At 41.9% G+C, this 70214-nt stretch overlaps 5 protein-coding genes across 10 annotated transcripts in view; 4 read left to right on the forward strand and 1 right to left on the reverse strand.

The window, feature by feature from the left end:
- Window positions 1-5740: 5740 nt before the first annotated feature.
- LOC309396746 (interferon alpha-inducible protein 27-like protein 2A) lies at window positions 5741-13927 on the forward strand. 2 transcript variants are annotated; one of them, XM_081962147.1, is made up of 5 exons: window positions 5741-5777; window positions 6096-6117; window positions 6346-6379; window positions 9115-9269; window positions 13651-13927. In XM_081962147.1, exons 2-5 carry the CDS (start codon window positions 6114-6116, stop codon window positions 13722-13724), a joined length of 267 nt encoding a protein of 88 aa, XP_081818273.1. In that variant the 5' UTR covers window positions 5741-5777; window positions 6096-6113; the 3' UTR covers window positions 13725-13927. The 2 variants fall into 2 exon arrangements, with proteins under 2 accessions (XP_081818273.1, XP_081818274.1); XM_081962148.1 differs by lacking the exon at window positions 5741-5777 and adding an exon at window positions 5799-5843.
- Window positions 13928-17126: 3199 nt separating this feature from the next.
- SRSF10 (serine and arginine rich splicing factor 10) lies at window positions 17127-30043 on the forward strand. Of its 4 annotated transcripts, none has more exons than XM_081962502.1 (6): window positions 17127-17542; window positions 18781-18885; window positions 20954-21057; window positions 23105-23264; window positions 23516-23569; window positions 29178-30043. In XM_081962502.1, exons 1-6 carry the CDS (start codon window positions 17478-17480, stop codon window positions 29182-29184), a joined length of 495 nt encoding a protein of 164 aa, XP_081818628.1. In that variant the 5' UTR covers window positions 17127-17477; the 3' UTR covers window positions 29185-30043. The 4 variants fall into 4 exon arrangements, 3 of the variants coding, with proteins under 3 accessions (XP_081818628.1, XP_081818629.1, XP_081818627.1); XR_014176176.1 differs by lacking the exon at window positions 23516-23569 and adding an exon at window positions 25970-26126 and having other exon boundaries at window positions 17128-17542; XM_081962501.1 differs by lacking the exon at window positions 29178-30043 and adding an exon at window positions 23706-25342 and having other exon boundaries at window positions 17162-17542.
- PNRC2 (proline rich nuclear receptor coactivator 2) lies at window positions 26724-34592 on the reverse strand. Its single transcript, XM_081962504.1, has 3 exons — window positions 34438-34592; window positions 30362-30567; window positions 26724-29264 (listed from the first exon to the last, which is right to left on the reverse strand). Exon 3 carries the CDS (start codon window positions 29244-29246, stop codon window positions 28830-28832), a length of 417 nt encoding a protein of 138 aa, XP_081818630.1. The 5' UTR covers window positions 29247-29264; window positions 30362-30567; window positions 34438-34592; the 3' UTR covers window positions 26724-28829.
- A 912-nt stretch (window positions 34593-35504) lies between these two features.
- CNR2 (cannabinoid receptor 2) lies at window positions 35505-49184 on the forward strand. 2 transcript variants are annotated; one of them, XM_081961989.1, is made up of 2 exons: window positions 35505-37019; window positions 48092-49184. In XM_081961989.1, the coding sequence occupies exon 2, from the start codon at window positions 48159-48161 to the stop codon at window positions 49170-49172; it is 1014 nt and encodes a 337-aa protein (XP_081818115.1). In that variant the 5' UTR covers window positions 35505-37019; window positions 48092-48158; the 3' UTR covers window positions 49173-49184. The 2 variants fall into 2 exon arrangements, with proteins under 2 accessions (XP_081818115.1, XP_081818114.1); XM_081961988.1 differs by lacking the exon at window positions 35505-37019 and adding an exon at window positions 40404-40756.
- A 6034-nt stretch (window positions 49185-55218) lies between these two features.
- Window positions 55219-70214, forward strand: part of FUCA1 (alpha-L-fucosidase 1) — a 16262-nt gene continuing 1266 nt past the window's right edge. Inside the window, exons 1-8 of the mRNA XM_081961962.1 lie at window positions 55219-55622; window positions 56986-57120; window positions 57224-57361; window positions 60829-60934; window positions 63403-63603; window positions 65656-65846; window positions 68355-68454; window positions 69882-70214. The exon at window positions 69882-70214 is cut by the window's right edge and continues 1266 nt beyond it. Coding sequence (XP_081818088.1) covers window positions 55252-55622; window positions 56986-57120; window positions 57224-57361; window positions 60829-60934; window positions 63403-63603; window positions 65656-65846; window positions 68355-68454; window positions 69882-70022 — 1383 coding nt within the window. The 5' untranslated portion in view covers window positions 55219-55251 and the 3' untranslated portion in view covers window positions 70023-70214. The remainder of the gene's footprint in view (window positions 55623-56985; window positions 57121-57223; window positions 57362-60828; window positions 60935-63402; window positions 63604-65655; window positions 65847-68354; window positions 68455-69881) is intronic.

The following is a 70214-nucleotide window of genomic DNA, read 5'->3' on the forward strand; positions in this document are numbered from 1 at the left end:
TATGGCTGGATAAGAGAGCACCAGATGAAATATAAGGGGAGAGGGGAAATGAAGAACATATTGGTAATATTGACAGTTCTTTCATTTCTGGATTTCTTGCTGTTTCTTGCTCTGACTGTTAATGAGAGTAAAGATAGTTCTTAATATGTTACATGGTTGACATAAAATTGTTCTTAAACTGCTGTTAACTTTATACAGTTGATATAAAATATTTTACTATAGTATTTGGTTCAGAATCTTTTTTTTCTAGATTTTCCTCCTTTAAAATTGGGTGCGTCTTATATTCCGGAGCGTCTTATAGGGCGAAAAATATGGTACATTATAGCTGTTTCTGTTTTGACCTTAAAGGGATATACAGGCAGGTGAAGTAATTTAGAAAGCCAATGTATTGGGACTTCCGGGTGGCACCGTAGGCGTTGGAAGACGTTTCTTTGGGTACACCAGCCTTGAGATTGTGTTTAAGCTGCTAGAACAGCATAAACCAGCTGTCAAGCAGTTTGAAAACTCTCCCCTCGGGAAAAGAGGGGGAGGAGAGCTGCCGGGCATTTCGGGTAGAGCCCCCCCATAAACCCGCAGGAGTAATTCTGTGGTGAGAAGGGTGAGAGCTCCCCAGCAGCCCGACAAAGCTCAGCATCTCGGGACGCTTCTGCTGCAGCAGAAACAAAACGTCCACCCCCTGCAATCAATGCTTATCTACATTTGAATAAAAATCAGGCAAAGCAAGTACGGGAGTTTTTATAATTGTGAGCACAAACTTTAACTCCGATGCAGTTTTACTTCCTTCTGTGAAAATTGAAAAGAACAAAGGGTAATAAAGATGATGTCTGCAAGTCAAAGGGTGTTATCAAAGCGAAACTTAAAAGGAAAGTACTTGTTAATTGTTTGTTATCGTCGCTAAAAGTCTCAAGAGCTCATGTCTAAAGTTGCAAGATTTCAAATCAAGATTGAAAAATCAGAGGCAGAAGTTACAATGATACAATACACAGTGATGGAATTTGTTTTGAGAATAACAGTTGTTTTTGCTAGGTATAATTACAGACTGTATACTTATAGAGACTAGGTTGATTTTGAACTTAATAATGGCAACAAGATTGCGGGAAGAAGGAAGAATTGCTTATCATTCAAGATTGGACGTTAAAGGTAGTAAATCTAGCAGAGATGGCGAAAATTTCAGTATATTGGAAAGACTGTTCAGAAGAGAAATACAAGTCGAAATGGAGAAGATGGACTGACTATATTTAAAGTAAACATTGGACGAAGGAAGTTTAATTAGTCTAGGAATGAATAAGGAATGTTATAGGTTATCTAAATTTGGTTTAATAAAAGGGGAGTTAAAGTACAAGAGGGAGCAAAGATGTTATAGTTAGTTAAGCCTATGTCAGTGTATGATTGTTAAAGGTTTATACCCTGTATTTGCTTTGGGAAGTTGGGGGGGGGGAGGGAGGATTGGAGGGGTGGTAGGGTTGGGGTGGAGGGAGGGGAGGGGAAGGGGAAAATATTTGCAAAAATTTATTAAAATTTTTCAATTAAAAATAAATAAATAAATAGAAAAAAAGCCAATGTATTGGTTAAAATGCTGGATTGCTTTAAGGAGACATACATTTACTTGAACTGTGCAGCCTAGTCAACGGAGAGCACCTCAAGTAGATCTGAAGCTCCAGCTAGTAAGTCCTTCTGTTTCATTTAGTAAGAATAGGCTGCTATTTCTGGTGAGAAATAAGGTGTGGAGAGAAAAATTGCTAGAAAATGCATAAATAAATAAGGGATATGAATTTACTTCAGATCTAAGGTGATGTCTGTGCAGCAGTAACTAACAGCATGTTTTTCAGGCAGCGCCGTGGGTGCTCCATTTGTACTAAGCACTGTAGGATTCACGGCTACTGGCATTGCTGCCGGATCGCTGGCAGCCAAAATGATGTCAGCTGCAGCCGTAGCCAACGGTGGTGGAGTGGCTGCTGGGAGTATTGTTGCCCTCGGGCAATCCGCTGGTCAGTATCGCTTTTCAGTTTTTTTGCTCTCTTGCCACAAAACCTGTAGTGGCTAAGCCAGAGGTGTCAAACTCAAGGCCTGGGGGCCGGATCTGCCCTGCAGGCGGGGGTGAAATGCTACCGGTTCGGGCCAGTTTGCCCGAACTGCTAGTAAAAAATGCTACTGGTTCACAGAACCAGTAGTAAAACATACTAAAAAAAAGTTTTTTAAAAAAAAGTTCCAATGATCGCACGTCACACAGCTGATCTTCGGAACTTTTACTTTTTACGCATTTTTTTCTACAAGTTCTCCAAAAACGTGGGGGTGGAGGTTCGTTTTTGCTCCCAGCAGGCTTTCCTGAAGCCTGCTAGGCCAAAAACGGGGTGGGGGGTGCTGAGAAAGAAAGAAAGAAAGAGAGAGAGAGAAAGAAAGAAGGGAGAAAGAAAGAAAAAGAAAGAAAGAGAGAGAGGGAGGGAGGGAGGGAGGGAAAAAGGAGTAGCAGGAAGAACTACAAACCTGGCACTAGGCGCAGCTTCAGAGGATAATCCAGGGCTGGAAGGTACCTAGAGGTCATCTAGTCCAACCCTGCGCCAGCAGGACATTGTTAAAGTGAGTTTCTGTCTTTTGATCCCCCAGTTACATGACTACATAGCCACGCCCACCCAGTCACATGATCCCACCAAGCCACACCCACCAAGCCATGCCCACAGAACCGGTAGTAAAAAAAAAATTATTCTCTTGTTGAGGTGTTCTGTTTTGGAGATTAACCTGGCTCCTTCAAAATTGATTTTTATGGAATAATCATGGAAGCCATCGAAATAGAGAAACACCCCCACAACATGAATAAACGTGATGATACCTCCCACCTACCAAACATCTGGAAACCAGCCCTAGTCAACAAATGAACACCACCCACCACCCAGGCCGTTACAATACAAAACAACAATGCACACACAGCCAGCACCAATCAGCACCAATCTACCAATCATGATACAACCACACAACCAATCATTCCACTTGCTGAAACAAAGCCAGCACCCCATCCCCTCCCACCAAGATTTACAGAAAGACGGCAGCTCCGTTTGCATTTTAAGCCCAAAGCCTGAAGATGGCAAGTGAGATCTTGCTGAAACGTTGCCAAAACAATCTCAATCTTACACGGGAAAAGACCCGAAGACAACAAAACCAGCATATATATATATATATTATTTTCTCTAGCTCAATTTGCATAAGATCTAACTTTTAAGTCTCCAAGACATCACATGATTGTTTTCAGAAACTTGTAGAACATTTGATAATTTGTTTTTCATCTTTCTAATTCTGTTACGTTTTTCACCCTAGGGGCAGCAGGCATTTCTGTCGCTACCAAAGCTGTGATAACAGCCGCTGGAGCAGCACTGGGGTTCCTGGATGTAAGAAACATCTGGAAAGGAGTTCACAATATCATTAAGAAGAATAGTACTTAAATACATATCTGTGAACTAAGAAGCTTATTTGCTACTAACCAATAATTGATTTATCTCAATCATAATCTGAATAAAATAATTTCACAAGTCTCTTCTTTCTGTTGGCTGATTATACATACATAACGCTCCTAGCACTTACATAAAGAAGCATTTGACTTCAATTCCATTGATATTAAAGAGGGTTTGCTAAAAGGTGGAAATACACCACATGAAATAGAGAATGGAAGGGAGATAAACAGAGGAAAAGAGGGAGAAAGGAGAGAGGAGAGAGGGAAGTAGAAGGGAGGGAAAGAGCAGGAGAGGGAAGGTGTGGAAAGAGAGGAGAGGAGAGGGAGAGAGCAAGGGGAAGTAGAGAAGAGAGAGAGGCAGAGGAAGGCAACTAAGGGAGGGAAACGTTGAACGTAGGGATTTGGGCACGTGATTCTCAGTTCTGGCCATGCATTCCTGCAACACACTTGACTTCTAATAATAACTATACCTTTCCCAACAAATGGAACCAAGGATCGTTTCTACCAATGGTGGGTTCTTTCTCGAACTAGTACCAATTCGCGTATGCTCGTGCTGGCCGTGCATTGCTTGCGCATGCGCAGTTCACTGTAAATGGTTGCGCACATGCGCGAACACCATTAAAAGCTAATAAACAAGATGCCAGCAACGCCAACGGAGACCGGGGAATCAGTTCGGGGGCATGGCCAGCCTGGGTCTCTGCCAGTTCTGTGACCGAGGCCAGATTATCACTACCAGTTCATCCGAACCAGTCCAAACCGGGAGGAACCCACCTCTAGTTTTTACTTAGGAGTTCAAGCTTTGGCAAGTCTGACAACTCCATGCATAACTTCATCTCATTCTGTAGCAACGGACAAATAAGTCATCTATCAACGTAAGCCTGAATACGATCTCTTACTTGTCTTTGGTTAGGTTCAGTCTTTCTCCAAAAGCCCTCCAGAGGTTGCTCCCGGCATTTTATTTCTTGATTGATCAGATTTATAAGACTCAGAGGGTTTCTTTAATAGGTGTAAGGTATCTCGGAGCTCTTGTTGAATTTGTCCAACAAGCTGGAAAGCTCAACAAAGAACATGTATGTCCAGTGGTCTGCTGCAGCCACCTTGAACCAGATGTTCTTCTGAATTGTGCCCATGTGCCCAGATGCGCTCGAAGTCTGCAGCTGGTTCAGAATGCGGCCGCGCGGGTTGTTGCGGGAGTCTCTAGGTACTCCCACGTAACACCTCTCCTGCGAGGGCTACACTGGCTACCTGTGGCTTTTCGGGTGCGTTTCAAGGTATTGGTTATCATCTTTAAAGCGCTCCATGGCACAGGACCGAGGTACTTGCGGGATCGTATCCTGCCCCATACATCCCTTCGGCCGATCCGCTCTCACAGGGAGGGGCTCCTCTGGGTGCTGTCCACGAGGCAGTGCCAGCGGGCGACGCCCAGGAGTAGGGCCTTCTCTGTGATGGGCCCGACCCTCTGGAATGACCTCCCCCGTGACATCAGAACAACCACTGATCTCCGCTCCTTCCGTAAGATGCTCAAGACCCACCTGTTTAGTTTAGCAGGCCTGGCCTAATCCCAATCTAGTCCCTCAATTCTGTACTTTTACATTTTGGAGGTTGTTTTAAGGTGATTTTTAACTTTTATTACCCTGTACAGCCTTATTGTTTAATTGGTTTTTAAGTGTATCTATTTTATATTAGGTTTTAATGTGGTGTCTGTACACTGCCCCGAGTCCCTTCGGGGAGAGGGGGCGGTCTATAAATTTAATAAAATAATAAAAATAATAATAAATAATGTGATTGGCATTACACAAGAGCTGGAATTGTGTTATGATTCAGAGAATAGATATTCCGTCTGTGAGGTTTCTTGACAACGGCTTTAGAAATAGTAAGATACAATAATTGCAAACAGCTGGTTGCTATCTGGACATCCAGAAAAAAAAAGCTTGCAAACAGTAACAAGCCTAAAAACCTGGTCTGTCTATTGAATTTTGCAGTTCAGTGTTACATAAACCAAACAGTCCTGTGATAGATGAAGATTACCGCCCTTCAGCAAGTTGTCAGCAAGTGAATAAAATTGCAATGCTGGCAAGGGCCCACATCATCAAAAAGTTCTTGATTCTTTTCCTCTGCAGGGAAATGAAAATGTTACTTGGGAAGTCGAAACTTAAAAATAAGATTTGGGGGCTGGAATTAAATAGCTGGAAGTTGAATCATAGCAACCAAGGCAGTACTACTTGCAATCCTATTGGATATCTGTCACTAGCCACGCCCAGTGTGGGAAGTTTTTTAAGCCATGGGGATGGTCAGGGTACAGACAGCACCACAGATTGATCTCAAGCTCCAGCTAGTAAGTCCTTCCGCTTCATTTAGTAAGAATGGGCTGCTTTTGTTTCCTCTACTACTGGTCTATGAGGTACCAGGCAGTTTAGGTTTTAGACACTTATTTTTGGGTTACAGAACTTTTTAAGCATCATAGTAGGTTGTTTAATCAGTAGTTCTCAGGGGGCTTGGCTTTTGCATCTAGGCTGCCTAGAAAATAGTACTGGTTGGAAACTTTAGTTCTGTGGATAATGGTTGGATGGATTTCAAGGCATTGGGTCAGCGATCAGAAGGTGTTGGCTGTGGAATCTATTTTCTTACCTGAGTTTCTGCTTTTTACTTGCAGATCCATCCGAGATCAACGATGGGTAAGAACTAAGACCCTTTGATTTTCTGGGCATGAAGATGCTGTCAACCTTGTACGATGTAGTTACAATGGCTGAGCTCACTTCTTTTTACCCACATGCTCATAGAAAAATTCAATGTTTCTTTTACGTCAACATTGGGAAGTGTGGAATTTGACTTCCCTTATTAGTGGAACGTGAACCTTACCATATATGTCAAAAATGTGACTGACCCATATCTATTCCCTTTAGGATTGTTGATTGCGGCAGCGATAGGAGCCGGTAAGTTGTTTCTCTGTATCGCTAAACAGTGGGAGATTTTGTGTTAGAGGAGCACTTCTTGGTTCAAGCAAGAGGTTTCATTTGGGAAAAAGATGTTGCGGCCCGCCACCGGCCTACGGAGTTGGCAACAGAGTGAGGAGGTTGGGGAGGGACATGGGCCAGTCCTGGAGTCTGGGGAAGGCTTGGACGAGGGCTCTGTGTCGGAGGCAGAGAGGGGGCCAGGGCCAACTGGTAGTTATTTGCTGCCTTGGGAGTCTGACATCAGTGAGGCAGAAGCGCGCATGCACAAAGCTAACAGAAGGCAAGAACAATTAAGAAAACAGGGTTGACTTGGGAGTAAGGCTGGGAGATGATGGGCCCCTCCCAGAAGACATAAAAGAGGAGCGGATGGGTTGTGAGCTTTTGCAGGAAGCAATTAGTTCATCTAGTGCAGGGGTGTCCAAACTTGGCAACTTTAAGACTGGTGAACTTCAACTCCCAGAATTCCCCAGCCAGCTGGCTGGGGAATTCTGGGAGTTGAAGTCCACCAGTCTTAAAGTTGCCAAGTTTGGACACCCCTGATCTAGTCGGTTCAAGCTTTGAAAAGTTCTGTTTGACTCTGTGCTAAGTTTGGCCTTGTTCTGCATCTGGCAATTAGGTCTCTGTAGAGTTGGTAGAAGGAATGGGAGCTTCCTACTGTATGTAATCCAGATTTTGTGCCACAATATCCACCCGTCATGAGCTTCACAAGTATGAAGATCACTTAATAAAAATGTATAAAAATGGTTTATTAAAAATCTTTACAGGTACAGGTAGTCCTCAACCTACGACCACAATTGAGCCCAAAATTTATGTCGTCAAGTGAGACATTTGTTTTAGTTTTGCCCCATTTTACATTTCTTGCCACAGTTGTTAAGGGAATCACTGCGGTACTCAAGTTAGTGACATGGTTGTTAAGTGAATCCGGCTTCTCCATTGTTTTGCTTGTCCAAAGATTGCAAAAGGGGATCAAATGATCTCGGAGTCCTGCAACTGTCATAAATGTGAACCACTTGCTGAGCATCTGAATTTTGACCACATGATCACGGGGATGCTGCAAAGGTCACAAGTGTGAAAAGTGGGGAAATGTCACTTTTTTCAGTGCCCTGGTCACTAAATGAACTGTTGTAAGTCGAGGACTACCTGTAGCCCTCCGCTTATGACCACGGTTGAGTCCAAAATTTCCATGGCTAAGCAAGGCAGTTAAGTAGGCTTTGCCCCATTTTACGACTTTTTTGCCACTGTCGTTAAGCAAATCACCGCAGTTGTTAAATGCAACATGCATTCGTTAACCATATCTGGCTTCTTCCCCCATTGACTTTGTTGGGAGCCGTTTGGGAAGGTCACAAATGGTGAATCCCACGACCTCGGCACAGTGCAACTCTCAAAAATACATGCCTGTTGCCAAGCGCCTGATTGTTGATCCTGTGGCTAGAGGAATGTTGCAATGGTCATAAGTGTGAAAAATGGTCATAAGTCGCTTTTTTCAAAACCGTTTTCAATGACCGTCGAACGGTCATTAAACAAATAGTTGTAAGTCAAGGATGGTCTGTTCTTTTTTTTTTATCCTGATGGATTCCTGCATTCTACACAATAGTCTGCGTGTCGTTCATGGTTACAGAGCACATTAGAAACAGCTTGTTTTGAGCTGAAGGATTCGTTTGCTGCCTTCCTTGAGTAAGGCCACTCCTGGGAGAGGTTGTAGCTGTTTCTGTTTAGAAAGCCAAAGTAGTGGCTAAAAGGTAGGATTGGTTTAAGGCAGGGGTGAAATCCAGCAGGTTCTGACAGATTCTAGAGAACCGCTAGTAGAAATTTTGAGTAGTTGGGAGAACCGGCAAATACCACCTCTGGCTGGCCCCAGAGTGGGGTGAGAATGGAGGTTTTGTAATATTCTTCCCTGGAGTGGGGTGGGAATGGAGATTTTATAGTTTCCTTCCCCTACAGTGGGGAGAGAATGGGGATTTTGCAGTAATCTTCCCCTAAAGTGGGGAGGGAATGGAGATTTTATAGTATCACTCCCCTAGAGTGGGGAAGGAATGGAGATTTTGCAGTATCCTTCCCCTGGAGTGGGGAGGGAATGGAGATTTTATAGTATCCCTCCCCTAGAGTGGGGAAGGAATGGGGATTTTGCAGTTTCTTCCCCCGGAGTGGGGAGGGAATGGAGATTTTATAGTATCCCTCCCCTAGAGTGGGGAAGGAATGGAGATTTTGCAGTATCCTTCCCCTGGAGTGGGGAGGGAATGGAGATTTTATAGTATCCCTCCCCTAGAGTGGGGAAGGAATGGAGATTTTGCAGTATCCTTCCCCTGGAGTGGGGAGGGAATGGAGATTTTATAGTATCCCTCCCCTAGAGTGGGGAAGGAATGGGGATTTTGCAGTTTCCTTCACCTGGAGTGGGGAGGGAATGGAGATTTTATAGTATCCCTCCCCTAGAGTGGGGAAGGAATGGAGATTTTGCAGTATCCTTCCCCTGCCACGCCCATCAAGCCACATCCACAGAATCCGTAGTAGAAAAAATTAATTTCACCACTGGTTTAAGGGGACATACATTGACGGTCAACCCTTGACCATGCAGCTGCTTGAATGACTCTGAGGAGGAATAAGGCATGGAGAGGTACAAAATTGGTACAAAATGCACTAAAAAAACCAAGGGATATGAATTTACTTCAGATCTAAGGTGATGTCTGTGCAGCAGTAACCAACAGCGTGTTTTTCATGGAGCGTCGTGGGTGCTCCACTTGTACTAAGCGCGATGGGATTCACGGCTGCCGGCATTGCTGCCGGATCGCTGGCAGCCAAAATGATGTCAGCTGCAGCCATAGCCAACGGTGGTGGAGTGGCTGCTGGGAGCTTTGTTGCCCTCGCACAAGCCGCTGGTCAGTATTGCTTTTCAGTTTTTTGCTCTCTTGCAACAAAACCTGTAGTGGCCCAGCCATTTACTATACCACAGCCTTTTGCAGATGATTCTCCCATTTCCTCAAAGGCCTAAGTTGTGATTTGGGGGGGTGGGGATATACCTATATACCCTATTTTTCGGATTATAAGACATACGCACCTGACTATAAGACGCACCTAAATTTAGAAGAGGAAAACAGCAAAAAAAATGTTTTGGGCCTCTGCACGCCTCATTTTTAGCCTTTTTGGAGGGCCTTTTGTTGGCCCTTTTCTAGCCTTTTTTCTGCCCATTTTTGAGGCTTTGGGCCCGTTTTGGGGGGCTTTTGGACCCATTTGTGAGGCTTTTTTCAGCCCTTTTTTGAGTCTTTTCTCGGCCCGTTTTTCGAGGCTTTTCTTTTCAAAACAAAAAGGGCTGAAAAAAGCCTCAAAAATGGGCCAAAAAAACCTTTGAAACGGGCCAAGAAAAGCTGAAAAAATGGGCCAAAAAGGCCCCCCAAAGAGGCATGAGGAGGCCAAAAGATGGCTGGCGGATGTGCAGGGCTTTGACAATATTCAGCCTACAAGACACACAGACATTTTCACCCTTTTGGGAGACAAAAAAGTGTGTCATAGTCCGAAAAATACGGTATTTGTGGGAAGGTGCCAACTGGAACATAGACAATGAATTTTATTGCTTTAAATGGCTTTAATAAGAAGAAAAGTCAGCCCGGTACACTGCAACATGCCTTTCTCTCTCGTGGATGGGCAACCTGCTTTCCCAGGACCATGTGTGAATCCCCCCCACCCAAAAAACGCTTTTTGTGGAGACTTAGTTGACTTTCAAAAATTTTAGCAACGGGTTCTCTGCCCAGTTGGTGGGTGGGCGTGGCCATGGTGCGCGTAGCATAGTTGGCCTCCTGTACCATGGTCCCGTTTCTGGATTTTTCGAACTTCTGGGAGACCCATTTTTTTGCCCTACCCAGGCTACGGAGGCTTTCCTCAAGCCTCTGGGAAGGCGAAAACAGCTTCCCCCGGGCTCGGGAGGCTGGAAACAGGCCCGTTTCTGAACTTCCAGGAGGTCCATTTATCACTCTCTCTGAGACTCCTCACAGGCCCTGTACTTAGCTGGCATCCAAAATGGGCCACCCGGAGACTCCTGGGAGTGGTGAGGAGGGGAGGGTGGGGCCAGCCAGTGGTGAGATTTGCGGGTTCGCCAAACTGGGCAGATCCTTAGCTAGAGGAGTGCCCGAACCCACAGCAGCCAACCCCTGGTCTTGTCCCATTACATCTGCCCCACACGGTCTGGCAGGTTGCAGACCCTGTCAGTTGAAGAATTCCAATTGGCAAGGTCTAGGAAGAGAGTCTTCTCTGTCATTATACCCGCCCTGTGGAATATGCCCCCAAGCTCTGTGGTCTTGTGTGGAGAGCCCAGACAGAGCAGCATGCAACCAGGGGGCTGATTGGCGCCCTGAGAGGTGTCCCCGCCCCTCCCCGCATTCATCTTTTAATTATTTTTAATAGTCTTTTAAGTTGCCTCTTAGATTTTTAACTTTGATGTGTTGTTTTCATATTTTATTTTACATGGCCCAGAGGCCCACTGTGAGGAGAAAGGCCAGATTAAAATGCAACGAATAGTGAAAGAATTTGCCATGGGTGCCATTTTTTCCTAGGGTTAAGAGAGGGACTGGCCCAAAGATTTAAAGCAGGATTAGAACTCAGGGTCCCCAGTTTCTGTCTCGGTACATTAGCCGTTATACCCTCCTGACACTTTCAGTGGCTCAAGAACAAGAAAGCTTAGTTTTCTAGCCAGCAAGCCGGCCTGGCCTGTTAATTTCATTTAATTTTTAAAATGTGAGTGTTACATAAATTGGATTTGTTTTTTGGACTGTTTCTAATTTCCTTTTAACTTTTGTACTATGTGTTTTTTAATGCTGTACGCCGCCCTGAGTCCTTGGGAGAAGGGCGGCACATAAATCTAATAAATCCAATCCAATCCAATCATTTTAGATTGGCCCTTTGCCTTTTTAAATAAGGGTATGTGCAAAATAAAGAAAGAGTTCTATTGGCACTCAGAACAAAAGACTGAGCTATGGGAGGTCTGTCAATCTGCTCCATGCCAGCCACAATTGGGCCAAAACAAAGCCAGATGTTCTACGCTGTAGCCAAAACAAACCAGAAATGGTTTGGGGGTCTTCTGGCCAAGGGAAAAACTGAGGCTCAGCACCTGGATATAAAAGACATGCTTGGAAAAAAATGTTATTTGTATTTAGTAGTTTGTCAAACATGTACAAGATAGCAGATATAAATATAAACATGGACATGAACAAAAGAAATGAATACGAATAAATGGGGACAGTAGGACAGGGACGGTAGGCACGCTGGTGGGCTTATGCACGCCCCCCTTTACGGACCTCTTAGGAATGGGGTGATGTCCACGGTAGACAGTTTAAGGCTGAAGCTATGAGAGTTTGAGCATGTAACAACAGAGTCAGGGAGAGCATTCCAGGTGTTGACCACTCTGTGGCTGAAGTTGTATTTTCTGCAATCGAGTTTGGAACGGTTTACTTTGATAAAAAATACATGCCCATCATCTGACAAAACTTAAAAATAAGATAAAAATAAATGAAAGGTAAAAATAATAATTAAAAATTGATAATTAAAAGGAAAAGAAAATTCAAAAGTACAAACTCCATGGACCACTGGGTTTTTTCCGTTTCAGTTTTCTGTGTCTATTAATTCTTTGCTGCCATCTAATGGTTTTTATCCAAAGCTGATAGCATTAGCACCAGGGTTCCCCTTTTTCTTTGGAAGAAAAACAGATGTTCTATTGAAAGAATGCAATGAGAGGTAGGCTGGCGTTGTGTTTGTGATTCCTCACAAGACACATCCCTTTCAAAAATCATTTACTTTCAGCCGGTTTTTTTGGAGGGGGTAGTCCAAAAGATCAAGATGGTGGCTACGATGGAATAGTTTTTTGTGTATCTGACTTTAAATTAGATACCTAATTAAAAAGGGAAAGCTTTCCCTTGCACATATGTGCTAGTCGTTCCCAACTCTAGGGGGCGGGGCTCATCTCCGTTTCAAACCCGAAGAGCCAGCGCTGTCCAAAGACTTCTCGGTAGTCATGTGGCCAGCATGACTAAATGCCGAAGACACACGGAACGCTGTTACCTTCCCACCAAAGGTGGTTCCTATTTATCTACTCGCATTTTTTACATGCTTTCAAACTGCTAGGTTGGCAGAAGCTGGGACAAGTAATGGGAGCGCACTCCGTTACGTGGCGCTAGGGATTCGAACCGCCGAACCACCAACCTTTCTGATCTACAAGCTCAGCCACTGAGCCACCACGTCGCAATAGATACCTAATTAGATAAACCTAATTAGCTTCTTGAGGCCAGATGGACATCCGTGCAGAAAATATTAAACTGATTCTATGAGAAAGCTATTTTGTTTTTAAAAACAGATTCAATAGACCTCTCCCTTGTCTTCTCCTAAACCTAATTGGATTGTTTCTGTTCATCCAGTATTTAAAGATCTGCCTGCATTTATTTTTTCCATTTTTTCCTGAAAGAAAAACAAATGGCAGCTTCTACCTGATCAAATGAGCATTTGGAGGGAGGTTGGAGAACAAAAAGAAAAAAATTACTCAGAGGCCCCACCCTGGAAACATCAAATATTTCTCTTTGCCCAGATACTCATTTAATCCCTCAAGTAGCATATAGTACTACTAGTAATTCAAACAATTATAAGACATGCATTCTGGAAGTTATATTGGAACAGAGAATATGCAAGTCAAATCACCAAGTGCCAAGTAGCTTTTGGGTTAAATATAGCATATCCTGCATCAACAGTGCTTAAGGATCTGGTCTAATATGTCTATATGACTGTATTTTAACAGATGAACATAAAATCTTTTGCATTTTAAAATGTGTTTAAAATGTGTTCTGAACAAATGGATGCAAGAGAATGAACTTTAGAAGGCGCAAGATTGAATGATAGTCAAACAGCTATCCGAAACCAAAGTATAAAGCACTTAATGAACACACACACATTCTAAATTTCAAAATCTGTAGCAGAGGTGGGTTCCTACCAGTTTGGACTGGTTCAGCCGAACCGGAAGTGGTTTGGCGGCCTGGGTCGCTGGGAAAAATTTTTTGCACACACAGAACCAGCAATAATGCCGAGAGCAACCCACACCTGATCTGTAGGAACCAAGAACTTCCAGGATGCAGTTACCTGAGTACTTAAGCAGGCAATAAACAACATCAATGTGTAATTGTAGTGTTCACATTTACAGTACTTCTGTATGTATGTGTAGCTTACATTTGATAAGTTGTTTTTTGCCTTCCTAATTCTGTTACCTATTTTTGTTTTTCGCCCTAGGGGCAGCAGGCCTTTCTGTCACTACCCAAGCTGGGATAGCAACAGTTACTGCAGCACTGGGGATCCTGGTGTAAGAAATATCTGCAAAGGAGTTCACAATGTCACAGCACTTAAATACTTACCTGTGAACTAAGAAGCTTATTTGTCACTAACCAATCAATCATTTATCTCAATAATCTGACTCATAATCTGAATCATTTCACAAGTCTCTTCTTTCTGTTGGCTGATTATACATACATAAAGCTCCTACACGCAAATAAAGAAGCAGTTGACACTATTCAGAGTTAGGAATGGGATTTTTTTTTAAATTGTATTTACAATAGGAAAAACTTTGGTGCATTGGAGCTTGCTTTTGGTAAAAGAAAAACGGTATCTCTTGGTCATGTTAAACTTGGGTTTTCTTTATTTTAGTTACCTTGAAATTTTGGGACCCACTCAGGCCTTTTAAATGGATTTTCTTGCAATTAGAAGTGGAGATGTGGAGTGATAGGTGTTATATACATTTATTATTGTTAAAATTCTAGACCTTTGCATAGATCCGGGGTGTCAAACTCAAGGCCCGCAGGCTGGATCCAGCCCGCAGGCTGCTTAGATCTGGCCCACAGGTCCGCCCTGGAAATAGTGAAGGAATGGCTCATGGTGCCTCTGCCAGTGAAAACAGAGCTCCTCCCGGACTCCATTTTCACTGGCAGAGGGCTGCAGGAGGATCCCCCCCCCAGGCCACCACAGGTGCTCCCAACACAAGTGATGTCCACAGCCACTCCAGCCACGGCCACCTGACCCCCTGAGGTCAAACACAACTCTGATGTGGCCCTCAATGCAATTGAGTGTGACACCCCTGGCATAGACCTTTTGCTGATAACTGGGTTAAAGAAGATGCCACTTATTTGATTTTGTTGCCTATTTATTTTGTTAAATTTATACAGCTGTCGAACTCACACACAGTGATTCCGGGCGATGTACAACATTAAAAATCCAGTTAAGAATCCACAATTTAACCCCCCCGTACCAAGGTGGCAACAACAGAATCGGACAAGCCACTGGACAGGTCTGAATGGGGTTGTAGAAAAGGTGCTTGTAGAAAAGCAACAAGAAGGGGGCCAACCTTATCTCTGAGCAAATGATGTTCCAAAAAGAGGGAGTCACCATAAAGCAGTTCTTTTTCTAGGTCCCACCATTTTCATCCTACAATCCAGGCCAGAATCCCAACCAGAAGAGGTCTATGTTACGTTACCCATTTCCTCCAGGATCCTTCGGAGCTGCAGTGCAATTATCTTCTCAACCACCCTCCCCAGAAAGGGAAAATTGGGGGCAAAATCAAAACTATTGGTCTAGGTGGGATCTAGCAATGGTTTCTTAAGGACCAAAACAACCTTAAAGGCTTGGAGAATCACCCTCTCCTCCAGCGATATAATAACCACCCCTTATACCAACTCACGTCATCTTCCAAGAAGGTTTTATTAGCTAGACTGTGGACTTTGGCTTCCAGCACTCCACCCATCTTAAAGTGGCCATGGTTGGAGAAACACTGCCACAGACTGACATGACTTTGCTCTTACTGTTAGAACCAAACAAAGGCACCCTGAGCCTGGCGGGGAGTTAATAAGAACGATCCCTGAATTTGAGAGACGTTTACCTTTGCAAAGGTAATTGATTTTTTTGCTCACCTGAAAATACCAGTCACTAAATAATTCAGACAAAGCAAAAAGCATTTAAGTGTCTTTTTATAGAGTACAGAAACGATACGAACATTTGGTATATGTGAGACATCACAAAACAACTGAACAATAAAAAAGCACCGATTAACATGCAGGACTTGAACAACAAAAAACATTGGTTCTAAATAACATTCCACAAGTGGCAAATTTATTGGTTACATTATTTTTTCCCAGCTGGGTTGGTACCTTTCTTAAAACTTGCAGACATATTCAAGAATTTTCAGAATACGCTACTGCCGTGATGGCGAACCTATGGCATGTGTGCCAGAGGTGGCACGCAGAGCCCTCTCTGTGGGCACATGCGCTTGTTGCCAGCTGATCTTTGCGGGCGTCGAAGCACCAAAAAACAGCCTGCAAAACAGCCAAAAATAGCCCCTAAACAGTCGTTTTGGGGGCTGTTTTCAGGCCATTTTTCAGGCATGCGCACCGGCCAGCTGGTCTTTGGGTTTCCGGTGCTCTAGCACACACACATGTATGTGCATGTATGCCCTGTTCCGTTTGGACACTCGGTGCCGAAAAGGTTCACCATCATTGTGCTGTTTAGAGCTTTCGGAAGAAATGTCCATCTGGGTTCAGTTCCAAGCAGGGAGAAAGACACTAGAAACATGGAGACTGCTTGAAAGGATGGTTTTAGTGATGGACAGGACCACATGGTTTGAGGTCCTGGGCAAAAAAACCTGGGGAACCAGTTTGGGGGCGTGGCCAGCCTGGGTTGCTGCGAATTCTGCGATCCAGACCAAATTACCACTACCGGTTCGGCCAAACTGGGCCGAACCGGGAGCAACCCACCTCTGCTATACCTCTCAACCAGGTTAAAAGTGCTAATATCTCCTTTTAAAATAGAATAGAATAACAGAGTTGGAAAGGACCTTGGAGGTCTTCTAGTCCAACTCCCTGCCCAGGCAGGAAGCCCTACACCACTTCAGGCAAATGGCTATCCAATCTCTTCTTAAAAACCTCCAGTGTTGGAGCATTTATAACTTCTGGAGGTAAGTTGTTCCACTGGCTAATTGTTCTCACTGTCAGGAAATTTCCCCTCAGTTCTAAGTTGCTTCTCTCCTTGATTAGTTTCCACCCATTGCTTCTTGTTCTACCCTCAGGTGCCTTGGAGAATTGACTCCCTATTCTTTGTGGCAGCCCCTGAGATATTGGAAGACTGCTATCATGTCTCCCCTAGTCCTTATTTTCATTAAACTAGACATAACCACTTCCTGCAACCGTTCCTCATATGTTTTAGCCTCCAGTCCCCTAATCCTCTTTGTTGCTCTTCTCTGCACTCTTTCTAGAGTCTCCACATATTTTTTTAAAATTGTGGCGACCAAAACCCAATGCAGTAATGCTAATAACGGAGCCTATAAAATCCCAGGGGACATTACCACGTCTTAAAGCGAACATTGTTTTTGCAAAAAACGCAGCCTAACCAACTAAGGACTATAAAGACGCGATTTTATTTTCTTCTTTCTGCATCCCGCCCCCAAAGAATCTATTTATTTATTTGTCATGTGGGCATAGTGTATATTGGAGGTGGCCACCTTGAGAGCTGGTGCAACGAAATTTCATCCAATGTGTGCCAATTCATTCAAACTAACAATAAACTTATTCCAGGGGTGTCCAAACTTGGGAACTTTAAGATTCGTGGACTTCAACTCCCAGAATTACCCAGCCAGCATGCTGGGGAATTCTGGGAGTTGAAGTCCACGAGTCTTAAAGTTCCCAAGTTTGGACACTCATGATTCTAAGTCTCATTCCCGCGCTTTTCCCGCGCACCAAAGGCGGCAATGCAAATCCCAAACCGACCGCGGAGGAGCGCCCAACCTCTGCAAAATAACGCGAGAGTTGCCTCCGCGCCATGGTTGCGGGCTAAGGCGCAGGCGCCTCACCATCTCGCGCCGGCGGCTGAGCACGCGAGACGCCATCCCGCCCGCCCGTTGGTGCGCGCGCGGCCCAACTCTCGCGAGAGTTCGCCACAAGGCGGTTGCCCCTCGAGTGTCGTTCTCTCTCTCTTTCTGTGTCTGTGTGTGTTACTTTCTCCTCAGCGCCGGGCCGTTTCGGTTCTTCTTTGGCTTCGCCTCTCGCCCCGCGGGCCGCTTCCCTTCCCCCGGAAGAACCATGTCTCGCTACTTGCGGCCGCCAAACACCTCGTTATTTGTGCGGAACGTGGCCGACGACACCAGGTGCGTGTGAACTGAGAGAGGCGCGGAAGGCCTGAGGCGCGACCGGCGGTCCTTGGTTAGCTCGCTGTTTCCCGCGTCCCGGCCTTGCGTTTCGGGGTGGGGGTGGGGTCGCTAGGCGCCCCTCAGCTCGCCCAGACCTGCTTGGGGAGCCCTTCTGGATCGTTTTCCTGCCTCACCCGTTCTTCGAAGCCTCCGTTAGATCGCCCCTTGGGGCTCTTTTCATTTGTGCGCTTCACTTTACTGTCTTTGGCGCCAAAAGAGACTTTAAAAAGAGTCGTGTGTAAAATCAAGAATATCGCGCCAGTCAGTAAAGCGATGAAACCGTTCTTGTGTTTGAGAGATTATTGGGAGTGGAAGAGTATTTATTTTTTCCCACCCCCTTTTTCTTTCTCCTTGCCTGCGTTTCCGCCAGATTCCCTTTGGGTTTTTTTAATACATTTTTTGCAACTTTTGCAATACATTTCAGCAAGACACTGCTGCATGTGTGCTGTATCCAACTACTTCCTTTATTCGAATTCAGCCTCATTAAAATGGCTCCTCGGTAATGATATTTCATTTCAATTTTAGCACAGTCCAAACCTTCATTTTTTTTCTTTAAATTTGGGTTACTTTCGAGATTTACATTAAGTTATATTTTTGCCAGATTCTTCTTCCTAAGACTAAAGAACTTCAGAAATTACTTGAAATCTACAGCAAATCTATTTTCCTCTTTTTCAATGTTCTTTATCAGTTTGCCTCTAAGTAAATGGTCAGATTTCTGATTAAAGTTGGTGTATGAAGTCATATGGTTTGTAGGAGCGTGCACACACAAAAAATACACATTCCATGCACAAAATAAGTTGGGGTTTAGAAGTCCAGTCAAATGTTTCCAGACCAGTCATGCAGGTTTCTGTTTAATCACAAACCACCTGAAATCAGCTATTCTCCTGCAAGAACTTTTGTATATCTCTGGCTGGTAGCCATTTACAAGCTTTAATTTATTTTCTCCAAAAGTTACATTCTTAATAATATTTAGCATGAATGGCATATTGTGTTACGTATTGCTACATTAGTGCAAAATTGAGTTCTTACTTCAAGATGGCAAGGGAAAATTAACAGCTGAGTTCATATTCTGCAACAAATAAGTGGGAGGTACTTAGCAAAGTTATAGGATTGTAACACACACACACGTGATTCTACATGGGTTGATCAGTATTTATACAAATAAGTATCTTAGCTAACGTTAAGTCTCATTGCAGGTCTGAAGACTTACGTCGGGAATTTGGTCGATATGGTCCAATAGTTGATGTATATGTACCCCTGGATTTCTACACCCGCCGTCCAAGAGGATTTGCTTATGTTCAATATCCTTTCTTCAGATGACTGATTGGTGAGAGGGGTGTTGGAGTTTGAAATCACGTTTGTGTATGAGGTAACAAACCTAAATGACAAGGCTGTTTTCTTGTGTTATTTGTAATATGTTGTCTGTGTTCCATTCCTCAGAAGATTAATGCATTAACAAATTTTCAGACTTTGAAAACTTTAACTATAGTCAATAATATATTGCATTATTATAGCACAGGCCTCATATTTAGACTTGTGCTTTTAGTATGGAAATGGCATTTGCTGCTGCCTCCAAAGTTTATCATTACAATTCATATTGGGTATTTCCAGTAAATTTGTTCTTAATGCTTAGCAAAATGTGACTGATATTTTATTGTTTATTTGATCAAGAACAGACTTGTATAAAATAAGGTGAAAATTCTTGCTCTGATTATTGTCCCCTAATTTACTGTCCTCTGTTGTTGCCTCAGAGTGTAAAGCTGTACAGTAATGGCGACCCCAAAGAAAAAGCATGAAAGAACCTTTAGAGTAGAATTCAAGAATTAAGGCAAGTAGACAAGCCAAAGACCTCTTAAGGATCAGGCTTGAAGAGAAGGGAAAGTTTGGGAAAAGAAAATATAAAGAAAAGCTGGAAGAAGGACAAGCCATAATGGGAGAAAAAGCTTCGCTTTATCTACAAATGGGGGAAAAGGTTGTTTTTCAAAGTGTAAAGATAAAGCCATCTGTCACTTTTGACCAAGCATCTCAAGTCCTTCTGAAAAGCACTTAAAGAGTTAAAGGTCAAGATGAAGTTGACTGGTGGCCAAGATAAAAGGAGCCTTACCTGATGTATCCTACAGAATAAGAGCTGTCCTCTTGCTGGTTGTGTAAGTGATTAAACAATACTTTTTATTCTAATTTAGTTTAGTTATGGCCCTGTAATAACCATGATGTCTGCATTTAATTGAGAAGTACAATTTCAACTAATCATTACTGATTTGAGATGAGGATCTCTCTAATAAGGTGATATTTGCTGCATAGGATATTTGTGATTTGACACATAGGGACAATTAAGTTCATTTAGGGGCTTTTGCAATATGTAACAAGCTTAATTTTCCAGCATATGTCTTTGTCATAAAACCGTATATAATTTAGCAATGATCTAATTAAATGAATTATTGAAAATGAAAATCATCAAGACAGGCAGTCCCTGGGCTAAGAGCATCCAACTTAAAAACAACCTCTAGAGAGGAACAGGACTAACTATTACAAAATGGCAGACATGTTGCGAAATCATTTATTACAATATTTAAAACGGCAGATGTCTGGCTAGCAATGTGATCTCATTTAATTGGCGGACAGTGTTCTCCTTTGAGCTGACAAACTGCTGAAGCTACAAAAAGATTTATTGAACATAACAAAGTAGTATGTGTGTTTTAATACATTATATTCCTTTTTTATCACTTCTTGAAAGCATTGTGCAATTTTAATAGAAGGAGAACACTGCCTGCCGTTTTGAGTTGGATCACTTTGCCTTCGGGACAGTGAGAGAGTGAATTCCAGAGGATTCTCCTTGACTTGGGTTCTCCTTGCTGGAAATCTGTCTTCGCCATAACTCAATTTTGAAGTCATAATTTTAAACTTTAGGGGAAAAAATCCTTTGTAAGCAACTTCCTTGTTCTTGATGATCACCCCTAATAGGCAGAAGCACAGGTACAATAGCCTGTTCCAACCTAAAAACAAGGTTGGGTTAAAGACATTTAGGAAACAACAGGTGCTTAACCCTGGGATTGCCTGTATTAGCTTCATCTGGAAAATGCTACACTGTTACTATATTAAAGCTCTCTAAGAAAAATACTTAAGGGTGAGATATTTTTTAAACATTGGTAGATGAAACATATTAAGAATCCAAATTTTTTAAAATTAAAAATTTGAGGCAAATGCAAATTGACATTACTGATATCAGCTAATCTTTGTTATGTTGTAAGAACATACAAAAAATGAGGACAAGTTAGTTGCAAGGCTGTAATGGCATTATGGGAAAACAATAATTTACTACTTATATAGTTGCAAATACTTCAAATCCCCAAGTACCTTAACATCTAGCACATTTGAAGATGTCCGGGATGCTGAAGATGCTCTTCATAATTTGGACCGAAAATGGATTTGTGGCCGCCAAATAGAAATCCAGTTTGCTCAAGGAGATAGGAAAAGTATGTATTGCATTTATATTTAAGTAAACTTGTCAGAAAATTAATACTGAAACAACACATAGAGCTGTATGAATTATTCTGTCATAGCTACAATACACAAGCTTATTTTTCCTCTACGCAAATTATTAAAATGTCATATTTGCTATTTACTGTTAAATGATCTGGTAAAAATTATAGTGCAATATTCTGATTAGAATGTATGATACCTGCAAGAGTATCAAGAATATATATTTAAAATGAGGAATAAGCTGGGCACAAATAATTGATGGGAATGGTTATCATGAGCAGTCAGCTGGGCTAGATAGACTTTTCCAAATCAATATGAAAAAAATCATGTAAAACCTACCAATTAAATATAGATATAACTCAAGAGTACAAAAATTGTCCTTCCCCAGCATTATTAAGTCTTTTTATATCCATTTAGTGTAATTGTAGACATAAGTCACTCAACTACCATGGACGTTGGTTTGAGATATGAAGTAATTTATGTACAAAAGATTGCCCCACAACAAACATCTTTTTGTTTAGACACTAGCTACCTGAATCCAGAATACAGGATATCGTGGCAGCATCAACCTTCACTAGTCTCAGAAAAAGTAAAACAGTGTCTAATTTGATTATTACTTATATTGGAGACCAGAAGGAAACACCAGGATTTTGGCTAGACTAGGAAGTCATAAAAACCTTCATAGTAGAAAGTAGTAGCAATTACGAGAGAGACAGAGGAATTTGGTCTGCTTTCAATTGACAACTACTTTTCAACAAAATGAAGAAACATTCTTCCCCACCAATGTAACTTCCACATTTAGGTATTTCATTCGCAATTTTTTCACCTGTGTGATCAATACCAGGTTATAGAGAGTTGCTGCAGTTAAGAATATCTAATAATGTTTGTTAAAAACTTCATCCAAGGAAGAAAAAAGGCCCCAGAAAAGGTTTGCACAAGGAAAAGAATACATTGATAATAATTTTCGAACAGATTCTGAATCTGAAATTCAGATTCATCCAGCAAAGTTGAATTATAATTCACACAACTAAGAATTTCCAAAACAAATATATCATGGCCACCAGTTTGATCGCCTGTACAAGAAGATTTGAGAAATTCATAGTTAAAACTCAGCACTTGTTGCTTGTAAGAAATTTCATACATACGATTTCTCTAAATATATATTGTAAGTTAATATGACCTGTTGCAGATGTTTTGTAGGCACCTGGCCATTGAAGAAACAAAATATTAAGATTACTAAAATACTGGTAGTCCTCGTTTAATGGCCATAATTGGGACTGGCAATTTGCTAAGCAACATGGTCATTAAGCAAGATATTGTGTAACTGCAGAGGATTTACAGCCTTACTTTCTCTGCAATCACTAAGCAAATCTCCATGGATTATCACATTACTGGGATGTTGGAACATTTATAAGTGTGAGGAATGGTTGTAAAGTTATTTTTTTCAGAGTCGTAACTTTGTGGGTCTTTGTAATTAAAGTTACAACTTTAGTTGTAACTAAAGTTTTAAGGAAAAAAATGGAAAAGTAAAGCAGTAAATAATGGAACACAGAAAGTAGGTTGTGAGGATTTATTGGGAGAGAAAAGCAATATAGTTGTAAAAGAAGACAGATTTGAAAATACTTTGTGACAAAGATGATGAGGGAGATAGATGCAAAGAGAATAAATAGACGTGCCATTTTTTTACTGAACTTTCAAAAGAACAGGAACAGGATAAGATATAGATGAGCACTTCTGCCCTCAGTGTGCAGTTATTGGGATCTAATAAGAAATATTAAGCTTAAACATTAAGCACAAGTTAGCTTACAAATCAATAAGAGAAGGGGCTAGTATAAATAATTCAAGCTCTCGGTTGATTTTTCTGTTAAAAACTGCTGAGCTTTTCTAAAATTGAGAAGAAATGGAGAGATCATACCCACTTAAATATGTTCAAAGCCAATCTTAGTTGGACTTTCAGTATCCAACCTTTATAGAAGTCAAATGAAGTATTGTTGCATTACATGTTAATGTTTAATTAAAAACTTTATTTTTTCCTTACAGCACCAAACCAAATGAAAGCCAAGGAAGGAAGAAATGTGTACAGCTCATCTCGTTATGATGATTATGACAGATACCGGCGTTCAAGAAGTCGCAGTTATGAAAGGCGGTCAAGAAGCCGTTCTTTTGATTACAACTATCGCAGATCTTATAGTCCTAGAAAGTAAGTGTTGTACTACCTTGACCTATGCTGACCTGTAATGAAGAGGAAACTCATTGACTGTCTGACATCTAGATTCCAAGTCACCTTAGCAGTAACATGCATGGAAGTTGTTATACCTTGCATGAACTATGAGAAATAGTGCATCCTTGAAGAAAAAAGAAATATTGCAACTGAAGAATCTTTAGTTGGGGGTGTGTGAGTAATTCTAAAGGTATATGCCACTGTTTACTTTTTCTCGTGTACCTTTTTAGCAGTAGACCTGCTGGAAGACATCGCCGTAGCAGAAGTCGTTCAGATAATGATAGGTAAACATTCTTTTATATAACACATTCAAAATCAGAAAAGCCTGTGCCTGCAACAATAAGCCATTTTAATGTGAGATAATACAACATCTAATGAGCTTGATCATATTCAAATGTATTATCTTCCTCTTTCTGATAGGTTCAGACACCGTAACACATCTTTTTCAAGGTCAAAGTCCAATTCAAGATCACGATCTAAGTCACCAGCCAAAAAAGAAATGAAGGCTAAATCACGGTCTAGGTCTACATCTCGCACTAAATCTAGAGACAACTCTAAAATGGATTCTAAGGCACATTATAAGTCCAGCTCAAGATATGAAAAAGAATCAAGGAAAAATGAATCAGCTAGATCCAAATCTCAGTCAAGATCGCAGTCTAGATCTAGATCAAAATCCAGATCCAGATCATGGGCTAGTCCCAAATCCAGTGGCCACTAAACAGTGTACTTTGTTTTTAGGCATGTATCATCTAGATAAACAATTGAGTTATGATGTTGCAACATTGCTTTAAAATAATTTTGTTAGTTATCCCTGGAGCAGGCAATTATTACTATTAAAAAATACAATACAGATAATCTTACACAATAGAGTCCACTTTGTTAAATGTCTTGGGCAGCTACTAAGATTCTTGTGTTACTATGTATATTTTTGTAAAAAAAAAAAAAGTATGGTCTTATGCTTCAAATATCAATGGTATCTTGATCATCACGGTTTACACTATTGCTTAATTTCTGCTGTATAGTCAGCAGATTGAGCAGTTTTCCTGTAGTGACGTAGCTAAAAAATGTCAAGACTCAAAAGGTTGTAAAAGTTTGCTTGTCATGGACGCTTGTGCCAAAATGATTGGTTCCTTGGGCATCTGAAAGACATTGAAATACCGATAACTTCTGAAGCGATGGTCTTGAGAATAAATTAGAAAAATTAGAAATTACTCGCAATGACCTACTGTGAATTTGTCAAGATCCAGGTGCTTTTTCCTAATATGTTAACCTCCAAAAATAAGATATTCAGTTAAATCATTAGGTAAATATTTGTATGCAATGTGACGGGCTTTGAGGTTTAGTGAGCAAATTCCATAAGGCTTTTTGCTGTATTAAATTAAAATAAACAAAGATTGTACGATGTATAAACTAAACCTCAACATGAAAGTCTTTATAAGTAGTTGGCGTCCCTATTTAGTGCCCCAGGGTTTCATTAGCAGTATTTCTAAATAGAAGTGACAGTTTTGAGTGTATACATCAATCTAACTTTCTCTTCAGATCAGGAAGGTTATTCAATATATGTTGTTTTTGCTTTTGGTAATATTTTAGACTATGGGAAGTTGCCATGTATAATCTCAAAAGTATTCTCTGGAAGACCATAATATTGTATTAAGAACATAGCTTTTCTGTTGGAAGAATGAAAGTCAGCATCAAACTTTAAAGGCCCTCTACTTCTGTTTAGCAGGAAAATTTAATATCAATGGAACTCTTGTTTCAGTAGAGAGCTAATTTTAGATTTAAATTCTAGCTATTCGTATACAGTAAGCTGCTCAGGAGTAAGGTTGTCTTTTAAAATGCTGACTTCAATAAGGAGTGATGGAGTGATTCTAGAATCTTTGTATATTTGATAGCCTAATTTTTGTTTATTACTAAAAGTTAATGTCCTATGCAATCATTTATTGCTTTTTTTTAAAGAGTTCTTCCTAATGTAGTTTAAAACAAAGTGTAAAATTGTGTTACTGTGCAGCTCTGGTCAGAAAAAACTTGTGGAAATAAACTTTATATTTTCTTTCTTATAGAGGTTTCCAAAAATATATTTTTATGTTTTTTTAAATACCAGGTACTACTTTAAGACATCGGTGTTTTGATTAGGGGGACCCGTTTATATTTTGCTTGCTGTAAATCTAGCACACAAACTAATAAAAAAGGAAGTAGAAACACAGAAATTCTCTACTGTAGTTTTAACTAGTATTGTTTTGAGGATAGATATGTTCATAGTTAAAGGAGAAAACCAATGCTGCTTGTTCAATACAGGAGCAGTAATTATTTCAGAGCTTCATTAGCCAATGAGAAAGACAAGTCTAAAACATTTTGTTACACCAGAACAAATTCTGCCTCAGAAATTGAGTCCTGAAGCAGTTATATAAGTATTTTATTGGTTTGTGTAACTCATCTTGCCAGTTGTGATTCTGAGTAGTGAACTTAAGAAAAAAAACCTCAGAACCCCAGAATAATACAGAAATAAAAAGGGGAGAGCTTGCACTTATTTATTGTGCACTATTTTTTACTAAATTTGCCTTTTTCACAAATATTAAATTCCATCCATAAGTGAAATGAAATAATAACCAATGAAAGTTTCCCTCAATCAGGAAGATGTTGAAAATATATGTTCTTAATAACCACATCAAATTTTTGACATCCAGAACAAGTCCATACGGCTTTGAATGTTGAACTGCTTTTTGACATCCAGAACAAGTCCATACAGCTTTGAAAGAACTATTGCTGGTGCACATTGTACAAGATACCTGGGCTGCAAAACAACTACAATTATGAATATTTTTAAAAAATCATTCAATTTAGGTAGGACAATATAGCCAACTAATGTCTATTTTTTCTAACTTTAAAAAAAGGCTTGGTGGATCACCTTTTTTTGTATGAGTCATTCTTATGCAGCAGATATATTTCATACTGTCATCAGTTTAAAGCAGAATTAAAGTCCATACATCCAATCAAATTAAAATAGATACCTTTAAACAGCACAGCACTTATTTGGTTTAACATATCAAGTGTACTGTAATCTAGCAATATACAAAAAACAAATTGAATTTGCTCCCATAGCCATTAGATAGGGCTAATCATAACCACCTTATGCCCAACTGCAATTATTCTAGCACACATGTAGTTTTTATTTTTAACACAGTTCATACCTCAATGTTAAAGCCTCTACTTTACAAATAAAAATTATTCCATCTAAAGTTTTGTATTGAAAGAAACAAAACCATTGAGTTACTTGCCAACTATCTGCAGCTGTTCATATTAAAAATGTACATGCTTGCTTTTTCTCTTCAACCTTTCGTGTCTTTTAGATCTTTGGGCAAGATACCCCTTAATGCTTACTATATATGCTTTTTTAGTTTGAAAAGAATACTATAAATAAAGTAGCACGTCAACACACTGTTGGGGAGAAGAGGTTAAGGGTTTTTATTTAAAATTTGCTTCAAATTCATATCTAAGTATATCAAGCATAGAATTTAGTGTATCAAAATTACATCTGGGATACAAAGATTTTCAATTGTCTGGGATACATTTGGGACATAAGGTAATATTTTGAGAAAATTGTCCGATCTCTTTTATTTGGAAATATTTTAAATGTTCTGATGGTTGCTAAAACATTTTGAATATATATGTAGCTAAGCTAAAATGTGCAACAATGTACAGCCAAATATCCCTCACAATTTTTTTAAAAAACATGGCAACTAAATGTTTCATTACCATTGTTGGAAATTTAGCAACATTACACATTTTGTTATGTATAATGTTTTAGTTTACATAATCTATTTACATAATCTATTTTCACCAAGATACATAGTGCATAACACATCTGAAATTCTATCAAATTCTAAAGCTGCTTCTAAGAAGAGTTCAGACACAAGTCAAAAAATAATAATTGTAATGGTATATAATGAAATAGTTTTAAACAAATGATGGCATATAAAACAGCTAAGAAAAGTGCTACAATATAATACATAGTTTAAAAATAAACACTTATAAAACATTTTATTATATGTCTTAACAAATACAAGATGGGGTTTTGGCATTTTGGACACTGGAATTTCTAATACTTTGTTTCTCTGCTAAAAGTACTTTATACATCCAAAATGAAAGCAACCATCAGAGGGTACATTACAACTGTATGCAACAGTTCTAATATGCAGGAATTGAGGTTTCACTGAAATGCAACCTTACAGCCCAGTCCCAAACACACTTGGATGAAGCCGTTTTCAACAAAGTATATTAGGACTGAAATCTAAGAGTGCATAAACATTTACTGAATTATCAAGATTTTTTTTCTCTGCATTAAACAGAAATTGAACTGCGCCCTTAACTTCGAAAAGACATTTTTAACTTTAAAAATGGTACTTTCTACCAAGTTAAATCCAAATTCTTATCTAAGCAGGCGCAGGCTGAGCACACTCTTTCACTGATATTCAAGTGCAATAGCATAGATATGTGCTTTTAAAGGGGTTTTTTTAAGCATTTTTTTATAAAAATCATGCCATGTATTTAACATGGGCTTGTTTACATTCAGCAGTTTTGTACTAAAATAGTTCTTTTTTGGCAGGAAAGCCCACAATAAATTTACATATGCTACAAGTTTTACATTTATGTACATAGCTCTTCCTTCCCTCCATAAAAGATGTTTTTACAATTGTCAAATTCTTTAAACAATTCACATAATTATACACTGGCCTTAGCAATTCAGATTCGGAAAATGATGCAAAACATACAGAATGGATATCAAAAACAGATTAGTGAAATTCACTGACGAAAAAAAGATACTAGAAGCTTTTGGCAGTACCAGTCATTACAAACATTCAAGTTGGCACATTTTTGGGTATCAATTTTCAATGCATTGTAATGGTTGTATAAGAATTATAGATTAATAATTAAAATAATTGGCATGTTAAACAAGGGTTTATGTAGATTGGCATTTTAAATCCAAATTTTGGATTTCAAGTCCCAAGCCTTTGAATGGATATTTGCTTGCCCAATCTATCAGTTCAGTGATAGAAAAATGAGTTATCTGAAGAAATTAAATTGCTTTTTACAACAATTTTGGGTAAGAGCTCAAAAACATCTGATTTTGAATACTTACAGAATTTCACAGTATAGGGGATAAACATATTTTGCAACTACATTGCCATTGTGGTTAGAAATTTGTTTGGCTTATATTACTGCATCCCAAAAGATACTGTCAAGTACTTTTCTGAGAAAGAAAACTTAACATCAATACAATTTGTATAGAGAACAATGACTGAGATTTGGTCTAGGCTATCAATGCATCTGCAGCACATACAAATGGAAACAGTGCACAGTAACACCCAAAAGTGAACTATTTAATTAAGAATAATTTCAAGGAGTGACCTTTCACCATCATACACAATTCAACTACTTTCCAACATGGTGACTTAGTTCTGCATGTTGTGCTTTTGTTTGAATTCTGGACTCCAAAATGGATTCATACTGAAAATTGAAACTATGAAGTGTCATTTTCTATGGAACTTAAGCCTGTACTTTCAGTAAGGTCTTAAGTTGAAAAGTCATGATTTCTTTATCAGCAGGGTTAAATGAAACAGTTACCCAGTGGCTTGGTGGTTTAGGAAGAACACTTGGGGATGGCGGCTCACTGAATTTTGCTCCAGCATAGTTTTGGTTGGTTTGAGGCAAGAAAAGTGAGTGGGATAAAGCTGGATTCCAAGTCTGGTTGGTTTGGAAATGCACTGTGGTTTTTCCTTCATTGTGCATGGCCTGCCATGCTACAGATGATGGGTTGCAGCCATGTCCTCTCTCTTTCTTGTGAATTTTCTTCATATGGGAATTCTGATCTTTACTCTTTTTTCTATTATTCAGTTGTTGATGGCTCTTGGTAGCATTTCTGGACTGGACAGATGGAACACTGAATCTTTCTCCACCTCCCATCTTCAAGTTAAATGTCACCTATCCAGGGATTGGGAAGAGTCAAGAAAAGACAAAATATGTCAGGGAAAACCTAAGAAAATATGGCATGTGATGTAACCATAATATTCTTTTGTAAAAAAAAAAAAAAACCCCTTCAATGGCAATGCCAGAGTATATTCAGATTGCAAAGGCAAGAATCAAATGGCTTTATGTTCTAATTATCCTGGTTCCAAAATTTGGCATGTAGGTTGGGTTTTGAGCTACCATGTTGATCTAACTAGAAGCAAAAATTTGCTTAGAAATGGTTTCAACAATTTTTTGGATAATAGCACAATTTATTCAACACAAATACCTCTGAAGTTTTAGGATTGCTATGAAATTGAATTCCATAGTACACTGGCTTGTTTCATATACCACAGTAAATTATGATTTTTTTCCTAACCATGGTTTATTAAATAAAGCATAGCAGATTACAAAACATAGCACAATAAGCCACTTAAAAGAGATTTTCTGAAACAACATTCCATCAGGTTTGATTTTTTTTAACACCACCAATGTCTTCCCATTTCAGTAAAGATGCACCTTCACTGTATAATAAACCAGCCATTTTAAATATGTTAGGTCACCTGGCTGGCTTTTGTGCCTAACATGGGACTAGAACTCAGTCTCCTCAAATTTATACTGCATGGCAATTTTCCATGCAGAATAAAACCAAAAGAAACAGCCAATCAGATATTTTAATAGGCTGATAAAAGACAAAGATGTTAGTATTTAACTACTTACTAAATTTTAAGGTACAAAATAAACCATAACTTTTGGACCAGTTTATTTATTTAAAACATTTACATATCTTAGGTCTGGGTAGCTCAACAAACTCAGTAAAGGGCAGAATACATATATCTATTAAAACCACAGACATTAAAAACCTGGCACCAAAGTTGTTTCCAACATACTCAATAAATCCTTTTATCCACCTCATCCTATCTCAGCTCCTAGGGGAAAGCAAGTGCTTTTCAAAAGGCTAGGAAAGTAGAGGCCTGCCAAATTTGAAAGGGGATGAGTGTTCCACAGGGAAACAACAGTATAAAAAGGAATCTGTCTTTCACAGAGACACAATTTATGTGGTTCCCATTTACCTTTCAGATCTGTTTTCAGATTCCACAATGTCCACCTCTTGTCCTCTTCCTTGCTGCCAGACTTGAAAGAAAAGATGCTGACTTTTATTGGATCTCTTTTGGCTAGGAATGGTAGTTCTCATGGGCTGGTTTGCCGTTTTCAGCCACGAAGCCAAGCCCAACATCAGATTCTCGGCACGTGGGCTTCAAGGGTAGAAGTCCCAGTTCTAAAATGAAATTTAAAGTAGAAAATAAAAAAAAATTCCCAATCCCAAATGGTGCTTTATTTTTTAAATGTTACTTTTATTTTACTTGTTTACAGAGCTATACTTTTACAAAAGTGCTTTATAAACAATAATTTGGCAGAGGCAAAATATAACCACTATCTAAATACAAAAATCTATATAATGCTATAATACTGTACCGTTCCCTATTTTAAAATAAAATTGGTTTATTTTATAGACTAAATTGGTGCAGATTATTAAATTTATAAATCACTAAAATAAAATAAATTTATGTGAAAATGTATTAATACAACATTATAAGTCTGGGGGAAATGGCACCCAGAATGTTTGTAAATGAAGAGTACCATAACCAACAAGGCTTCATAAGCTTAATATGTATCTAGAAATTGAACAGCATACGTCAAATACAAATTCACCATTATTACCTGTATCAAATATTAAGTTTTAGTTTTATTTCAAGGTGTGCTTTGAACAGCAAACAGAAAGATAACCAAATCAAGGGAGGAAATCCCTCAAAATAATAAGCATACAAATATATACAATATTGAAATTAAACCTACAAATACATACAGTATTGAATGGACAAAATATCCAAAACATGCCCATCAAATTCACATCATCAATAACAGCATATAATTGATGGAACAATAACCAGTTGTAACCACCTTCTAAAACCCAGAAAGAAGGAGCAGAATTCCAAAGTATAGGAGCAGTGATCGAAAATGCCAATGCCTTGTCTGAAATGGAGCCTGAAGAAAGTTTAGTCCATTTAACCTGATCAGACAGGGAAATGACTGAGGCAGGAGGTAGTCCAGGTGGTGACACCTAGCATTATGAAATATATCCAAAAGCCAATCAGCAATCAGTGCCGCTCCTGATACAATGAACTCACCCAAGAATATTTGAGATATTATGGAGTATGGGCAGGTGCTTTTCAAGGGCAGGACTGTGCAGACTATATTATAATAATACAAGTGGGAGGCGACTGAGGTCTGAAAGTCTGTAAGCAGTCTCCTGATCCAGGAGTGGCCACACCTAGTCTACAAGATGTATTTTTCACAAAACTTCTAGTCAGAGCTGCCACTTGTTGCTCAAGCAGGAGCATGAACCATCTCTCAAACGAAGGAATGCAATTCCATTTAGAATCAGATATGGAATTACTCTGGAAATGTTTGGCTCCCAAACCCACTTTTGAGGGATCCAGTTGGAGACTCCAGAACCCTGATCCGATATTTCTACAGTATTGCATTACCCATCTAACCCAAGGAATATCTAAAATACAAGTACAAAAAGCCCAATTCTGCATGTGCCTATTCCCAAAATCAGAACTATGGTAGAAAAGACCACAAAAACTATCTAATCCAGAGGTCAGAAGCCTTTCGGACCTCAGGGACCACTAAATTCATAATTTTAAATCCTGCAGACCACTAATATGATTTTTAAAAAAAGATAAATAGTATTTAGTGCAATATAAAAAATGCAAATGATTTTTCTGCAGACCACCAAAATTTTCTCATCCACGGATGACCAGTTGGTGACTACTAATCTAATCCAACCCTTTACAATATATAAGCAATCAATTAAACCTAGGAGAGGTGACTGTCCAGCCTCTTAAAACTTTAAAAGATGAGAGAACTCATAACCTCCATGAGTAAGCTTTTCCACTGTTGCACAGATCTTATCTTCAGAAAAGATTTCATATTTAAACAAACTTAACTGCATTCATCCTGAATTCTTACCACTACTAAGCCAAAGAATTGCAGTCTTCCAGCAACAGCAAAGGTGGAAGGAGGAATGGAACCAGCAAAGCCCAGTGCATTGTTTCTACTCTCTGTTAGCCGATTCATCTCTATTAAAACATCCAGAGAGCAATCTTTCCACAACCACAGTGTTCCATTGCCTATACAAGTTTCTATCTGAATGGCAAGTTTTGCCTACCACAATCCAGAAGCATTTTGGCACAGCTACATCAAGAGGAGCCAATCTTAAAATTAATTCCTCTGCGGACATCCACAGCTAACCAAAAAAACTTCATAAAACATTCTTGAATGACACCCTTACAACCAAGTTAAGTTCTTAGGAAGTATTTAAGGTATTTAAAGCGTAAGACCATTCCTGCCTTCTTCAGACTAGTGCCCTGATAAACTAGTCCACAATTGCCATTAGCCATACTAGCCAAAACGAAGTCTATTGTTCTGAAAGATTTCTGGAGGGTATAGGCTGGGAGAGGACAATTTACACCGGTTAATTATCACTCACCATACTAAAAAAAAAAAAGTCTTCTCAGCAGCCAAGAAAGAAACCATTGTAAGATAGCCGATCCTCATGCACAGAAACCCACCCCCTTGAATTGATCTGCACTGCAAACAATCCCATGTAAATATTGCACATCCATTTCATCAGACCTGCCAGTTTTGGCCCCATTATTAACCCTCTATCCCAGGGGTCTCCAACCTTGGCAACTTTAAGCCTGGAGGACTGGGGAATTCTGGGAGTTGAAGTCCACCAGGCTTAAAAGTTGCCAAGGTTGGAGAGCCCTGTTCTATCCCAACTAGTAAAAAAGAAACATTCCCAACAAGGAAGGAGTTTGCCATCAGGATTCCTTTCTTTGGATCCCATTTCTCATCCTGACAAGTCCACGCAACACAACACACACAGAGGATTTCCAAAGCACAACTGGGGGGGGGGGGAATTTCCCAAACCACATCCTCCAGAGAACGAAACCAAACAAAGCCTTTACCCCGCAGTCCCCCCCAAAAGTGAAATTTCACCTCCTTTCACTCGACAAATAAGCAACTTGCCCAGCTATTCAAGAGATGGACAGGTTAACTGGCATTAAAAATAGAGAAGAAACAAGACTTATTACACGATTTGGAAGTATAGTATAATTGGCTAGAAAATAGAGGTAATGAACCTACATAAAGTTTACTTGAGAGGTATATTAAAAAGGAACGATATTGTATATATTTATGCATAATTATACAATACATAGAATAGCGATGTATATAATTGGAAAGAAAGCAAACTGAAATAGTCATGATGTAAATAGGGAGTTATATCGATACTGGAACGATGTTAAGAGTGGAAATGTGGTGTTAAAAGTCGAAATAGGTTTAATTAAAAACTTTTTTAAAAAAAAGAGAAGAGAGAGAGAGAGATGGGATTTTTAATCCCCAAACGGGGAAGGGGCGTCTATTAAACTAAGGGGAGAGGGGTTGTTGCAGTCACAGAAAAGTCTTCGCTGGAAAGAGAGGGATAAATAAGCAAAAAGCGCCCACAAACCACACAAGTATTTTCAGAGTTTTGTGGTGTTTTTTTTAAGGCTGCCCTGGAAGGCTTATCCACCCCCCCGCCACCCTCCAAATGAACTATTCAGCCAAGTCATCGCCAAGTTCGGTCCCCGCTTCTCTTGAGCCCTCCAACCGGGCACAACCCTGCCTCCCCCCCCCCGCCTCCCTATAAAGGAAGGCCGTGAGGTTTATACTAGCAGGGTCGAAACTTCTGAAGGGCGCCAAGTTGGGGAAAGGGAGCCTTAACCCTTCCTCCCCCCCCCTCCCCATACACACACACACACACAGAGTATTAGAAGGGGAGTTGTATCCACAAATAGCAAGCAGGGCCGACCCCCTGCCAGTGGGGAGGACTTTTCTTTTCTTCCCCCCATTGAAACATTGGAGGGGGGGGAGGCACCCATCTTGGGCTTTTCAATGGGGCACCACAACATGGCGGCACACCCCTTCCCACACAAACAAACACACACACAACCTGGCTGGTCTTCTCCCTCCCTGCCCCTTCTCCCGTCCCCCTTCCGCGCTACTTAGGACAGTAGGTCCGGCCCTCGCTCAACCTCACCTTCCGCTGCAGCCGAATCCGCTCCGCTCCTCCGGGCTGCGCTCGATTTCCACAACCCTCAAAAACTCTCGCACAAAATGGCCGACAATTTCCCGACTTTGAGGCGGAAGAGAAAAAGGGAGGGGGGATGGGGGGGAACACGTACAATAAGGCCCCGCCTTCTTGGCCAGGGTAGCCAATGAAAGGGCGGGGCCCACCAATGGGCAGCCAATAGAAACCGGGTCCGCCTGTTGCTAGGGGCGGAAAAGAAGGCGGGTCAAAGACAGGAAAGGAAAATCAGGGGAGGAAGGAGGAGGAGCCATTGTTGTTGTTTCAACTTCTCAAGGAGGAGCCTGTGAGGGAAAGGGCCCTGCTGGAGGGGGCGGGTGATATAGTATTAGAACAAGGTACGAATGATAAGGGTCAAACCATGGTTTGTTTAAATGTGGCGTGTTGAATAAACCACCTTTGGCTGAACTACATTTTAGGCTTCCTTATTAGCATTTTAATAAAAGGTGATATTGGTGTTTTAGCATGGCATCCCTACCTCCTTTTGAAAGTTTAGGAAACCCTAAAATTCTACATAGCGGATGTGAGTTCTGCCAAAGGTGGCTTATTCAGTGACTGTGTTTAAACAAGCCATGGTTTGATCCTTACCATTTCATCAAAGCCATTTTCTGGAATGTGCAAAAGGCAAAAGCAATGAAACAACAGGGCTGTATTCTAAAGATCTTGATCAAAGTTGCAAGTATTAAGAAAGAAAGAAACAAAACCTTTACTGCACATGAATGTCTTTTATTATTTGATTTGTTGCTTTCTGACTAGTCACATACATATAATATTTGCAGTATTTATTTCTGTAATAATTTGTTGACCCTCCTTAGCAGGTTATGCTTTGCCTGAAGTACTTGTAGTTCCTATTGTGCACTGAATAAATACATTGGCAGAAGATTGGCTCAGTGTATCTGGTTCTTTTATACCCTGTAAAGGTAAAGGTTCCCTTCAAACTGTATGCTAGGGGGCGATGCTCATCTCCGATTCAAAGCTGAAGAGCCAGCACTGTCCGAAGACGTCTCCGTGGTCATGTGGCCAGTATGACTAAACGCTGAAGGCGCACGGAATGCTGTTACCTTCCCACCAAAGGTGGTTCCTATTTTTCTACTTGCATTTTTACATGCTTTCAAACTGCTAGGTTGGCAGAAGCTGGGACCAGTAACGGGAGCTCACTCCGTTACGCAGCACTAGGAATTCAAACAGCCGACTTGCCGATCTTTCTGATTGACAAGCTCAGCGACTTAGCCACTGAGCCACCGCATCCTACTCTTTATATCCTATAGCACCCAGCAACTAGTTTTGTTACAAAATGCTACAAACTGATATTTTACTTTGCTCCAGTTATTCCCAAAACTAGAAGAGAATAGAACGGAAAGGAATAGGAACAGGAACAGGAATAGGAATAGAATAGAATTCTTTATTGGCCAAGTATGATTGGATACACAAGGAATTTGTGTGTCCAGTCACAATTTGTGTTTCCAAACACACAAGGAACTAGTGAAGAAAGACATCCTCTCTACAATTAAAAAAATAAACGATATCATTGTTTGCTATAGAAAAAATTGTTGCCACCATTGAGAAACCCCAGTTCAGGTGCTATTTGCTCTGACCTATCCCAACCATTTCAGAGGTTTTCAAACATTTCTCTAGGGTTATTATTTAAGGACAAGCTAAATTACAAAATTCAGAGGTTCTCTGGAAAACTTTCGGCTGGCCAGTTCCTCTGTCATTGGGTGGTTGTTAGGGAGGAAAAAGGAATGGGGGAGCATTACATATGCCACCTTGGGGTCCTGAATGGAAAGGCAAGATAAAAGACTTCACAGAGAAATAATAGAAGTCTTATTTCATAACAGACTAAGATGAAATTGAAAAAAATTATTGAAGTCAGAAATGCTTTCACTAAAACTAGACAAGGCCAGATCTTATCCAAAGCTAGAAGCCCCAAGGATAAATAGGGTTGTGGAAAGTTATCACCCAGCCCTCTCCCAGAAAAATGAAATATCCTAGGAAATATTGAAAAGGCAGAATATTTCCCTGGATGTGAAAAGGAAGAAACATGTTTTAAAGAAAAATAGCTCCCTGCAGCTTCCTGCCTCCACCCACTTTGTCAATGGCTCATTAAGAAGGCCAAGCCAGTCCCTTTACATAATAAAGAGTTCAGCTCCAGGGGGATGGGATTAAGGCATGATAATATTGGCCCTTTAGCCAACTCACCACATGGCATCTGAGAACTCAACCAAACCTGGATTCAAAACACAGCCTAGAGAGTTGCCCCTGAATGGCCCCATGGGAGTCTGACAACCAATCAGAATACAAGCTCAAGACCAAAGGCCAGAGAGGGCATAAAACCAGGGACTCAGCATCTCAGCCTTCCTTCTCTTCTTCTCCACCAACATTGAAGCATGTGATCAGCTTTTCTGTTCAGGACTCAAGCCATGTGGTCCTGTCCACCATTAAACCATCTTTCCAAGCAGCCTCCACGTCTCCAGTGTCTTTTTCCCCCACTTGGAGCTGAACCCAGAAGAACATTTCTTTCATCAGGGTTAAGGGTATAATAAATGTTTTTTAAAATGATACCAGTCTATGCAAAAGCAAATTGAGTAGAATCGCCTTGCAGGCAATGGTTTGCAAAAGGAATTTCAACTTTTTTTTTAGCTTGCTGCTTCCTTCTGTAGTCTGCTGAAACTGGATTCCTGCCAATTTCATCTCAGCTCTTTTTAAGGATCAGTGCGGATAGTTGTGGCTATTAGCCAAGTTGTAAGGAACACTAAATAGGCAAAAACAGCCAAATTTATCATGGCTGTGTATAAAGTAGAATCTGCATTATTGGGTATGTGTAGCCATTATGCCACCTTTCCCTTTAAAGACTACTATTGAGTTGAAACTTGGAGGTCAAGAAATGAAGTGAGTCAAGAGTTGCTATTTATGGGGAAATTGATAATAACAGAGTAACAGAGTTGGAAGGGACCTTTGAGGTCTTCTAGTCCAACCCCTTACTTAAGCAGGAGACCCTATCCTATACCATTCAGGACAAATGCCAGTCCAAACTCTTCTTAAAGACTTCCAGTGTTGGAGCATTCACAACTTCTGGAGGCAAGTTGTTCCACTGATTAATTGCTCTCACCATCAGGAAATTTCTCCTTCGTTCTAGGTTGCTTCTCTCCTTGGTAAGTCTCCATCCATTACTTCTTTTCTTGTCCTTGGCTGCTTTGGTATGCAGAGCTGGTCACAAATGAAAAGATCACCTGTTTCAAATTAGCAGTACTTCTTAGAAACTGATGAAATATCCATCCTTAGTTCACACAGAGGCTTTCTTCTTGTTTATTTATTTACAGGACGTACAAAGCCACCTATCTCAAACAAAGGCTCTAGGTCCGTGATGGCGAACTTATGGCATGTATGCCGGAAGTGGCACACACAGCCATCTCTCTGGGCACGCAAGCCGTCGCCCATTGCTCTTCTAGCTTGCGGCGTGCCAGCCAGCTGGTTTCCACGCACGCGGGAGCGCCAGAAACTGGAAGACGAGGTAGCCAGTGTGCATGTGCACACCAGAAACTGGAAGATCATCTTCCCAGCATGCGCACGCGCACCGGGCGACTGCTCTTCTGGTTTCCGGCACACATGCATGCTCCCATTTCGGCAGTGAGTGCCGAAAAGGTTCACCAATACACTGATCTAGATAGATGACAAGCCATAAAGCATAGTTAAAAAAATAAAGGTACCCGTCCTCTCAGGCACCAGACCAAGCATCCTTGCAGCTCAACCCCCATCCTAGCTTAATGCTTGGGGAAAGAGCAAGGCTTTTACAGCTCACCAGAAGGCTAAAAGGATAAGAGTCCCTCTATCTTTGGTGGGAGGCTGTTCCAAAGGACTGAGGGGGACCATAAAGAAGGCAGAAGCCTCCAAGGTCCCAACAGATGGCAACATTTAAGGGAGGAGACCTGGAGCACATCCACCCTATCTTACCTAGGACAGGCAGATAAGACTCGGGGAGAGGCAGTCCTGCAGGTAGCCTGGCTTTGTGCCATGTAGGGTTTTCAAGGTGACAACTAGCACCTTGACTTGCACCAGTGGTGGGATTCAAACATTCTTTACTACCTGTTCTGTGGGAGTGACGTGGCTTGGTGGGCGTGGCAGGAGAAGAATACTGCAAAATCCCCATTCCCTCCCCACCCCACTAACCTGCTTTCCAGCTCCATTCTCCTGTGCAGGACAATAGAAGACCCAGACAATCAGTTGGGACTCGGGAGGCAGCGAATAGATGGGGGCGGGGCCAGCCAGAGGTGGTATTTGCCGGTTCTCCGAACTACTCAAAATGTCCGCTATCGGTTCTCCAGAAGCTGGCTGAATACCAGCTCTGACTTGCATCCAGAAAACCACTGAAAACCAGAGCAGTTCTGGTGTTGCATCCAAAATGGTGCATGCGGCTGCCTTCTCAGCCAGTTGTAGCTTTTGGATGGTCTTCAAGGGCAGCCCCACCTAGAGCACATTGGCGTCATCCAAACAGGAGATGACTAAGCCATGGGTGACTGTGAACAACATTCACAATTCGCAAGGGGAAATGTCCAGAAATTTTAAAGATGACACCCAACCTCAGAAGACGCCTTTTTCTTACCGCTAGAAGAGGCAAATAAGGAACCAACAAATTTATGCAAGTATGTTGTAAACCTTAAGTCTCTGAATGTTGCACAAGCCTAAAAAAAATTCCATCTCACAATTTTCATCCAGTTGATACCCGATCTTGGTTCAAAACCAGAGTTTTCAAGGAGACTCCTGATTAGATATTGTAGGAAGAGAATCACAGTTAGTTTATGATAGCCAGGAATCTCAAGGAGTTAAATATTTCAGGTATTAACAAACATTACTAAACTCATGAAAGCTTAGGCTTTTTAATGAAATTTGTCAGCCCAAAAAGTGTTACCAAGCTGCTCCTAGCTTCTTGATAATGTGGTTTTATTGCAGATATTAAGAATGAAGAAAACCAGCTACTATCAACAGTAAAGCAATATACAGTAGTGGCCAAAATTGTGGAAACCTTTTGGGAAAAGTGTATTTTTGAGGTTTGATGGCTAATAATACCACTTTTTTGGGGGGGGAGTAGTACCATAACATTATATATCAATGGAAAGATAATTTAATCAAGAATGTAACGTAACTACGTTTGTTCAATGATAGTCTATGAAAAGTTATAGTCAAATATAGCCAGTGATAAAACCCAGTTAATAGAAGCAATCATTCGATCTTGGTTTCATATTATAACAGCTGCAGAACTAAAAGACTTGGTCCATCCATGGGAAGGCATTGTAAGGCCGTAATTCATGCGACAGGTTACCCACCTAAGTATTAACTGACATGGTGATAATATGTGTATGCCTTGTTTTTTCTACAGTGATAATTTTTGTATATCTCAATTGTTCTACGTGTTTCACTTTTCTTCTTTATAACTACTATTCTAATAGCAAATCCTTCATAAAAGTTATTGCATTGCATTCTTGATTAAATTATCTTTCCATTGATACATAATGTTATGGTACTACTGCTCCCAACAAGTGGCGTTATTAGCCATCCAATCTCAAAAATACTATATACTTTTCCCAAAAGGTTTCCACAATTTTGGCCACTACTGTATATGCATAGTTGACCGAAGCTTCAAAATTCCTGCTCTCGCCCAGATGTTACAGCACACTGAGAGCCACTTGTTTTTAACCTGGAGAAGGAATTGGCATATGTGTGTTTTTGTGGTAACAATAACACCAAGCCTTTACTTCCAACCTGGCCCATTTTAGCCCTCACACCAACAATCCATTTTCCAGATGTTAAAAGAATATCTCCAGCTGCCTTTGTTGAGCAGCCTTGACTCAGAACATTCTATTATTTCTCCAGTCACTTCCTTCTGCTTGCTTTCTTGTGGATGCTACCGCCTGCCACAAATATTGCCTGGTCCTGGAGGGTGTGCAACCCAATCACACACCAGATCCTACCCTTGGAAACGTCCAACGGCAATCCCACTGGAGATACCTCTCGCTTTGATCTATCACTCCATCTTTTTGCCCTCCCACTCACAATGACTCTTCATTTGCTTCCCTGCTTTGCTTCTTCCAGTGGGCACTTACTTTGTGGTTTTAGTTCTACAAATACTACCGGTAATTCTTTCCGCTACCTCATAGCTCTCCAGCTGGCTGAACAAACCACTTTAAGAAAGCTTTCCCACCACTCTCTCGGCACAGGTGAAGAACCCCTCAAACAACCCCCCCCAAAAAAACCCAAACATCTGAAACTTGCACAGGTAGGTCCTAAGCATTTTTTTTACACTTAGAAACATCTAATCCTGGATCAGTCTTCCAGATTTAAATATAAGGAGGAAAAAGTATTTTGGATCCTACAATACACGCTGCGTATATTGAAAAAATGAGAATGCAGATAACAAAAAAATGAAAATCGCAAGTAATGACTGTATATAGCAACTGCCAACGTATATAGGAAGCTGCAATATTCTGCATTGCAACGGCTTTCAAAACATTTTAGTTAACTTGGCTTTTCTAAACAATTAATTTGCTATTTCTAGTAAGAGAAATGCAACTCTCTGCCTCATTTCAGGGATCTTGGCAAATCACTGACCTGTTTTGAATTTCTTGCTAAGGTATGGGCTAAAATGATACAGATAAGTCCTTCCAAAAGGGCATCCAAAAAGAAGGTAAGATTGCCTGAGTGGGAACTAAACTAGTTGTCTAGTATCCTGATATACTAGATGATTAAACTAGTTGTCTAAAGCGGTAGTATCAAGAGAAGGTATGTATCACGAGAAGTGCTGCTACTACTTTGTAATGCCTTGGTAAGACCATACTTGGAATATTGCATCCAGTTTTGGTCACTATATTATAAAAAATAAGTTGAAACTCTGAAAAGAGGGCAGAAAAGAGAAACAAAGAGAAAGGGGGGGGGGGCTGAAGGCTAAAACATATGGACGTTTGCAGGAATGAGTTATGTCTAGTGAAAATAAGAACTAGGAGTGACATGATAGCAGTCCTCCAATACTTGAGGGGCTCCTATAAAGAAGAGGTGGTCAACTTATTTTCCAAAATACCAGACAAAAAGCAATGGATAGAAACTAAACAAAGAGAGAAGCAACCTAGAATTAGGGAGAAACTTCCTGACAGCAAGAACAACCAACCAGTGGAATAACTTGCCTTCAGAAGTTGTGTGGGCTTCAATATTGGAGACTTTTAAAAAAGGACTGGACAACCATTCGTCAAAAATGACTTAGGGTCACCTGCCTGAGTAGGGAGTTGGAGTAGAAGACCTCCCAGGTCCTTTCAACTCTTTTATTCTATTAACTGGAGTAAGTCAGGAAGAAGATGCCACCATAAGATTATTTCTATTTATATACCAAGAAATATGGTTGAACTAAAGTTCTCCCGTCCAGCAAAGAAGCATGCAATATGATAATTAGGACATGGTCAGAAAACAGTAGGAAAGACATTGTTCCAGCAACTACTCCTTAGAAATCTTGGATTTGGGGGCTCTGTTCTAAGGGCCTTACTTGAGGCTTAATTGCATGCACTCCTTTTATTATCCTATCTTTATTTTGTATCTAATGCATAATATCCTAGTTTGGACACCCCTGTCCTAGAGTGAAGGAGCTACTGAATTCAAACACCTGAATTCCACTGTTGAATGGCGCTTGTTGTTAGAAATATCCTAATATTCAACCAGAACAATCTAAATAGTGCATTCTGAGTTGATTTAAAAAAAACAGACCGAGGTACAGGAAACATGCAAACTCAAACCTTAAAATGCTTGGTCAAGGCTACACACTGGGATTCTGCTAAATTGACTCCTTCTAAATATGAGAATAAAGGTAAAGGTTCCCCTCGCACATATGTGCTAGTGGTTCCCAACTCTAGGGGGCGGTGATCATCTCCGTTTCAAAGCCGAAGAGCCAGCACTGTCCAAAGACGTCTCCTTGGTCATGTGGTTGGCATGACTAAACGCCGAAGGCACACGGAACGCTGTTACCTTCCCACCAAGATGGTCCCTATTTTTCCACTTGCATTTTTACATGCTTTTGAACTGCTAGGTTGGCAAAAGCTAGGACAAGTAATGGGAGCTCACCCCGTTACGCAGCACTAGGGATTTGATCGACAAGCTCAGCGTCTTAGCCATGTTGCCACTGAAGATACCAAGGCATTGTTGACTTATTCTTTTTTTCCCTTGGAACGAAGATTACTCCTTTTCTTGCTGGTACTGATACTCACTACTTTCTGCTATCCTCACTGCCCCGTCATTCTTCTCTGTGGAGGAAAGTGGGCAATGTTAGAATGTCATAATGAATGTCTTCCTTTGGGAGAGCCATCTAGTTTCCACCCCTTCAGCATGTAGAAAAATGTGTGAAGAAGCTTCTCCTTCGACATTTCATTGTTAGAGGATTTAAGGGCAGGTTGTTCGGAATGCCTGTTTTCCTTGGCTGAGACTGTTTTATATTTATAAAAGGTTTGCCAGATTGAGTGCTTCACAGAAGGGAAAGACAGAATGTAAATCAAATAAATCCTTGGAAAAAGAAATAATAGCGTATCATGTTTGTAATTTTGCTGTGCATGGAGAATTGGGTCTGGAGTGGAGCTGTTCGTTTCCACAGTAGCCCATAGTTATATACACTATATTGCCAAAAGTATTCGCTCATCCATCCACATAATCAGAAGCAGTTGTCAGCGAATACTTTTGGCAATATAGTGTATATACTTTGGCTCTTCCCTAAGCAAAACAATCCATCAGAGATTAAATAGATGGAATGAGGTGCAATAATGCAGGTTTTTTGCTGGTGGTATTCTTTGTGGCTGACAATTTGGGAAAAAACCTTTAAGAGGGAGAATGTTCTCTTGTTATTTGTCTGAGGCTCCAACTTATATAATTAGGAGTAGGGGCATTTCCAGGGCAAACCTATGAGGGTTTTAATCCAATATATCTATGTGGAAAAACAGTAGATGGTTTGCCTATTATTTGTTTACTAATCAGCATCTGGAAATAGTAGCTCTGCTTTTTCTGAATTTGAATTTTTGGGAGAGGGACGTAGTATCTCAGCTTGGGAAGTCAAGGATTGCCAATGAACAAGTAAATCTAGAAATACAAACCAATATTCCATGCATTTGATATTAGGACCTGTTTTTCACCAGGCCTGGGGAAAAAATATTGGGCATCTTTTCTTTTCTTTTTTTTGAAGGATGCAGGCAGCTAAGTGAAAAGGTAAGTATAAAGGGAGAATTGTATACAGTTCAAAGCAAGATTTGAAATAAACCTTCCAGTTATTTTAGCTTAGTTAAATTCTTTAATAAATACCCTCAAAGGAGACTTTTAAAGGATGTTCTGGTTAGAGTTTATGCTGGGGAAAACAGGAAGTTAAAAAGAAACGATTTCCTCTGTAGTCAGAAAACTTGTTGAGAATTTTCCCTATGGTCAACCTTGCAAAAAATGTTCAAAACCTATGTTGACAATGCTTGCTTTTATCACAGTAATCTTGGTGACTTTGGGAACTGTAGAAATAGGGTGGAAAGCCACAGGTTCCCTATTTGTGGCACAGAACATACATTCATCAATCAATCCACATACACACACCAAGTGCCAATTTGATATGGTGGCTGTCTCCAGGACTAGGAAACTTTGATTTCTGGTCCTCTCTTAGGCATGAAAGCTGGCAGGGTGACTCTGAACCAGTCCCTTTCAATCAGCCTAGCCTACCTAACAGGGTTGTTGTTGGGGGCAAAACAGTGGGAGCATTAAGTATATATGCTATTTTGAGTTAGCAAAACATAAAAGGCAGGATGAAAATAAAATGAGATGAAAATAACAAATCTATAGAGCTGCCCATCTACCCAAGAAACTGGGCAGCAAACAAAAATTTAAAAAATTGAAACTAAAAAGAAACTGATGAAGGCCATAATTTAATGAGAACTAGTTGATAACCCGGCGTTGCCCGGGTATTTATTTATAGGGGGGGAAATATCTGGACCAAACATAATTTCTAATGTTAGATTTTCCCCCTTACCAGACGGAGCTCCCTTGTGGAATACTGTAAAGCCGTTACCAGGGCAACTCCACTGCACTGTACAGTAGAAGCCATTTTAAGGCACAACAGGCTGTATTTTAACAGAACACACATTCCGAGGGATGTTGGGGGTTAGGGTTACCCCCACAGTATTTTTTTTTCCAGGGAGTAAGCCATCTGTGTACCTCTCATCTTTTTAAGTGGGAGAACTTGCACAATTGGTGGTTGACTAAATACTTTTTTGCCCCACTGTATTTGTGTTACAACCCCTGGTATGCCTAAATATGGGAGGAAGGTTTCTTGTATATGTACAGTGGGGCAAAAAAGTATTTAGTCAACCACCAATTGTGCAAGTTCCCCCACTTAAAAAGATGAGAGAGGCCTGTAATTGGCATCATCGGTAGACCTCAACTGTGAGAGACAAAATGTAAAAAAAAAAGACCAAACAATCACATTGGCTGATTTGGAAATAATTTATTTGCAAATTATGCTGGAAAATAAGTATTTGGTCAATATCAAAAGTTCATCTCAATATTTCGTTATATATCCTTTGTTGGCAATGACAGAGGTCAAACGTTTTCTGTAAGTCTTCACAAGGTTGGCACACACTGTTGCTGGTATGTTGGCCCATTCCTCCATGCAGATCTCCTCTAAAGCAGTGATGTTTTGGGGCTGTCGCTGGGCAACACGGACTTTCAACTCCCTCCAAAGGTTTTCTATGGGGTTGAGATCTGGAGACTGGCTAGGCCACTCCAGGACCTTCTTACGAAGCCACTCCTTCATTGCCCGGGCAGTATGTTTGGAATCATTGTCATGTTAAAAGACCCAGCCACGTTTCATCTTCAATGCCCTTGCTGATGGAAGGAGGTTTGCACTCAAAATCTCACAATACATGGCCCCATTCATTCTGTCCTGTACACGGATCAGTCGTCCTAGTCCCTTTGCAGAAAAACAGCCCCAAAGCATGATGTTGCCACCCCCGTGCTTCACAGTAGGTATGGTGTTCTTTGGATGCAACTCAGCATTCTCTTTCCTCCAAACACGACGAGTTGTGTTTCTACCAAACAGTTCTATTTTGGTTTCATCTGACCATATGACATTCTCCCATTCCTCTTCTGGATCATTCAAATGCTCTCTAGCAAACTTCAGATGGGCCCGGACATGGACTGACTTAAGCAGGGGGACACGTCTGGCACTGCAGGATCTGAGTCCCTGGCGGCGTAGTGTGTTACTGATGGTAGCCTTTGTTACGTTGGTCCCAGCTCTCTGCAGGTCATTCACTAGGTCCCCCCGTGTGATCCTGGGATTTTTGCTCACCGTTCTTGGGATCATTTTGATCCCATGGGGTGAGATCTTGCGTGGAGCCCCAGATCGAGGGAGATTATCAGTGGTCTTGTATGTCTTCCATTTTCTAATTATTGCTCCCACAATTGATTTGTTCACACCAAGCTGCTTGCCTATTGCAGGTTCAGTCTTCCCAGCCTGGTGCAGGTCTACAATTTTGTTTCTGGTGTCCTTTGACAGCTCTTTGGTCTTCACCATAGTGGAGTTTGGAGTGTGACTGTTTGAGGTTGTGGACAGGTGTCTTTTATACTGATGACAAGTTCGAATGGGTGCCATTGATACAGGTAATGAGTGCAGGACAGAGGAGCCTCTTAAAGAAGAAGGTACAGGTCTGTGAGAGCCAGAAATCTTGCTTGTTTGTAGGTGACCAAATACTTATTTTCCACCATAATTTGCAAATAAATTATTTCCAAATCAGCCAATGTGATTGTTTGGTCTTTTTTTTTACATTTTGTCTCTCACAGTTGAGGTCTACCTATGATGCCAATTACAGGCCTCTCTCATCTTTTTAAGTGGGAGAACTTGCACAATTGGTGGTTGACTAAATACTTTTTTGCCCCACTGTATATGTATATGTATATATGTATATGTATATATATAGATTTCAGAAATTTCAGTTGCTGGATTTAAATGAGGAAAAAGTTTGAAGAGATATATTGATCTAAGGAGGGATTAAAATCAAATAACATATTTTCCATATTAAAAATGCTTCTACATTGATCAGAATGTCTCTTTGGAGAATTACCTGGGAGTAATTCTGAGTAGACAGGATAGCTCTTTAAAATACAGGATGGGATAAAATAAAGGTGAATTTCCATGTTCTGTGTTTTTCTCTTCTTCTAAGAAGTAAATTTAATCTTTATGCAAATATTTTGTCATTTGTTAAAATGTATTGTTTTGTATTTAAAAAAAAACAGCAATCATGTTCTATAAAATCAGCATTCTTATATAGTAATGTAATAGGAGAATATGAAATCAATCAATATCCAGAAAAATATAAATGTAGAATTTAAAGGTGGAGTAAAAAACTGAATTAAATCCAGATTGCTGCTAATGGTGGCTGCTATTTCTTTATTATTAGTAGTTTCCCTATTTCCTATTTTGAATTTAATTTGTATAGCTTTTAAAAATATTTTTGCAAAAATAAAATAAGAAACCAAAAAGCATCACACACATTTTGTAAAAACACCACTGGCAACCTGTTCTGAGCTTGCATACAATTCATAGACCTTAATAGCCTCTAAAGGTGTTGCCAATTAAAACAGTTGAAAAGCGCTCATAAATGAAAGCAAAACCTTTATTTTAAAAAAAAAACTCTCCCAATACTTGCAAAGTTGGTGAGCCATGGATCTCCACCCACTTTGCATCATCACCTCATCTGCCAACAAGAGATTATCCGATCCCCTTTCTGAAACAGAAACCAGATCAAAAGTTCTCCATAAAAGCATGTTTGTGGGGCAATAAGATAAAATAAATCGGGGCATGGAATAATCATTGTTTTCTGAAACCCAGCAACTTTAAGTTTTGTGGACTTCAACTCCCAGAATTCTTACTTGCCTGCGGTCTGACCTAAGCATGGTACACAAAATTGTCTGCTACAATGTCCTACGTGTCAACCTCAATAATAGGCGGGCAAACAATCGATGCAAACTCAAGGTAAACCGCTCCAAACTCAATTCCAGAAAATACGACTTCAGCAACAGTGTGGTCAACACCTGGAATGCTCTACCTGACTCCGTTGTTACATCCTCAAACCCCCACAGCCTCAACCTTAAACTGTCTAGCGTGGACCTCACCCCTTTCCTAAGAGGTCCGTAAAGGGGGGCGTGCATAAGTGGACCAGCGTGCCTAACGTCCCTGTCCTATTCTCCCCATCTATTTATATTCATTTCTTTAGTTCATATGAGCATATTCATAGAGCATATGCACCAAAGAAAAATTCCTTGTGTGTCCAATCACACTTGGCCAATGAAGAATTCTATTCTATTCTATTCCATTCCATTCCATTCTACTCTATATCCATGTTTATATTTATACCTGCTATTTTGTACATGTTTGACAAACTAATAAATACAAATGCAAATTCCCCAACTTGCATGCTGGCTAGGGAATTCTGGGAGTTGAAGTCCACACCTCTTAAAATTGCCAAGTTTTAAAAATACTGGGATAAATCAAGGCTGCGCAAAAAAAGGGTTACCTTTGCGATAATGTATTTTTCTTTGTTGCCGTCTCTTGTAGTTGCATCACAAAGAAGACGACAAACTTTTTTCTGAAAAAGACCCTTGCAGTCTCAAGTTCCCCCGGGATGGAAGAATGCAAGTGGACCGAAATATTCACTGACCTTCAATGCAACGCCACTTTCCTCTATCTGAAATGCTTCATGGTCCTCAGCCAGTCACAAAAACCCCTTATTGCTGTTCTCTGTTTCAGCGTAGGTGGGCTCTGCATCGTAGAGAACTTCTTGGTACTGTTCCTCATCTTTTCTTCCTCAAAGCTCCGGAAGAAACCTTCTTACATCCTTCTCAGCAGCTTGGCCTTGGCAGACTCACTGGCGACCGTGACGTTTGTGAGCAGCTTCGTTCACTTCCATGTTTATAACATGAAAAGTGCTTCCAAGGAGATCTACTTGCTGAAGCTTACTGGAGTCAACACCTCCTTCACAGCTTCCCTTGGCAGCCTGTTCCTGATGGCATTTGACAGGTACATCTGTATCCTCCGACCCAGCCACTACAAGCAGTTGGTCACCAGAAGGAGAGCTGTGGTGGCTCTGTTAGTGCTCTGGGTGGCTGCCCTCTTCCTATCTTCCTTGCCTCTTCTGGGATGGAACTGCTGTAGACTCCAGTCTACCTGCTCCCAGCTGTTCCCGTTTGTCGCTAACAGCTATCTCTCAAGCTGGATTATCTTGGTGATGGTCCTCGTGGCTTCCATCATTTACGCATACATGCACGTCCTTTGGAAGGCTCACCAACACACCAAGAACATGAAGAAGCACCATGTGGAAGAAATCCAACAAAACCCAAAGAGGAGACTTGACATCAAGCTGGCCAAGACTCTGTCGATCGTCCTGATGGTTCTGGTGATATGTTGGTTACCGGGCTTGTTACTCATGGCCTACAGCCTCTTTTCATTCATGGACAAGTTTACCAGGGTAGCCTTTGCCTTTTGCATCACCCTCTGCCTGGTGAACTCAATGGTGAACCCAGCTATCTACGCCCTACGGAGCAAGGAGCTGAGCTCTTCCCTGAGGAGACTCTGCTGCTCCTGTTTGGGGAGGGTGTTGGGCAATTCAGAGACTAATCAGGAAGCAGAAAGCTCTTAAAAGTACATCCCGCTTGGAAATTAACCCCCATGTTCCTAGTCGTCAACATGGAGATGTTCCTGATGGAAGCAACTCATAGCAATGTCATCTCTCCAGCTACCCTTGAACTCTGATTCCCAGCATTCTTCACTAAGGACTTTGGGACTTCCACATCAGCAATATCCAGAAGGGTGCAGGTTCCTTCTTTCTCTCTAAAGTCTTGTTGGAAGAAATGTCCTCCTGGGTTCAGTTCCAAGTGGGGAAAAGACACTGGAAACATGGGGGCTGGTTGGAAAGATGGTTTTAATGGTGGACAGGACCACATGGTTTGAGGTCCTGGGGAAAAAGGGGATGATCACATGCTTCAAAATGTTGGGTGAAGAAGAAAAATGGGCAGAGATGCTGAAAGTCCCTGGTTTTATGCCCTCTTTGGCCTTTGATCTTGATCTTGCCTTCTGATTGGTTGTCAGACTCCCATGGGGCCATTCAGGGGCAACTCTGTAGGCTGTGCTTTGAGTCCAAGTTTGGTTGCCTTGCTGGCTGATGTAATTTTCCCAGGAGAGTTTCTGTAGAAGGCTAATCCTACGTGTGTTATGTAGAATAGACTGGCCCAGGCCTTTAACGGCCCGTTGACAAAGGTGGGGGGTATTAAGAGTCTGTTTCCTGCCTAAAAACACATTTCTCTATTTCATATCCAGGGAAATATAATATTCTGCCTTTTTAATATTTCCCAGGATATTTCATTCTTGTAGGAGAGGGGTGGGTGCTAACTTCCTACAGTTTAAAGGGATATGCTTCCTCCTGCTATAGGACATGTGTTAAGCTATTGAGATTTAAGAGCTGACGCAACTGTAAAGTGAAAGCACAGATATAGATATAGAGAGACCTGAAACAGTAACGCAGGAACATATACTGCCAAGGAGTAATAAAGGCATTACTCCTGAACTGCAAGTGAGGTCAGAGCATACAGTGTCAGGTATGAGGTCCATAATTACCAGGAAGTGTTGTCATTGCCCAGAACAGAACAAGACAAATGTAAAAGATGCTCTCCCGTGTTTGAAGATAATGCTGCATGTATAACAATGGCGACAGGAGATGGCGTTGGAAGTACAAGTAAACATGTAGATATTATACGGTAATGTTAAGAGAAGCTGTAAAGGAGAAATTGTTCTAGCGATTGTAATATACAGCCGATATGTTAACAAAGCCTGTATCTGTGGAAAGGTGTAAGGACTATGTTAAAGCGTTCGATTATCAGCTGTTCACCTTTTAATGGGAGGAGTGTTAAGCTATTGAGATTTAAGAGCTGAACAGCTGTAAAGCTGATGAAATGTACGGCTGATGCAACGAGGATGAATCAGCATTGGTATAGCCCAGGGGTGTCCAAACTTGGCAACTTTAAGACTTGTGGACTTCAACTCCCAGAATTCCCCAGCCAGCCATGCTGGCTGGGGAATTCTGGGAGTTGAAGTCCACAAGTCTTAAAGTTGCCAAGTTTGGACACCTCTGGTATAGCCCAATGATGCTAACTTTTTTCTAAAGGCGTGCCAAAACTGTGTGCGTGCCCCCTACGCATGCGTGGGCGACCCCATCCCACCCCATGCGGGGGGGACGTTTTCATCCTCTTCAGGCTCCAGAGACTTTCCTGAAGCCTGGGGAGGGTGAAAATAACTCCCCCCAGCCCTCCGGAAGGCTGGAAATCCGCTGGCTGGCGCACGCATGCGTGCCAGAGCTGTGGGCTACCATGCCAGCAATTATTTTGGCACGCATGTCATAGATTCGCCATCATGGGTATAGCTAGTTGAAGACTATGAAGGGGTCCACAAAAGTCTTTACCCCTTTAGAAGGTGTTTATGTAAGGCAGTCGGGAGAGGGCGTGTTTCTCTCTTCTTGGGTCCGGTATCCATTGCTACGTTCTCTGCGTAGAGTTAAGAAGAAGATTGATTACTGGTCAGGTATTTGCTACCATGTATATTTCTGTGTATGTTGTATATAAACCACTGTTAAATGGCTCTGTGTGCTGTGTTTTGCTCCTGGATTGTCTCCTAATAGTAGTCACACTGCAAGCCAGTGGTAAAATTCAATTTTTTTTACTACCGGTTCTGTGGGCATGGCTTGGTGGGCATGGCAGGGGAAGGATACTGCAAAATCTTGGTCACCATGATGTAGAAAAGATGTGGAGACTCTAGAAAGAGTGCAGAGAAGAGCAACAAAGAGGATTAGGGGACTGGAGACTAAAACATAGGAAGAACAGTTGCAGGAACTGGGTATGTCTAGGTTAATGAAGAGAAGGACCAAGGGAGACATGATAGCAGGGGTCCAATATCTCAGGGGCTGCCACAAAGAAGAGGGAATCAAACTATTCTCCAAGGCACCTGAGGGTAGAACAAGAAGCAATGGGTGGAAACTGATCAAGGAGAGAAGCAACTTAGAACTGAGGAGAAATTTCCTGACAGTGAGAACAATTAATCAGTGGAACAGCTTGCCTCCAGAAATTGTGAATGCCCCAACACTAGAAGTCTTTAAGAAGATGCTGGATAGCCATTTGTCTGGAACGGTATAGGGTTTCCTGCCTAGGCAGGGGGTTGGACTAGAAGACCTCCAAGCTCCCTTCCAACTCTGCTATTGTATTGTATTATTGTATAAATCCCTATTCCCTCCCCACTCTGGGGCCAGCCAGAGGTGGTATTTGCCGTTTTTCCAAATTACTCAAAATTTCCGTTACTGGTTCTCCAGAACCTGTCAGAACCTGCCGGATTTCACCCTTGCTGCAAACGCTCTGACAATATGTGAGCCTTAAGATGCTTTGGGGAGAGGGGTTTAAGGAGGGGACAAAGGGAGACATAAGCATCTCTAAAGTTTAAGGTACCTATTTTGCCTTTCAACTGCCTGCTTTTGAAACCACCGCAAATACAAAAAGCAAGAAGCAAAAAGCTTGGCCCCCCCGCCCCCACCCCATCACAGTGGGGCTCTTTGGGGTCATCCAAGGGATTTTGGATCACGCTTCTTGTACTTCCATTCCTCAGGCAAAAGTTATGCTCTGAGATCAAACATTCCCCAAGGTTACAATTGGGAGGGGGGGAACTCGGGGGGAGATCAATAGGTTGCCAGAACAACATGTACTAGAACAACTTAGTTAGTACCTAGTAATAATCTGACTCACATCCAGTTCCTAGAGTTTGTTTAAAAAAAAAACCCTGAGAGCTATCAACAGCAATTAAATTCAAGAGATTCCCTGCAGCACGATGGTCTTATAATAATTTAGGCATTAAGTAATTTAATTAATTTGAGAGAGTCTGTGATAGGAAGACAGGTCAGGAGGAATCTAACAATACTTTTTTCCAAAGAACATATTGTTTAGAACCGGTAGGAACCCACCTCTGGTGTGTGTGTATGTGTGTGTGTGATTTATCTGTCCATTGAGAGAGAAGGGGTGTGTGTGTGCAGATGCTCTTCATGGCAGAAACTCAAATTAATTTAATCTAATTCCATTAAAATACGTTTACTTAGTTTACAGCAGTGTTTCTCAAACTTGGCGACTCTAAGTCCTGTGGACTTCAACTCCCAGAATCCCCCAGCCAGCATAGCTGGCTGGGGAATTCTGGGAGTTGAAGTCCACAGGACTTAAAGTCGCCAAGTTTGAGAAACACTGGTTTACAGAGATCAAACAAAAAGACAGACTCTCTCTACTTAACAAGAACATGATAAACAAGGAATATGAAGGACCTGCAAAATAGGTCCTGTAACATTAAAAATGACTAGGGGTTCCAGATCTGGGATCTCTTCCAGCAACAAACGTAATCCCAGCCAATCCACATGGGGAGAACAGGATGCAAAATATATGCAAAACCAAGTAATGCATTCCATTCAGAAAATGTTTGGCACATCCCCCCCCATCTGACTCAGTGCCCCCCTTAATATATTGCAACCACTGCTCATTTCTTTTCCTGCCCTGCCCCACTATATGGCCACATTAGGAGAGCCCCCTCCCCCCCCTAATGTGGGAAAGGGTTGCTGTTAGCCCAACACACCTCACAGGGTTATTTATTTGATTTACATAAGCGTGGGATCCCTTCCTCCCACTTACCCATTGTTTCGTTAATTATTTTTATGCTTTATTGGTTTTATTGCAATTTCTTCCTCTGGTGATTGTTAGCTGCTCAGAACTGTGAGATTTGGGAGAAGGGGGTGGGGGCGGCTCAGCAAAGGAGCTTAATAGTTGTTAGTACGGACAATCCTCAATGCAGGGACCCACAATTGAGCCCAAAATTTCCATTACTAAGTGAAGCTTTTGTTAAGTGAGTTTTGCCCCATTTTACGACCTTTCTTGCTAGTCGTTAAGCGAATCACTGCCGAAGTTAACAACACGGTTGTTCGGTGAATCCGGCTTCCCCGTTGACTTTGTTTGTCAGGAGGTCACAAAAGGGACAGTGCAACCGTCATAAATATGAGTCAGTTGTTGAGCGTCTGAATTTTGATCACAGAATCAGTCCTGCAACGGTTGTACGTGTGAAAAAAGGGCTGTAGGTCACTTTTTTTCCAGGTTAATTTTCAACGTTCACTAAGTGAACTGTTGTAAGTTGAGGACTGCCTGTAAACATTCTGCTCCTCATGCTGCAGCCTCGGAGAGGAGCAGATTCTACTTCAGAGGCACCCTGAGCATGGCCTACTTTGCTGGGCCATTTAGGAATCGCGGAAGCGGCTTCTTGGATGAGAAGCAAAACGTCTTCAAGGGACAGACTGAAAGTCCAATTGCCTTTTGAAAAAAGCACTTTTGGGGACAGTATTGACTGATCGCCACACAGGAATAGCTTTTTCCCAAATGCCTTATTTCCTTGGAAACCTTGGAAGTTCTAGGCAGAATTTGGAAGATGCGGGCTTTTAAAAAAAGAAGAGGAGGAAGCTTCTACGTAGAACATTTGGGATGAGTAACGTAATTGTGGAACGACAAAATGTGGAAGGCTGCCACCCTCATTTGGTACTTAAACTCTGTAGTGTCTTCCTATAATTGAAAAAAAATGGTTTGGGGTTGGTGATTGAGCCCACCCACCCACCCCGTGCCAAAGGTTGTCTGATGTCCTCTATTAAGTACAGGTAGTAGTCCTTGATTTACAACCATCCATTTAGTGGCCATTCAAAATTACAATGATGAGACTGAAAAACGTAATTTACAACCAGTCCTCACAGTTACCCAATGGAACAGCTAGCTCGCCTTCAGAAGTGGTGGGAGATTCATCCCTGGAAGCTTGCAAGAAGAGACTGGACTGCCATCTGTCAGAAATGATATAGGGTCTCCTGCTTGAGTGGGGGGTTGAACTAGATGACCTCTAAGGTCCCTTTCCAACTCTGTTCATCTATGCAGAAGTTGTGTTCAGAAGTGGTGGGAGCTTTATCCCTGGAGGCTTTGAAGAAGAGGCTGGACTGCCATGTGTCAGAAATGGTATAGGGTCTCCTGCTTGGGAGGGGGGTTGAACTAGATGACCTACAAGGTCCCTTTCCAACTGTGTTCGTACAGAGGTTGCCTTTGGAAGTCGTGGGAGCTTCATCCCTGGAGGCTTTCAAGAAGAGACTGGACTGCCACCTGTCAGAAATGGCGTAGGGCAGGGGTCCCCAAACTTGGGAACTTTTAAGACTTGTGGACTTCAACTCCCAGAATTCGCCAGCCAGCATGGTCTTAAAGTTCCCAAGTTTGGACACTCCTGATCTAACGGAATCTCCTTCTAATATCTCTCGGCCCCCACACCGTCTCCCCATACGCTTTCATAAATGGGGTTTAATTTTTGCCATGAAATTTTCCCAAGACTATATTATATTCTGTGAGTTGAAGTCCACAAGTCTTAAAGTTCCCAAGTTTGGACACCCTTGGGGTAGGGTCTCCTGCTTTGGGGGGGTTGGACTAGATGACCTACAAGGTCCCTTTCCAACTCTGTTCAGCTGCATTTGCCATTGCGAAAAGAAAAAAGGGGCGTGGGAAAGGCCCAGCCCGCAGCTGCATCACATGCTCCTCCCCGGCGCCCCCCTCCCTCTCCGCCCGCTCAGTCGCCCTCCCATTGGCCAGGCAGCGGCTAATGGCGGTGGGCGTGGCATCCGAGCGGGCGCGATGGCTGCCGAGGGGCTTCGGCTGCTGCTGCTGCTTCTGCTCTTCTTCTCGTTCCGTGGGGCTTTAACGCGGAGCTCCGCGGGGCCGCGCTACTCCCCCGACTGGCCCAGCCTGGATGCGCGGCCGCTACCGGGCTGGTTCGACGCGGCCAAGGTCGGGATCTTCGTGCACTGGGGGGTCTTCTCGGTGCCCGCCTGGGGCTCGGAGTGGTTCTGGTGGCACTGGAAGGGCGAGCTCCAGCCCGGCTACGAGAGCTTCGTCCGCCGTCACTTCCCTCCGGGCACCACCTACGCCGACTTCGCCCCGCGCTTCTCCGCCGTCGACTTCCAGCCGGAGGAGTGGGCGCAGCTCTTCCAGGACGCCGGGGCCAGGTCAGCCCCCTCCCCCCCCGCCAGCCCCTGGGGTAGTAGCCGTGCCTGCCCCGAGCCGGATCCCACCTCCCATCATTCCCGGCCGCGGGATCCTCGGGGGGCTGAGGGATAGGAGAGGGAACCATCCCAACGCCTGCCGCAGAGTCGATATCGCTGCTGTTGCTTATTGTTGTTGTTGTTATATTTAGACCAGATGTTTCTGGTCTAAAAATAAGACCAGATGTTTCTGGTCTAAAAATAAGACTTCAAAGTCCCAATGAAAAAAGAACAAGAGCAACCAATAACATAGCCTATTGAACATAGGATGTTTGAGGAAATGTTGGCCTTTGAACTCTGGTGCTGGAGAAGACTCCTGCGAGTCCCTTGGATTGCAAGGTCATCCAACCGTCAGTCCTAGAGGAGATCAACCCTGGCTGCTCTTTAGAAGGCCAGATCCTGAAGAGGAAACTCCAATACTTTGGCCACCTAATGAGAAGGAAGGACTCATTGGAGAAGAACCTGATGCTGGGAAAGACTGAGGGCAAAAGAAGGGGACGACAGAGAATTAAGATGACTGGATGGAGTCACCGAAGCAGTCGGCGTGAGCTTCAATGGACTCCAGAGGACGGTAGAGGACAGGAAGGCCTGGAGGAACGTTGTGCATGGGGTCGCGATGGGTTGGACACGACTTTGCAATTAACAAGAACAACAACAAACATAGGCTGTGTTCCCAGGCTCGATACAGCTAGCTTACCCAAGAGAGAGGGAGGGCGACCCCACCAGTCTCGGGGAAACAAACAGATTATATATAAAGGTGATAGGTAGTAAAAATACATGAAAACAAAATTGCAAGGAAATTGTTAAACCAGCAGGACATGCAATGAGAGAAAGCCGTCAGAACAATGAGACAGAGATACAGAAAAGGTTAATTTCAGATTCCTACAAACGCTAGTAGAGAAAAAGCTATAAGACTGGAAAGCATTCCAATATCCCCATCACTGCCCCAAGCCAGCTAGCAAAACCAGGATATTTTAAGGTCTTTCTGGAATGGCAGAAGGATGCAGGCAGATCTCACCTCCTGCATCAGAATGTTCCAACAGGACAGGTATAATGATATAATAGCCATAAAATAATATCTATTCCCAAGCATCAATGATTCTGTACAGAATAAGGTTTTGCAAAGGTCTCTACATCTGGTGTAACTCAATAGGGTGGAATACACCAGGCTAAAAACCCTCAACATTCCATATTTTTGGTATATCCTTAATCATATTCACGTTTTAACTTACTTCTTTTCCCACATTCACCTTATAAATGCTAAACCTTGGTGAAATGTCAAAAGAGGATGAAGTTCCTTCTAATGCTTTGTCTTTGGTTCCTACAGGTATGTGGTGTTTACCTCTAAGCATCATGAAGGCTTCACCAACTGGGGGTCGGAAGCATCCTGGAATTGGAATTCAGTGGATACTGGTCCCCACCGTGACCTGGTTGGTGAATTGGGGGAGGCTGTCCGAAAAAGGTAGCTGTCTGATTTTAAAGGGGGGGGGGAGTCAGGAAGATGCAGGAAAAAAAGCAGATTTACTAATCAGCTACTAACTATTTTTTTGTTTGTTTAATCTTAGAAACATATCCTTTGGACTATATCATTCCCTTTTTGAATGGTTTCATCCATTGTATTTACTGGACAAAAAAAATAGCTTCAAGAGCCAGTTTTTTGTCTCTGAGAAGACACTTCCAGAACTCTATGAACTTGTTTTAAGGTAAGAGCTGAATATTTTTGGACTGTGAAATAGTAGAGAATATTCGTAACTCAGGTTGTAGATTCCTCTTCTGTTATATGTCAGTGATGCATGCATAACACACATACACACACCTGCGCATATGCATGCAGGCCGCCGCACCTCCCACCCCCCGGGTGGGGGTTCACCCTCCCCAGGCTCCAGAGGCTTTCTTGAAGCCTGCAGAGGGCAAAAAACGGCCCCACGGGCCCAACCAGAAGTTCGGAAACAAACTTCCGGTTGGCCCATTGGGCCTGTTTTTTTGCCCTCTCTAGGCTCTGGAGGCTTTCCTGGAGCCTGGGGAGGGCAAAAACAGCTTTCCCCAGCCCTCCAGAAGGCCAAAAACCAGCTGGCCGGCGCATAGGGCTGCCGTGCTGGCAAATATGGTTAGGCGTGCCATAGGTTTGCCATCATGGATATGGGTCTTGTATGTTGTTGTGGTCAGTTGGCCATGTGACTTGTTATTTGAATTCATCTACACCAACTGGCAGTCAAGCGGCATGACCAGACGTCCCTCATCTCCAGCCACATCGACAATGAGCACCACCAGTTTGATTGGGACAAAGCCAAAGTCGGCCACGCCAAAACCCATCATGCACACAAATTCATTGAAGCCGGTTACTCTACAAATGGATCCATCAATAAACATTGATTTAGAACCAGCATAGGAACCTATATGAAACCGGACCATCCATACAACCAATCGATGACAGAACCAACCACCTCACCAGCTGAATTTCACGCCACGCAAACAACCAGTCACGCTACCCACTGACCACAACAACGCACAAGACATGTATAAATGGAAGTTGGGTGAAACAGCTCACCCAAAATCTCGCTGAAGATTTTACCTAGTCTACTAACAAAGTGTCCAGGAGCTAAACTGCAAGCCTGAACAAGCCAAAAATTTTGGACTGTGTAGATCAGGGGTGTCCAAAGTTGAGAACTTTAAGACTTGTGGACTTCAATTCCCAGAATTCCCCAGCCAGCATGGCTGGCTGGGGATTTCTGGGAGTTGAAGTCCACAAGTCTTAACGTTCTCAACTTTGGACACTCCTGGTCTAGATGGATGGCAATCCTCTAGGCTGAGAAAATTTACAAACCCCAGTCCTTCTTCCTCTCCTCTATCAGCTCTGCTCTAGAAATGCTTTCTCAAAAAGTAGAGCTAGTTTTGCTATTCCTAAATAAGTGTTCCATGGATTGCTGCCTTAACCTTCACCATATGCTTTGCTCCTTTGGGAGGTGAGAACGATTCCCTTCAGTTTCTTATTTTGGATTTTTAGAGCTTGAGAGAGAAGGGTTGAGGCAGTTTCTAAACTAGAAGTTCTTGTACATATAATGTACACATATAATATATAATGTGCAAATATTAAATACTGTGCACATATATAATGTATAAATATTATATAATGTACAAATATAAACGGTTCTATTTCATTAATTAATTACAAAGTCGTCATGGAGAAGACTAATCTTGGCAGGATGATCAGTCATAAAAATATCCCTATAAAAAACAGGGAAACCACAAGCAACCACAAGTAATAAATCTTACTTTAGGATCAGAGGTTTATTGTTTCATGAGCAATTTTGAACATGAGGAGTAAACATAGCATTACTTAGATTAGCAACTTATTGCAATAAGCTCCACTGACTTAGCTGAGTCCAGCAAGAAGTCCAGAAATTTCTCCTCAACTTAGAACTGAGGAGAAATTTCTTGACAGTGAGAACAATTAATCAGTGGAACAGCTTGCCTCCAGAAGTTGTGAATGCCCCAACACTGGAAGTCTTTAAGAAGATGTTGGACAGCTATTTGTCTGAAATGGCGTAGGGTTTCCTGCCTAGGCAGGGGGTTGGACTAGAAGACCTCCAAGGTCCCTTCCAACTCTACTATTGTATTGTATTGTAAGGATTAGCTACGGCCAGCGGCCCTAAACTCTTCCCAAGACATTCTTTTTATACTTTTCTGCACACATTTCACAACTTCCTTCCTTGTTCTGTCTTGCTTTCTTACTGACTGTCACTGACCGTCACTCTCTGCAAACACCCGTGTACATTTGACGTTCTCAGACACTTGTTTCCTTCAGTTCCTCATTCCCCACCTTATCATTCTTCCTGCTCTAAATACATCCATATAAAGTACAAACTTTGTAGAAAATGCAGACACAAGTTAGCACATTAGAAATATTACTCCAGTACATTTTGCAATTACCGTATTTTTCAGAGTATAGGATGCACCTTTTCTCCTCAAAAAAGAGGCTGAAAACCTGGGTGCGTCTTATACATTGAATACAGCATTTTTTTGCCTCCCGAAGCCCCGCCCCTTCACCAAAATGGAGGCTTGCAGAGAGTTCCTGGGGGCAAAAATGAGAAAAAAACGGGCCGTTTTTTGCCCCCAGCAGCAGTCTATAAGCCTCCATAAGGCTATGCATGCAATTTTTTTGACAAAAAAACGAGCCTGTTTTTGCAAAAAATGGCATGGTTTTTTGCTCGTTCCCCCCCCCCCCCCCCCGAGCACCCTGCAAGCCCCCCCAAGACTATTCATGCCTTTTTTGGGGGGGAAAACGGACCAGTTTTCATGAAAAACGGGTCATTTTTGTGAGGTTTACAGAGTGCAAAAACTTTTTTTTTCTTTTGCAAAGCTCTTTGATTGATGAGAATTAGACTGATCAAGTGCTATGCCAGCAGAAATAAAGTCTTAGGTGCTGCAGATTGTCAGCTATATCCTTCTCCAACACATGGATAAATACACCTGGAAACATCTACCTACCTACCTACTCTCTCTCCCTACCTATTTACTGTATTTCTCTCTCTCTCTATCCCTTTATCTACCTACCTACTTATCTAACTACTCTCTCTCCCTACCTACCTACTGTATTTCTCTCTCTTTCTCTCCCTCTCTATCCCTCTATCTACCTAACTACTTTTTAAAAAAATTTGTCTTCAAAACCTTTGTGCGTCTTATACTCCATGGCGTCTTATACTCCAAAAAATACGGTATGTTAGTTTAAAACTTTGGTTCAGTGAGGCCTGCAAGCTCACTCCTAGGCCTATTATCTGCAACTTTCCAGTGGATATTTTTCTCCTCTCACAATCCAAAACAGGTAGTCCTCAACAGTGTGTTGAAGTTACAATAGCACTGAAAAAGTGACACGATCATTTTTCACACTCACATTCATGGCAGCATCCCCATGGTCACATGATCAAAATTTGGCCGCTCGGCAACGAGCTCGTATTTCTGACGGTTGCAGCATACCGGGTCATGTGATCACCTTTTGCAACCCATCAACAAAGAAGCCAGATTCACTTAGCAACTGTGTTAGTAATTTAACAACTGCCATAAAATGGGGCAAAAATCATTTAACAAATCTCTCACCTATCATCAGAAATTGTGGTCATAAGTCAAGAACGCAGCCGTTAAAATCTTTTGATTTTATCACTTGTCTGTTTAGGTATAAGCCGGACCTTATTTGGTCGGATGGCGATTGGGAAGCTCCAGATACGTATTGGAATTCAACTTCCTTCCTTGCCTGGCTATACAATGATAGCCCAGTAAAGGTATCTGCCCTTGCAGCTGTTTAGATCTGGAGGCTCTTCTCCTGTTTGCTTAAACTAAGAAATAATTAAGCTCCCCGTTAGGAGAGCGAGTATGCAGAGAAGCGTAATGAGAGTGATGTGGAATAACACGCACAAACCAACATAGACACTGAATAGTATAAAAATATAATAGTTTACTATGTAGAAATATAGAGGTATTCAGAGTCCGGTTAACAGTCCAAGTCATACATGGTTCAGTAATTCAGTTATCAAAATAGTCAGTCTAACACACAAAGTATAGCTAAACAGTAGCAAACCACAATACCTCAAAATACACCGACCAGCATCTAACAAAACAGAGAGAGCTAACAGCCATTCTGGCTCCCTCTTATGGCTGCTTGAGGTAACAAACCAATTACATCTCTTAAGCATTTAAAGTGACAGTAAAGTAATCATAGCTTATATACATTGCCAAGCCAAGCCTAGGGTTACATCCCTAACAGGATCCATTAAAATGACTTCTGATACTTGGGTCCTTTGCACCTGGTTACATCCGAAACGAAACTTTGGCCTCGTTTTCCTGGCCCTGCGGGGAGAGGTAACCTGGTGTCACTGGAGGGTTTATAGGTTGGGACAGAGGTGATATTCAATAGGTTCTGACCAGTTCTGGAGAACCAGTAGCTGAAATTTTCAGTAGTTCGGAGAACCAGTAAATGCCACCTCTGGCTGGCCCCGCCCCCATCTATTCTCTGCCTCCCGAGTCCCAGCTGATCGGGAGGGAATTACAGTAACCTTCCCCTGGAGTGGGGTGAGAATGGAGATTTTACAGTATCCCTGCCTTGACGTGGAGAGTGAATGGAGATTTTACAGTATCCTTCCCCTGCCATGCCCACCAAGCCATGCCACACCAATCAAGCCACACCCACAGAACCAATAGTAAAAAAAAATTTGAATCCCACCACTGGCTTGGGCACCTCGGGAAATAAGAAATGCAAAAAATTCCTATCCTACATATTACAAAGAAATGTGGAGAGAACCTAGCTACGCTTAGTAGTTCCAACGCCATGTGTAGAAAGTTTAAGACTGTAGAGGAGAGCGATGGGCGGTGCCAACAGCATCAAGAACCAACCTTGAAGTGCAGCCTGGAGGCGTTGCACCAGTTGGCCTATTCTTGTGCCTGCTCTCAGTCAAATCATGAGGCTCTTTGGAGATATATTATAGTAAGGCTTAATATTTAGATAGGAGAGCAGAGGAAATCTGAGTTAATCTGCATGATTAACATTAGCATGCAGAACTAATTGTGTCTAAGACAAGTCACCTAAGTTAGCCTGCAGCAATTCTTGGTATCTCGGCAAGATAAATTATTTGTAGTATTTGTTAATTAGAGCTATGCATTCTATTTAAAATGGGTGCCTTGCCAAGTGAATTGGTACAATCGAGCACCAACTTTGCAGCATTAAAGTAACTATATTCCCTGCTTCAAAGGCTTTTGTCTGGCTAGGTATAGCACATGCGCCCCCATGTACAGAAAACACTTTCACTAGATTTGTTTTGTTCTTGGATCAAAATAAAGCATGTTCTTTGTTTTGTAGACATCCTTTTACTTTCCCTTCTGTAAGTTGCTACCTCTGTGAAGGGATGGATAAAAATTCCCCTCGTATATATGTGCTAGTCGTTCCCGACTCTAGGGGGCAGTGCTCATCTCCGTTTCAAAGCCAAAGAGCCAGCGCTGTCCGAAGACGTCTCCGTGGTCATGTGGCCGGCATGACTAAACGCCCAAGGCGCACGGAACGCTGTTACCTTCCCACCAAAGGTGGTCCCTATTTTTCTACTTCCCTTTTTTACATGCTTTCGAACTGCTAGGTTGGCAGAAGCTGGGACAAGCTCACTCCGTTACGCAGTGCTAGGGATTTGAACCACTGAACTGCCGACCTTCCAATCGATAAGCTCTCCGTCTTAGCCACTGAGCCACCGCGTCCCACTGAAAGGATGGATAGCTACAAACCATCCCTAACCTTTGCCTTCTGACACAAATTTGAAAACAGAGATTCTGGGCTAGGCATCCTGTAACCCTCAAGAAGTAGATCAGTGTTTTTTCAACCTTGGCAACTCTAAGATTGTGGCTTTCGATTCCCAGAATTCCCCAGCCAGCATTTCTGTCCGCCCCCTCTTAAAGTTGCTAAGATTGAGAAAAAAATAATGTAGATGAGCTGGGATTTTCAGAATCCCTAACCAGGCTGACTGGGGCTGCTGAGAATTGCAATTGATTGATATTTGCAAGACGCTTCCTTCCTATCCCAAGGGATGCTTTCCCTTGATTTGGACGGATCTATCCACAGTCGAAGAGCTCAGACGGAGTAACATTGTGTGAGTCAGCCCACTTTGGAGGTTTCTGGCAAGGGCTGCCCCCAAAGCCTTTAGCTTTACTCTTAAAAGACAGCAATGCAACCCACCAACTTCCAAGGTTCCTTCTGGATTTCTCTCTCCAGGATACCGTGGTGGTGAACGATCGATGGGGCATCAATTGCTCCTGCAAACATGGGGGCTACTACAACTGCCAGGATAAATTCGAGCCCAGCTCTCTTCTAGACCACAAGTGGGAGATGTGCAGCTCTCTTGACATAAGGTCATGGGGATATCGCAGCAACATGCAAGTTTTTGAAGTCATGAATGAGTTCACCATTATTCAGGTAAGCCCCGGGAAGGATAAGCGGAAGCTGTGGGGATGCCCAGTTCGCTGGAACCTACAAAGAGTTGCTGGAGCTGCAACAATGCCATTAACACTCTTAGACTTACAGGTAGTCCTCAACTTATGACCCAAAATTTCTTTGATAAGTTAGCAAGGTAAAGGTTCCCTTCTGTAAGTTGCTACCTCTGCAATGGGTTCACTTAATGACCGCCACATTCGTTTCATGGCCACCACTCAAAATGTCCTAAAATCGAGTCAGTTGATGATCTGCTTAATGAGCAGCATGACATACAGCCGTAATTCAGTGCTCAATTATTGTCATAAGTCAAGGACTACCTTGTAGGCACTTTGGCATCCACCAGGTCCCCTGTATGTCTTGATTTACCGTTTTGTTTCCTGTAGAAGACTCCTGATGCTATTGGAAGAATTTACTTTTGTAATAAAAATAAATAACCGAGGAGCAAACAAACAAACAAACCCAAGTATTACTTTGTACTACACCCATGATGGGGAACCTACGTCACGTGTGTCAGAGGTGGCATGCAGAGCTCTCTCTGTGGGCACATGCAACATTGCCAACACCTCTTCCAGATTCCGTCATGCACACTGGCCAGCTAGTCTTCGCTACTTTCCATTCAATTAATAGGCCCCTTTCGTTTCCTTACACTGGCAATAATGTAGAGGGCATTTTGGAGCATCATGTGCCCAAGAAGACGTGCCTGAATATAATTTAGACTTCAGTATTGATCAGCTTTCTAACTGATGCTACAAGCTCTGAGATAACAGGCTTTAGCCTGGTGGCCAGCTGCACTTCCAGATTCCGGCGCATACACGCATGCCAGAACCCAGAAAAGAGCAGCTGGCTGGTGCGCAGGCGCACGATGGAACCCAGAAGAGCAGCTAGCTGCTGTGTGCATGCGCACCGACCACTTTCTCTCTTCCAGGTTCTGGCACTCCGGCGCATGCGCACCTGCTCCAGTTTTCAGTGCTTGGTGCCGAGAAGGTTAGCCCCCACTGTCCTAGACCTCTAATTCCATACAGAGCATTCACTGGCTTTCTTAGAAAATATGGCTGATGGGAGGCTCCTTCCCAGTCTTTAAAACTCTACTTCCCCCTCCCCATGCTATACTCATTCTCCCCACCTCCCGTCCGCAAAGACAATCTGGGATGAAAGATTTTAGGAATATGAGGGGATGGAAGCAAGCCACCTCACTATTAATTTCCCAATCAATCAATAAATACACCGTATTTTTTGGAGTATAAGACGTACCTTTCTCCCTCAAAAAAGAGGCTGAAAAACAATGCGTCTTATACACTGAATACAGCATTATTTTGCTTTCTGAAACCCCGCCCCTTCACCAAAATGGATGTGCATAGTCTTTAGGAGGCTTTCAGAGAGCTGGGGTCTTGGGAAGGCAGAAATGAGTGAAAAACAGGCTGTTTTTTGCTCAATTTTGCCCCCCTAGCTCCCAAAAGTACTCTATAAGCCGCCTAAAGGTTATGCATGCAATTTATTTGACAAAAAACGCCCTTTTTCACGAAAAATGGACCATTTTTTGCTCGTTTTGGGGGGGCCACCCCCCAGGAGCACTATGCAAGCCCCCTAAAGTTTACTCATGCCTTTTTGGGGGGGGGAACAGGCCCATTTTTGCAAAAAACGGGCCGTTTATGGGAGGTTTGCAGAGTGCAAAAACTTTTTTTTTTAATTTGCCTCTTGAAAACCTTGGTGCGTCTTATACTCCAAAAAATACAGTACATATTTCAATACCTTGGCAGAAGTTCTGAGCTATGCAGATGCTTTCATGGCAGCATGCCCAATGTTTTCAAAAGCCTGGAATGCCACCAGACTAAAAGTGTTGCTGTAAAGCAGGGGTGTCCAAACTTGGGAACTTTAAGACTTGTGGACTTCAACTCCCAGAATTCCCCAGCCAGCTCTGCTGGCTGGGGAATTCTGGGAGTTGAAGTCCACAAGTCTTAAAGTTCCCAAGTTTGAACACCCCTGCTGTAAAGGGTTTAAAATACATTTTCGTTCCCTTTCTACTTTTCGCCACAGCAACTGGTGCACACTGTCAGTTACGGGGGAAATTATCTTCTCAATGTGGGGCCCACCAAAGAAGGACAGATTGCTCCAATTTTCCAGGAGAGGCTCCTGGCCCTTGGCTTGTGGCTGAAGGTGAACGGGGAGGCCATCTATGAATCCAGGCCTTGGCGGACGCAGAAGGAGAACCGCAGTGAGGAGACCTGGTAAGGCAAAGTTGTTTGAGATAGGATGCTCATTGTCGGACACTCGGCTGCATTGAACAGAACAAAACAGAATGACAGAGTTGGAAGGGACCTTGTAGGTCATCTAGTCCAACCCCCCTCCCAAGCAGGAGACCCTACATCATTTCTGACAAATGGCAGTCCAATCTCTTCTTGAAAGTCTCAAGTGATGAAGCCCCCACAACTTCCAAAGGCAACTTCCGTTCCATTGGTTGATTGTTCTCACTGTCAGAAAGTTCCTCCTTATTTTTAGGTTGAATTGCATTGTTTCTAACACTTCTATGAGCAAAAAAATTGGCATTGCAGGTAGTCCTCGACTTACGACCACAATGGAGCTCAAGATTTCCAGAGCTAAGTGAGACAGTTAGTAGATGAATTTTGCCCCATTTTTACAACTTTGGTAGAGGACAGGAAGGCCTGGAGGAACGTTGTCCATGGGGCCGCGATGGGTCAGACACAACTTCGCACCTAACAACAACAGGTACATTCAGAAAAATAGCTGAAGGAATAGCCATCAAGCTTCCCAGTTAAGGTTTAAACATGTATTATTTTTACTGAGGTGGTAGACAGCAACTTTTGCAAGAAGGCTACATGTGATGCTTCACTTTGAAGATGCAGGGGAAAAAATCTGGTTAAATAGAGATAAATAGTGTAAATTCAGTTGACTGAACATTAGAGCCCCCTCCCCTCCTTTACTGTTCACAGTCTATGAATATTTGTTTTCAAAATTGACTCTTTTACTGCTTTGTGCTACTTTGGACTTTAGTGACAGGACGTGGCTAGATTACAGCCTTTTGCAACTGCTGTTCAAAGGACTCTCCTAGTACCCTCTCCTTGTCCAAAGATAATTAAGCTTAAGGCTTTGTTTATTTTAGTTGATTTGCTAGTGCTTTGATGGATCTGTGGAAGGTAAGAGAAAGATGGTAGGATTGCTTTTATTCTGTAAAACTGTTAGTGGTACTAGTGCGGTTAAGCACTAGCAATGAACCCCAGGTCGAGGTTATAACAGAGCAACCCTGTAAAGTATACGCAGCGTGCGATAGATAAAGCAACCACACTGAATAATGGATAGTAAAGTAACAAAATAAACTTTACTTTTTGAAGAATATAGCAAAATCCATAAACACAGCCAAAAAGTCATACACAGAAAAAACAGTCCAATACCACCAAGATAACTTGGATACAAGTAGCAAATAACTTACACACAGTAAGTAGTAGCAACAGTAGTAACAGTTAGACAGCAGTTATCATACATCAATCAAGAGAGAGAGAGAGAGAGAGACAACATCAGCTGCAATTTAAATGCTGTAATCTACTAATTAGCAGATCTCCTCTCTTAAAGATACATAACATGCCTTGTGCAATATATTGTCTACCCAACTTGTTGGTTACACCCTAACAAAAACAGACAAAATCTGATTTCCTCCCGGCTTCCTTTTAAACGGAAACCTAAAATCGTATGAAAACCTCCCTGATTCTAGCCCAGCTGTGAAGGAGTGACACGTGGATGCAATCAAGATCAAGGGAGGTACTATTACCACTCTATAAAGCCCTAGTAAGACCACACCTAGAGTACTGCATCCAGTTTTGGTCACCACACTATAAAAATGTTGAGACTCTAGAAAAAGGGCAGAGAAGAGCAACGAGGGTGATTAAGGGACTGGAGGCTAAAACATATGAAGGACAGTTACAGGAACTGGGCATGGCTAGTCTAGTGAAGAGAAGGACCAGGGGGAGACATGATAGAAGTCTTCCAATGTTTGAGGGGCTGCCACAGAGAGGAGGGGGTCAAGCTATTTTCCAAGCACCCAAAGGCCAGACAAGGAATAATGGATGGAAACTGACCAAGGAGAGATTCAACCTGGAAATAAGGAGGAACTTTCTGACAGTGAGACCAATCAACCCATGGAACAGAAGTTGCCTCCAGAAGTTGTGGGAGCTTCATCACTTGAGACTTTCAAGAAGAGATTGGACTGCTATTTGTCAGAGATGGTGTAAGGTCTCCTGCTTGAGGGGGGCGGGGGAACTTGGACTAGATGACCTATAAGGTCCCTTCCAACTCTGTTAATCTGTTATCTGTTATGGTCATAAACAAGGGTAGTTTTGGAGGTTATCTCAAGACAAAGAGAAGATTAGAAGAGCCTGTCTCTGCAGTGGCAGTTTGTGGAAAGTTTTGCATAGGTTTTGCCAGTTCCCCTGCCATGTTGTTGACGGCAGCAGTTGAAAAACAAGGACGGACTGTAATGCAATATTTGCATGTTTGGAGGGTGTGCGAGGCTGAGGGTTTCATCACACAGGGCTGACCAGCCCCGGCGTGTGAGAAAAGCTAAGTGCTCTGGCCTTCACCTTCAGTCAAAGTGATCAAGGGAAAGAGTTGCACAAATGAAAAGGGCCTGTTATCTCCAAGGTGGATCGTGGCTTGTCTGTTTCAATATTTCCATGTTGCTTACCACAATTCCAAGTGTTTTTGTGCCTTGTGTTCCTCTCCAGGTACACCTCAAAGGGACCGGCAGTCTATGCTATTTTCTTGGTGTGGCCAAAAGACAGTGTGCTGACTCTTTCATCACCTGTTGTGTCTGCAAGTACTCAAGTAAGCAACATGAAAAATAAAGCCGGTTTGGAAATAACCTAGAGTAGCACATTGTGATGTTTTGGGAAATCTTAATTTGTTCTGTAAACTAGGTCAATTTCTTTTCCACAACAACACAGAAGTATCCCATAACAATAAATTATGCACAGAGGAAAGCCAAATGTGCAGGGTATCTGAAACAAGATGAATACCATCAAAATACCCCCAAACCCAACATTCTCCCCAACCAAAACAGTTGCTGATAAATGCAAATAATTCCCCCCCCCCCAAAAAAAAGCAGAACATAAAACTTTGGTTTTAACCAATGAATACCACACTTCAAAAATAATTTGGAGAAAATACTTTGCAACATGAATACAATACCTATCTGCAACTGTTTAATGCATCGCACTGAAGATGTTACCTAATTGGATAATGAAATGTCTGCAACAAAACAAATAGCAATAGCACTTAGATTTATATACCGCTTTACAGTGCTCTACAGCCCTCTCTAAGCAGTTTAAAGAGTCTGCATATATATGAAAGAAAGCAGTCTTGAAATTCTCCAAATCTGACAAATCTTAGATTCATATTCTAAGATTTCTAATTAAAAATAAATGGTTTACTGTAAGAACTTGAAAATCCAATTTCTCGATTAGAGGAAACTCTCTTACTAGGGCAACTGTAGCTGGAGGGATGCCAGACTGTTCCTGTAATAGGCAGGAAATGAAATGACTGAATGAGCAGCTTGCGGAATTCACCTTGTTAAATTGTTTTGTCTGGTGGTTCTTCTGTGTTGTAACTGTGGTGTACCTTTTGATCAGTCATTTTTAATTTGTGTAATGCTAACATACCATCCAGGGATGCAGTGGCTCAATGGTAAGACGCTGAGCTTGTCGGTCAGAAAGGTCGGCAATTCAGCGGTTCGAATCCCTAGCAACGCATAATGGAGTGAGCTCCCGTTACTTTTTCCAGCTTCTGCCAATCTAGCAGTTCGAAAGCACGTAAAAATGCAAGTAGAAAAATAGGGACCACCTTTGGTGGGAAGGAACAGCGTTCCATACTCCTTTGGCATTTAGTCATACCGGCCACATGACCACGGAGACGTCTTCGGACAGCGCTGGCTCTTCGGCTTTGAAACGGATATTAGCACTGCCCCCTAGAGTCGGGAACGACTAGCACATATGTGCGAGGAGAACCTTTACCTTAACATACCATGGAGGGATACAATTAGATTATGTTCTGTCCTTGGGAAAGAAAAAGATGCTGTTTTATGGCTGTTGCCGTTGAAGAGAAATCCTAATGCAGCTCCCCGTTGTTAAAAGTTAGACATGATTGACTTAGATCCCCAGACCTTGAGTTTGACACCCCTGGCATAGAGTCTCTAGCAGCTGAGCTCACCTGAACGAAGTTTTTTTTTTTTACCTTTTGTTTCTTATCCTTGGCAGATCACCATGTTGGGATTCTCCAAGCCTTTAAAATGGCAGTCTTCACCACAACAAGAATTGCAGGTCTTGTTGCCCTCAGAAAACCGCTGGCTTCTCCCATTCGAGCACGGCTGGACCGTGAAACTACTTGGAGTATCCTGACGGGAAATTTGGAAAGGAATCGCAGAATGATTGACTGTACTTTTTATCTCATGCTTAAACCTGGTGATTAAGGGAGCCTGAACAAATCTGAAAGAAGCTGCACTTAAAGAATGCTTTAGCATTTGCAGGCTGGCCATCCTCGCGCTTACCATTTTCAAAGGATGGTTGTAAATTAAGATATCCAGCTTGAGA

This window comes from Natrix helvetica (assembly GCF_964273705.1).
Source record: "Natrix helvetica genome assembly, chromosome: 9".
NCBI classification, from domain to species: Eukaryota; Metazoa; Chordata; class Lepidosauria; order Squamata; family Natricidae; genus Natrix; species Natrix helvetica.

Coding starts and splice junctions, on each gene's coding strand:
- CNR2 (XM_081961989.1), top strand. CDS start 48,159: ATGGAAGAATGCAAGTGGACCGAAATATTCACTGACCTTCAATGCAAC.
- SRSF10 (XM_081962501.1), top strand. CDS start 17,478: ATGTCTCGCTACTTGCGGCCGCCAAACACCTCGTTATTTGTGCGGAAC. Junction 17,543..18,780: donor AACGTGGCCGACGACACCAG/GTGCGTGTGAAC, acceptor GTCTCATTGCAG/GTCTGAAGACTTACGTCGGG. Junction 23,265..23,515: donor AGATCTTATAGTCCTAGAAA/GTAAGTGTTGTA, acceptor GTACCTTTTTAG/CAGTAGACCTGCTGGAAGAC.
- PNRC2 (XM_081962504.1), bottom strand. CDS start 29,246: ATGGGAGGTGGAGAAAGATTCAGTGTTCCATCTGTCCAGTCCAGAAAT.
- LOC309396746 (XM_081962147.1), top strand. Junction 6,380..9,114: donor GCAGCGATAGGAGCCGGTAA/GTTGTTTCTCTG, acceptor TTTTTCATGGAG/CGTCGTGGGTGCTCCACTTG. Junction 9,270..13,650: donor TGCCCTCGCACAAGCCGCTG/GTCAGTATTGCT, acceptor TTTTCGCCCTAG/GGGCAGCAGGCCTTTCTGTC.